This window comes from Tachysurus fulvidraco, chromosome 11, assembly GCF_022655615.1.
Source record: "Tachysurus fulvidraco isolate hzauxx_2018 chromosome 11, HZAU_PFXX_2.0, whole genome shotgun sequence".
Taxonomy (NCBI): domain Eukaryota; kingdom Metazoa; phylum Chordata; class Actinopteri; order Siluriformes; family Bagridae; genus Tachysurus; species Tachysurus fulvidraco.
In genome coordinates this window covers 5,219,597-5,272,096 of record NC_062528.1, presented here as the reverse complement: position 1 = coordinate 5,272,096, position 52,500 = coordinate 5,219,597, and the positions used below count along the sequence as shown (strand labels likewise).

The following is a 52,500-nucleotide window of genomic DNA, read 5'->3' as shown; positions in this document are numbered from 1 at the left end:
CAAAGGAACAGAAAATGGAAGTTTAGGGATGAATGCGATTGCGTGTTTAGGAGCTGGAAGAGAATAGGTACTACATCAACTCCAGTTGGGCCCCAAAGGGCTAATGTGCAGGAGAGCACAGCAGGGGTCAGAGGTCACAGGGGCACACTCTGCCATGGCTAATTGGTGACACTGGTTCAAACCGAGATCAGAACTGTCCTCTGAATATACAGTATTAGTAAAAATAAATAAATAAATATATATATATATATATATACATACACACTTGTCCACTGTATGGGACCGTTTAGCCATTGATCAGGATGATCGAGTCAAACAGTATTAAGCAACCAAAAGTAACTTTAGAAATATATTTAATATTTGTACATATCTGTATGTGTTGCAGCAAATAACATATTATACAAAAGTATGTTTTAATCATTTTTATAATGAATAATAACTCACTGAGCGAACCAGTAATGAAAGAGAGCTCTAAAAATACACAACCAGCATTAATATAAGGAATGTCTACAATATTAGAGTCGTATACTCCAATCATGCACATTTTGCTGTCTATGTTGTAATATATGTCGTAAGGCTGTAGACAGGATTATAGCGTTTGATGACTAATTTTCAATCCGCACTGTTAAATTTGAAGGACAATGGCCATAAACTGACATTACAAGACAACAAACATATAATTAATCGCCTTGTTTAGTGGAACGAGTCGAGGACAATAAAAATGTCAACATTCATTACAGAATCTTTATCAAATAAATTGGTGTAAAATATTTAAAAAGCGTTTTTGAAGCTCAAAAAAAAAAAGTTCCTCACTTTTTTTCACATTTTCCTAACAATTCCACTCGGTTTTATTCATTGTGAGATCCTGCATAAGCAAAGCTCAGAGCTCTAAGCAGCATCAGAGAAAGAAACACCGAGTGCAGAATGAGAAAGCTTCTTTTCGTCCATTGTGTTTGTAAATAGAGAGCTAAATGAATTGGGTCTTTTCTGTCTCTTTCAGCTGGGAGACTGATCATACAGTAGAAAGGACCTGTGACAGATAGCAGTTGGCATGCTGATGCTGTCGTGAGGCTCGGCTGAAGACTGTAGTGATTTATGGTGATTGGTGAGATGCTCAGAGAGGGAGGTGGGTTAATGTTCACCTGGGTAAGAGAGGCACCGGTGGAGTCTGACAATTCACTCGGGGCCTGACGCGGCTGGCCTCAAGCTAAACCCGGAGCTCTCTGTAGGGTAACAGCATCCTTCAAAGCCTTGCCATATCCTAATAGTTATGTAATGTATCCTATTCAGACAATTGAATAGGCTGTAAATCAAATGAAATATCAATCTTGCCTTTTCTCTCTACTTTTTGAACTGTGGTGCTTTTCACAGATAATTTATACATTTCTATTACATTTAAACTGATACATGTGCTCAGTTCCAGATGACTGGTATTGTTAAAAAATAATAAATAAATAAATAAATAAATAAATAAGGGTATATACACACACACACACACACGTACACACACACACACACACACATACACACACACACACACATTTATATATATATATATATATATATATATATATATATATATATATATTATTATATTATATATTTTTTTTTAATTTATGTGTATATATTATAGTGAGCATTGATGATTGATCTTGAAGGTTATGAATAATTATGGACTGTCATTATGGGTGGGGAATTATTAAAAATTAAATATATTTTTTTCTGTGGCTGAGTATATATTTTACAGATCTTAAAACTTTATCCAATACACACAACAGAGTTTTTTTTTTTTTTTGCAACTCTGTCCCTCTGAGTTCTGTTGCACTGTAGACGATACAGTAGTGCCTGATAGATTTAAAAGATTCAATCCAATTCAATTCAATTCAACTTAACTTTATTTGTATAGCGCTTTGTGGACATTGTCTCAAAGCAGCTTCACAGGAGATAAGAAACATAATACAAAAGTTTAATATTATACAAAGATTAATATAACAAAATAATTCAAGATTGATATTAGACTTATATTTAAATGTGTTTGTATTTATCCCAATGAACAAGCCTGAGGTGATTGAGGTGACTGAGGTGAGGATAAACTCCCTTAGATGGAAGAGCAAGAAACCTTGAGAGGAACCAGACTCAAAAGTGAACCTCATCCTCATTTGGGTGACACTGGAGGTGTGATTATTAATATATAGTCTGACAACTGTGTATTGATGAGGAGGTTGTTGCCCTCAAAGACCACATGGAGTTGGCGTCTCCTTTTAGATATGCTGGAATTTCGTTAAAAGTACTTTAATATGTATTGACCAAGTAGAAAATGATCATATTGGTCATGGTTCTAGTATTATATTTTGAATGTTTATTTCACCAGCATCGATGCAGAGCCCCTTTTCCCTTTTTAAATAGTATATTTGCAGCTGGTTGCTCAAATTATTCAAATATTTTTGATTCCAGTTTCTACAGGTGGATTATTTAGGCTATTTGAATGAGATCCTTAGATCTAAATATATTTACATATTAATATATATATATATATATATATATATATATATATATATATATATATATATATATATATATATATATATATATATATATATATAATTAGAGGGGCACGGTGGCTTAGTGGTTAGCAAATTTGCCTCACACCTCCAAGGTTGGGGGTTTGGAGTTTGCATGTTCTCCCCGTGCCTCGGGGGTTTCCTCCGGGTACTCCGGTTTCCTCCCCCAGTCCAAAGACATGCATGGTAGGTTGATTGGCATCTGGAAAATTGTCTGTAGTGTGTGTGTGTGAGGGAATGAGTGTGTGTGTGTGCCCTGTGATGGGTTGGCACTCCGTCCAGGGTGTATCCTGCCTTGATGCCCGATGACGCCCGAGATAGGCACAGGCTCCCCGTGACCCGAGAAGTTCCGATAAGCGGTAGAAAATGAATGAATGAATGAATGAATGAATGAATGAATGAATATATATATCATTATTAAATTTAATAAACAGTAATATTATTAATACATGGTGTAAGTTTCCACAGGTACACAGACAACACCCATCTCATCCTCAGATATCTGTTACACCAGACAGCACTCATAGCCCAAAACCTCTTGAAAGAATTGTCAATGTACAAAAAAAAAGTCCATCAAAAAAGCAAGGCACCGAACCCCCCAACTGCTCCCAAGGTGCCGAGGCATAAATGGCTGCCCACTGCTCCTGCTGTGTGTTCAAGGTGTGTGTGTTCACTGCTGTGTGTGTGTGCACTTTGGATGGGTTAAATGCAGAGAACCAATTATGAGTATGGGTCACTGTACTTAGCCGTATGTCACGTCACTACTAATATAAAGATTAATACAGTAATATTACAGAAAGGACAGAAGGGATGAACAGGGATACGAAGAGCAGGCAACGGTCTGACGAGGAGCAAACAGCAAATAAGAAAGTCAAAATAGCAAAATGCAAGACTTTGTAACAGCTGGCAAAAACCAACACTGTGTATATTGTTCAGTTAAGTGTGGGGTTGTGTGTGTATTTCTAGCGTAGTCCATGATGAAGTCCAGGTGTGAGAGATCACTGTGATGGTCACTGAAGTTTGGGTGATGTAGTTTGTGGCAGACATGTTTGTACTGTAGGATGTTTTGTGTGTGGGAGTTGAGTAGTGTTGATTTTAATGATGAGGGACTATACAGTATGTAATGTTCAGTGATTAATGTTCATGTTCCAGCAGGGTTTCCCAGTGAGGGAATTCCTAAGAAATGTCAATGTGACCTTCAATCTTCTTCTTCTAAACCTTTTGACTTTTCCTTTTCCTCTCACTACAGCGAATCATCAGTTTACTCTATCCTCGGCATCCTCTTCTCTCGCACAAATTACCTTCACGTCCTCATTTAACACATGCTTTAATGTACACCCTGAGCAGTTCTAAGGAAAACATTTGACCTTGCTGTGTTCTTGAACCTGTTTGGAACTATTCCAAAATCTAATCCATTCATCTACCTGTTAGAGAAATAACCAATCCTCAGTCTTGAGATACCCCACTATCGAGAAGCTTGGATGAACGGCTGGATGGACAGAAGGACAACAAAGCTAGTTTGCTGCCTAAAGGTTTTTTAGCACGTTACTTCTGATTTTTTTTGTACTTCTTTCCTTTTTCTTTATAGTTATTTACTTTTTTGCTATTTTTGTTTTATACACATTTCAATTGTTTTTTTTTTTGAATGAATCATATCTACATGACACTGCTTTCTGAGTCATCTCACCACTTTTCTTTCTATATATTTATTCATTTTGTAATATTCTTAGTGTGTGAATGATCACCTGATTGCTCATATCTGACTGTTAAATTTACTCATAAATGTTAAAAATCGTTGTTGTTGTTTTTTTTTTTAAATAAGCTAAACTCAAATAAATGTCACCTTTCTTTGATTCTGGCTTGAACACTAGCTTAAAGCCTGAAGGAGCTTCTTGTGCACGGACACGTCCTTTGTCCTGAGGCTGGCTGATTTGATCTGGATGTATTTTCTACAGCTCTGGTTATTACTGGAAATCGAGTTATTCTGTGATATACACGTAAACATGTGGGATTGAATGATTCAAGTTTGTTTAATTCACTTAATTAATTACTGTAGAAATTATGCACAAGGTTACACACTGAGAGTATGGCAGATCTTTCTGCTTCTTCTCAATGTCCTTCTCAAACACCTTAAAGGAGAAACAAAGCAGCAGGAGCAATAAAGTTGACTTGAGTCATGTTGACTTTAAGCTTTTATGAGGTTGGAACTTTCAGATGGACATAAACAACATTTTTTAAATAACAGTAACAATTAGACAATATGTACAAAATCTTATGTAAAGTGCAGCATCTGCTGCTGATCCCCTCATGCTGGCTTCAGACACCACAGATTATTACATCTATTGGTAATTTGAGGAACTTTGATAAACATCAGACTTATGAGGTAGGAGAGTATAGAAGTTCAGTGATCTCCTCTATTTGCTGCTGGACCTACTGTGATGTCACTCTGAGGACGTCACATTTGATGTGGTGCCCAGGTCAAGACAGCTTCTACAGTAAGTCTTAGTCCTTAACACGGCTTTCATTCACCACCAGGTTGCAGGTTTTCTTTGCTTTCTTCCACACTTTCCCTCCCCAGCTTTGTCCACTGTACTGGGTAGAAGTGATGAGAACACCAAGTGGAGTATTATGTTTGAGACAGGGCTGATAGATCGATCGATCGATCGATCTATCTATCTATCTATCTATCTTCTTTGTCTGTCTGTCTATCTATCTATCTATCTATCTATCTATCTATCTATCTATCTATCTATCTATCTATCTATCTATCTATCTATCTATCTTTTTTCTTCTGGGGAGTCTTATGGTAAAAGATTTCCAGTGCAAATTTAACAAATAGTTTGAATCAAGGGGGGCATGGTGGCTTAGTAGTTAGCACGTTCGCCTCACACCTCCAGGGTTGTCAATTGTTTGTGGAGGGCTGGAGCGTGTGGAGTTTACATGTTCTCCGCGTGCCTCGGGGGTTTCCTCCGGGTACTCCAGTTTCCTCACCCAGTCCAAAGACATGCATGGTAGGTTGATTGGCATCTCTGGAAAATTTGTCCGTAGTACGTGATTGTGTGAGTGAATGAGAGTGTGTGTGCCCTGTGATGGGTTGGCACTCCGTCCAGGGTGTATCCTGCCTTGATGTCCGATGACGCCTGAGATAGGCACAGGCTCCCTGTGACCCGAGAAGTTCAGATAAGCGGTAGAAAATGAGTGAGTGAATGAGTTGGAATCAAATAATTTTGAAAAATTTGAGTAACATTTTCCCTCAAATCAGAATTGCTGTGGGACATTAAATACTAATTTATAACAATTGTTACGTCTGTTATGACAAAGCATCTGTGTTAAGAGCTTCCTTCTTTAAGGGGCATGTTTTTTGGAGGTAAAGGAACCTTCACAATGTCACTCCATTTAGACTTGGTGTGAATAAAGGGCTAAAAAAATGAGAGATGCAGACTGAGATGCTGAGGACACAGATGCTGAGGCAGGTACCAAAGGGGCCAAAGATGCTGAATAAGATATTAGATGGAGATCTGAGTAAAACACACAGAAAATGAGATAAAATGGAATAAAAAACTCTTACATGAGGTGGTATCAGTATCTGATTTAGTGTTTTATATGTTTTAAACGCTGCTTATGACATCTGATGCACCTTATGACTAAAGGTTTATGCTAACTATAACTATTTTTTGTACACATGTACACACACACACACACATACACACACACACACACACACACCCTGGCACTGTTGGTGCTGTATCACGGCTGACCCCAACCTCCAAAAGTTGGGATATGTGAAGAAAGAATTTCACTGTGTTTTATGTGAAACAAACAAACAAACAAACAAACAAACAAACAAACAAACAAACAAACAAACAAACAAACAAACAAACAAACAAACAAACAAACAAACAAACAAACAAACAAACAAACAAACAAACAAACAAAGGGCACGGTGGCTTAGTGGGTAGCACGTTCGCCTCACACCTCCAGGGTCGGGGTTCGATTCCCGCCTTCGCCTTGTGTGTGCGGAGTTTGCATGTTCTCCCCGTGCCTCGGGGGTTTCCTCTGGGTACTCTGGTTTCCTCCCCAAGTCCAAAGACATGCATGGTAGGTTGATTGGCATCTCTGGAAAATTGTCTGTAGTGTGAGTGAATGAGAGTGTGTGTGTGCTCTGCGATGGGTTGGCATTCCGTCCAGGGTGTATCCTGCCTTGATGCCCGTGACCCGAGGTAGTTCGGATAAAGCGGTAGAAAATGAATGAATGAATATATATATAGCCTTTATATATCAGTTAGACATTTTCAAAACTGAAATCTCTTATTCACAATAGTATTCAGACCCTTTCCTTTGGCACTCCAAACTTTAGTCAGGTTCATCCTGTTTGTTTTAATTATCCTTGAGAGGTGTAGAACTCAACTGGATCCACCTGCTGACATTTGAATTGATTGGACATAGTATGGAAAGGCACACATCATGGTCTGTAACAAAAACTAAGAAGTCTTTTGGCCAAGGTCATGTGCTTTATTTAAAAAACTAGATCACTGATCCTTACTGAAGTTTAAAAAACCGTCTGTAGATCTCTGAACTCAGATTGTGACAAGACATTAAATTGGGGTTTGTACAAAGTATTAAATAAAGTGTCTGAGTTTTTTATTTTAAAATCATGTTTCTACATCACTATGCTTGATTAAGAGTTGGTTAAAAATGCAAGTCGAATCTGTTTAAAACCAACATCCAACCACAATAAAGTGTGCAACAATTAAAGGGGTCAAAATACTGAATCCACTGTATCTGATATTTTACTCTGCACTCTCTTACTTTGTTACACTAGTTATTGACAATGCCTTATTTGTAGTTATTAACATACAGTGCATTGCTTTTTCTATTTATTCTGCACTATAGTGACCTGATAAAAAGACAAAGAACAACTGCAGTCCCTAAGCGTCTTTAGTCAGTAGAGAATGAAGTTAAGTCAGCATGAAGTAAATGTCATGTTCAGTACCATGGACAAAACCATGATAGACTCTTAAAAGCTGCAATAATAAAATTTGTTATTTGTTTCATTCTACTGAGGAGGATTAAATACTTTTTCCTGCTTTCAGTGGTTTAATATTTCAAGAAAGTTTTAATTTACAGTACATCCATCAACTGTTGATTATATTAGCGAACAACAGACGTTAACGTTAACATATATTTCACTTAAACGAAAGCAAATACAGTCAAAATTTCCATTTAAACAATTTAAAGAAAGTATTAAACTTTTTGCTCTAATGAAAACTCATTGTTATATTAACTTTACCATATGAATTATGCTCGAAACACATTATTTTATTCCTTATGCATTGTATACAACGTATTCCTTATTGCAATGATGTTGGAGTTGTTTGTGTAGTTTGTTTGTTTTTTTATCTTAAGACGGTGATGTTGAGATACGAGTTCATGCAGCAGCAAGTTGTGATAAAAGAGAAAAAAATGTTTAAAATGACAAACTGGAAATGACATAGCTGATTAAAACATTCACCTGTTTTCCCGAAGAGCAGAGATGGACTGGGTTTCTGGCGTCATGGCGCCATCTTCTGGTTGAAAATAAAATTGAAAACATACACATGTTGCTTAGACGTGTAAACAATTACTTGCTCCCCATATTAGTCGTAGTCATGGGCGTAAATTTTTGAAGGGGGACACAGATAATACAGTCTAATTGTACTTATAAAGACATGTCCCCACAGTGAAAAACTTTGCTTTTATCATTATGGTTATTTTCAAAGTTTTTCTTAGGTTCAATGACAAAGCAGATTTTTCTTCACTAACTATTTATTACATTGTTTGTGTTGTTTACAGTTAAGCCATCAACATACAATAAAATATAAACATGACTGTTATTGTAAATATATATATATATATATATAAAATAAGTAATGTTTTGTAACAAAATCAATTATTAAATAATCACTTTACAGAAACTGCTCTATGTATAAAACCAACAAAACGGCTTTGGCGTGTTAGTTACAGTACCTTTATGCAACAAGCTATTGTAAACAAGCTAACGTTAGCTAGATAAGTCATATTTTAATCGCTATTATAGCAGATTCATGGACAATTACATCAGTAATCAGCATTTTTGCTGCAACTAATTTATGAATGAGTCTGCATCAACTACATTAAAGAGAATCGCTTTATTTAAAGTGAATAAAATCCCATACTTAATGGAGTTGAACATTAATTGAGCCGCAGCCACACACCTGACTCGTGTGTGCAGAGTAGGTGAGATGTACAGGGAAAGCAGGCAGTGGGTCAAACCACTGTGAGGAAGAGGAGGGGGAACTGTGGGTCAAACCACTGTGAGGAAGAGGAGGGGGAACTCAACTGTTTCTAAATGCAGTTTTTTGCGGGTTTTTCCTACTTACACAATTATTTAGGTATACATACATATATATTTCACAATAGAGAGTGCGATAATTTTTTTTTTAGATATTTTTTAGACACGCCCAAAACTATTATCTGATAAACTTTACGGCCAAAAGTATGCGGACACCTGACCAACACACACATGTTTGGTTCTTCCCCAGTTTGCTGCCACTCAGTTACTTTGGAAAGTTGTAATAACAGTCTCTCTCTTTGTTGCAGCGTTATAATTTCTCTTCAGTGGAACTAGAAAAACGCAAACCTTATTTACACTATGTATTAAAATAAAAAATAGAAAAATAGAAAAATAAGACACACACAGGCTTTCACTCACTCAACTACTAATACTATAAATAATAATAATAATAATAATAATAATAATAATAATAATGACGATGATGATGATGTATGATGATGATTTGTAGTGTCTCTGTTATAGTTGTGTACACATATCAACAAATGTGCTTAAGTATTAATTAATTCATTAATCATGCAATAATACTTACATCATTTAGGTAATAAATGTCTAATGTGACTGCCTTAATGCCTTTTATGATGTCTGTAAAAACAATAACAATAAAGATGATGACGATGATCCTGCATTGATGCCCAAAGACGCCTGAGATTAAGCACGGGCTCCCCGTGACCCGAGAAGTTCGGATAAGCGGTAGAAAATGAATGAATGAATGAATGAATGAATGAATGAATGAATGAATGAATGAATGAATGAATGAATGATGACGACAATGATGATGACGGTTTTCTACAGGTGACCCCGGAAGCGGATGACGTCACTGCACAGAGCTGATGAAGATGGCGCTCCGGCCCGGATCAGGGGGCGGCGGCAGGTACAGAAAACCGTCACATTAATGTTTTGTCCTTCTGTCTATTTATGCGGCGCTGTGAGTTCCGGTAGAGAAACGTGTATTTATTAATTTGTTAGTCTGTTTAAATGTGGTTTTGTGGTTTAATTTGTAAGTGCATCATATTGTCTGCTGCCTGGCTAGTGGCTAGTGCTAATGCTAAGCTAACTAGCCGTCGGTTGTCACTTTAGCTAATGCTAAAGCTAACAGGCTAAGCTTATTGTTGTGTCTTATCTGACTGGCAGTGTCATTGTGTGTGTGTGTGTGTGTGTGTGTGTGTGTGTGTGTGTGTGTGTGTGTGTGTGTGTGTGTGTGTGTGTGTTCTATATCCCTATTTCTCTTGGACAAATGTTAAAATTAGAGATTTAGAGAGGCTCAGGAGCCGTTAGACATCCTCCTGCTTCATGACTACACACAAACACAAGCAAACTCCTCCATAGGATCAGGTGGTTCCTGTAGCCGCGATGGCACCTGCATATAAGCCGATTTGTATCGGTGTACGTGTCAGTACGCTAGGGTGGAGGGAGCTGATCTGCTCCGGGGTGGAGGGAGCTGATCTGCTCCGGGGTGGAGGGAGCTGATCTGCTCCGGGGTGGAGGGAGCTGATCTGCTCCGGCGTGGAGGGAGCTGATCTGCTCCGGCGTGGAGGGAGCTGATCTGCTCCGGCGTGGAGGGAGCTGATCTGCTCCGGCGTGGAGGGAGCTGATCTGCTCCGGCGTGGAGGGAGCTGATCTGCTCCGGCGTGGAGGGAGCTGATCTGCTCCGGCGTGGAGGGAGCTGATCTGCTCCGGCGTGGAGGGAGCTGATCTGCTCCGGCGTGGAGGGAGCTGATCTGCTCAGCTGTGATCTCGGGTGGAAAGGCCACAGGATGTGCTCCTCCAGCCACAATCACTTCTCATTCATTAAAATGTATAATAGACTGTTGACTGATCTCACAAGTGTATAATAAAATCCCACATTTCCATTGTAGGATCACAGAACAGATTCACTTTATGAATACAATCGAGCAGTTTAGAAATATGTGCTCATGATATTTATTCATTAGAGTCGTTTATTCTGAACTTTCCACACAGTTGCACTAATTATTTTAGTCTCCTGTTTATTCTGCTGGTTTAATCTGAATTCAAGCGAATAATAAAACTGCAGACCTCCTGGTGATGTCTGACACCGGGGAGTTTAAAGATCCTGAGTAGTGTGCTGGATTCAGTAACACTAATATGACCTAGGAGGTCTGTTTCTTTCAGAAAGTTTGGTCTCATTGTTTATTTACTGGCAGAGCTTTCGGTGCTGACGAATGGCTTAAATAATGAATGTTTGGCTCCACGCACCACAGCGCCTGGTAATACTGATCCTGTACTGTAGGTGAAACAGGGTGGCCGATACCCTCCGAACGCCGACGTCCTATTAAGCAGTCCTGCAACCTATAAATACTAGATTACACACAAATGCCTGACCTTTGATGCTCTCTCACACATGACTAGAAAAAACAGTATTATACTGTGCTCAAAATTGGTCTTGACTGCATTATTACATCACACCAGCAATGTCTTATCATCCCTATGATTTTCTTTTAAGTCAGCATGACCGCAGCTCACCTGGTGCTCTTGAAGCTGTATAAGCAGGTTGGAAGTGGAACCTGATCTAAATGCTAAGCAAACAAGCCAGCAAGCTTTAGGAAGGCACCGCAATCAGGCACGTTGGGTTTGAGCATCACGAGAGGTCTCACTTCTCGCACAAATAGCACACAAATATGCGATTTAGGACACACCTAAAACTTCTAATATTTTTTTTTTTTAGAAGTTTAGTTGTTTGGATGTTTATCTTGAAGCCCAGTATTCTGTAATTGTGTCTGCAGTAATGCAGTAATGCTTTGATGCTTTGGTGGCTCAACTGGTTAAGGCTCTGGGTTGTTGATTGGAGGATCGGGGTTCAAGGCCCAGCAAAGCCAAGCTGCCACTGCTGGGCCCTTGAGCAAGGTCCTCAACCCTCCCTGCTCCAGGGGCGCTGTATCATAGCTGCCCCTGCACTCTGACCCCAACCTCCTCAGTTGGGGTATGTGAAGAAAAGAATTCCACTGTGCTGTAATGTATATGTGGCGATAATAACTCCTGGGATCTTACGAGGTTAGCTCTGTTTCTGTTTTCTTTTTTAAAATAGTAGTGAAGAGGACGATCAGATCATCTCCCTGAAATCGCTGCGGTTTCCTTTAGTGTTAATCTTCAGACTTAATTCACTGTCATGTTTTTCGTGTGGAGATACAGCTGCATTGGGAGCTGCTTAAAGCTGTAAATCTGTTAGCTGGCAGATGCATCAGTCGGCTGCTGTGGGCCAACAGCTGGTGTAATGGCCTTCCAGAAGGTTTTACATCACCCAGCCATTAATTAATTCCACATCCTCTGTACAGTAGATCAGAGAAATGGGTAAACAAGCAAAACGGCTACACAGCTTTCTGTATCGTGGCTGACCTGCCTATGTTAGAGATGCTGTCTCTCTGGCTGAATCTCGTTACTGTGGAGCGACGTTAGGGATAGCAGCTCCATCGTGTATGTGTGTGCAAGCTTATAAGCTCTTTTCAGGATGTTCATTATTCAGGACATTTATTAACATTGGAAGTTGTAAAATGTGAAATGGTCCAAGAAGGTCACAGAAGCAGTCCAACTTGTTAAACAGTGGCACTGCTTCGGTAAGGAACAGCAGAGCAGTGTGTATTTCTGACTAGTGACGTGACATACAGCTAAGTACGGTGACCCATACTCAGAATTCGTTCTCTGCATTTGACCCATCTAAAGTGCACACACACACAGCAGTGAACACACACACACACCGTGAACACACACCCGGAGCAGTGGGCAGCCATTTACGCTGCGGTGCCCGGGGAGCATTTTGGGGAGTTCGGTGCCTTGCTCAAGGGCACCTCAGTCGTGGTATTGCCGGCCTGGACTCGAACCCACAACCTTAGGGTTAGGAGTCAAACTCTCCAACCATTAGGCCAGGACTTCCCCCAGATGTTCCAGCTGCCATTGCAGTTATTTACTTGTTTTGTAACCCTAACCCTTTTGTAATGCTAACCCTAACCCTATGGCAAAAAATGTGCTGATATTTGAGCAAAACACCTGTAAGTGAGCTTTCCTCAAACTGTTCCCACAAATAATGTCTTTGTTTGTTCTGGCATCATAATTTCCCTTCACTGGAGCTAAGTGGATCAAACCAGCTCCAGCATGATAATGCCACTGTACGCAAGGCGAGCTCTACGAAGATATGGTTTGAGAAGTTAGATGTGGAAGAACTTCAGGGTCTCAAGGCTACTGAACACCTTTAGGACAAGCCGGAATGTGCCCCAGATCTTCTCACGCAACATAGGCTTCTAATTCTTTTATAGCCTAATGAACACAAATTCCCAAAACCATGCTCAATATGTGTTTCCTGCCTGAGCAAAAGCAAGCACGAGATATTTAGCTGTAAAACAAGCAGCAATTCAGCTCATCTCTTTTGTGTTGATTTCTTTCTAGTTTCATGTACCCTGTTGGAGGGGGACTTGGACCTCCACAAGGTAAGATGATTATGTACAAGCTCCTGTATTTGACCCTGTGGTACAGCTACACTCTAGGATTTATGAAACCAATCAAGTTTTAAAATAAAGAGCAGGATTATAGAACGTAGAAAACATCCAGCTTGAAACAATAATTTATTTACTTCCTGATATTCCATGATCACGTATCCCGTGTCGGATTTGTACAGAAAACACTAATATACAGCAGTGATTGTGCGTATGCAAGATGTTTTGGTTCAAAACACTGTATTTAACAATAGAATTTGAGCAGTGATCATTAACTCCTTTAGAGTTATGTGTGTTATTGCACAGACCTGTTAATATATACGTAATAGTTTGTGGAAAATATCTGTATGCAGTCAAGTCATGTTATAAGCAGTGTTATTAATCAGAGCTGTGGTTGTTGTCAGTGTAATACGTATAAAAGTATTCAGTTCTCTGACTGTAGTAGGATTTCTGACAGGAATGATGCCCATGCAGCAGCAGCAGCAGCAGCAGCAGCAACAACAACAACAGGGATTTCCCATGGTCCCGGTCATGCAGCCCAACATGCAAGGAATGATGGGAATGAACTTTGGACCCCAGATGCCAGCTGGAGCAATGCCCATGCAGGTCGTTATTCAGGCGTTACTTTTTCAGAAAAAAAAACATATTTTTTAGATAACCATGTTGTCATATAAAAACTATGAACGTTTGGGTGTGTGTGATGCCGAACATCGCTCAAGCAAAGTGTCACAACCCACGTAAAGGGCTTTACTTTATATAACTGCCCCATCATGAGTGTTATAGCTGCATTAAATGTTAAACCGTCATTCACTCAACATCTCCTCTTAGAGGCTTTTTACACCTGGTCACTTCATGCGTTTTCTGTGATCTGATAGCTATCCGATGGTAAAAAGACCAGGTCTAAATGCCCTCTGAAACAGTTTTGAGACGGATATAAATCCGATCGCTCAAACCACTTCAGGAGGTGGTCTGGGACGCATTTCAGATGAAACTGGACAGGTGTAAATGAATGTGGTTGTTCAAGCCACATACATCAACGCTATACTCCTCCCAAACAGAAGTACGTCACTCACAGGTGATCTTTCACCGAGGCGTCTCGTTGGGTCTTAAAATTCACTGCTGCCGCTAGCGAAAATGCAGCAAACAGTAAATGCTGTTTTTTTGTAGCATAACCATCGTAAGGAGTTTTTTCGTCTTCTTTTTGATTGCATTCTGAAGACCGCATACACCAAAGTGTGTTCCATTTCAATTACCCCGGGAATGAGGTCAAATATATTAGCATTTTGGGCGGGAGTAGAAAGATCGGATCGATATCCGATTCGCCAAGACGCATTTATGTGGCCTAATGTAAATGGAACAGTTTTAACAAATCAGATAGCTATCGGATCAGAGAAAACACATGAAGTGACCAGGTGTAAAAAGGCCCTTAGACAGTCTGTCTTTCTGTCTCTCTCTCTCTCTCTCTCTCTCTCTCTCTCTCTCTCTCCAGCATTATGCAGTTATGTTTTGTTTTTTTTTTACAAACTAGATAGTGTTAACACTTACTTCATCTCAGTCCATAAAAATTAAATCAATACATCACCATTTCAATGATTATACATAATAAACTGTTAAACAACACAGTCGAGATCACAAAAAAGTACTTTATTTATTAAGCTTAGTTTATTTTGAACATCCAAAGTGCACATCCTTTTGTATGTGTTGTTACTATAGAAACCATGACATTTTGGAATGAGCACGTTAATCTGGACCTGTTGTTTGTGTTCCAGTCACTAATGCAGACCTTCTGACCAGTCAGATTCGAGTATTCAGCCAAGCTGTGCTCTTATACATTTATCGAAGGACTCTTTTCTAATTCTTTGTGCAGGGTGGCATGGCCATGGGGATGCAGGCACCAGGTATGCAGTTCATAAGTCAGCCGCAGTTCATGGGAATGAGGCCTTCGGGGCCCCAGTACCCTGCTGACCTGCAGAAACAGATGGCTGAGGAGCACCAGTGAGTCTGTTCACTATCACACGTCACAGCTGGAATGTGTCGCAAAGCTCCCCATCATTGTGGTTTTGGCTGAATGTGTGTTTGTACAGAAAGCGCTTGGAGCAGCAGCAGCGTATGCTAGAGGAAGATCGGAAGAGGAGGCAGTTTGAAGAGCAGAAGCAGAAACTGCGTCTCCTGAGCAGCGTCAAACCTAAAGTGAGACTTGTAATCCTCATTATTCCCACGTTTATAGAGAAAATATTACTTAATTACGAACACTTGACATAAATAAGCATGTTGTTAGTGCATAGCATTGAGGTAAACCGTCACATTGCTTTTGTCTGTACAGACTGGAGAGAAGAGTCGAGATGATGCACTAGAAGCCATAAAAGGGAATTTAGATGGTTTCAGTAGAGACGCAAAGATGCACCCCACTCCATCTGCTCAATCTAAGAAACCAGGTACAGTCCTGACCTGTTCTCTGCTACACGACCTCACCACATTCCTACTCTGATTACATCAGCTTGAGAGGGACAGTAGCATTGCCACTACATAAGCTTTATAATGAGGCAAAGAGACACGGCAGTGGGAGAAGTTGATGTCTGTCGTATTGTTTGTGTTTTAAGTGTGCATTGTCTCTAGTCATTTTTTTCCATCCTGCATCCTTTTGATTCTTATTTTATATCCACAAGAGTTTATCTATTTTCTACTCGATTAGCAAACCTTGTTCTTTGTCCTCATTTACCTTCGTTTTTTTTATTTTATTTAAATGTCACTAATTAAATGTCACATCTTGTATATGTGTAAAATCTAGCCTTACTTGTCCCCTGTGACACTGTAGTTCATCTGTTAAACACACCATGTGTGCTGAGTTGTGCCTGTTTCACTATTATGTTGATTGTTTTTGCAGACTCATCGCCATCTCACTCCTCTGTTCCTCCACATTCCCACTCCCCTGCTTTTGCAGAGGATGATGATGAATTTAGTGACTTTATACAAGGCCCTGTTGAGGCCTCTTTTCCCACTTCCTCCCTCCCTCTGCCCTCCTCTTCCTCAGGTGCCAATAGGTCACCTTTAGGGGCAGGACCTGGGCAGCGGCCCTCTTCCAGCCCTCTCCCCTTTTCCCATGCTCCCTCTCTGCCCACACTCACTGTCCCTCACCACTCTTCTGTCATCTCCAGCTCCCAATCTACATTTCAAGGTAACTCCTGTCTCATTCTTTATTTTTATTTTCTCATCACTCTCATTAGTGGCTTAAATGTGATTGCTGCTTTGCTTATGTCCCACGAGCTGTATTCGTCGGCAATGTTAGGATGTGCCTCGGATTCAAATGTCATATCACAGACTAAATTGTTATAATATTGACCTGGAGGGGAGCCGTGAACAGCCTCGGACTCTGTCGGCATCTGGTGCTCTTTTCCACCGTGACGGACGAATCATGTTCATTCACAACAGTGCTGTACATCTGCACTTCCTGCAGTACATTTAAGGAATTGGGTTGGTTTTCATCTGTAAAATGTGCTATAGGAATGAATCTTACTTCATGGATAGATACCGTGTACTTATAATATGTAACTGTAGTCATTATTATATGATTAGTATATTATAAAAGCCACATTTAAACTATGAAGTAATGTTTGAAGTTGCTCAGCTTGGGTCGTCGTGCAGAGTTCAGCTGCAGTAGAAGCTTTTTAAACTTACAAGTTGCATATCCAGGACATTTCTACTTCTAGAATCGACCTAAACTGTAAAGAAAGGTAGCAATGTGTAAAACTAGAGAAGATGCTTTCAGCTTCAATGGTAACTCTAGCAGTTCCTTGCCTTGCTCTTCAGGCCCCTCTCTGGAGGAGAAGCTCTTCTCCTCGTGCGATCTAACAGTCGATAAGAAGGCTCGGGTTAACTTTAAGCCCTGCCAGGCCATGGCCGAGCTGGCTGCCAAAGCTCAGGTTTCAGTGCACTTCCAGTGTAGCTCCAGAGCTCGTGACTGGGTCCAATACCCAGATGACCTCAGTGCTGACTTCACGTTGGTGAAGAATCCTGAACCTCCAACTGCTTCCCCAGATCCCACAGCAGCAGAAGCTGAGTCCCATCAGGCATCAAGTGCTAGTGGTGAGAGCAGAGCAATTTGTGTACCTCACATTTATCCTTCAAACTCAGCGGCATTCAACTTGCAGCCTTTCTTGAAATACTAATCATACGGTGCTTCTGCAAACTCTATTGCAGCATGCATTTCCCAATGGGGCTCTTCTCTTATTACTTGCAATCACCAGTGCATGCCTACGTTTTGATTATTTTCAGCACCTAGACAAATTTCCTACTAACAAAAACCTAGTATATAGGAGCAGAAATTCAGGTAAAGAATAAAACATGACTGGATGCGCTGCTTCTTGATAGATGTATATCCGACTTAAAGCAGCGTTACTGTTACCATCTGGAAAAACAAGCATTTCTTAAAACGTTTTATTTCTTTTATACCACAGCGAATTGTAAAGAGTTATATTTTTGCACTTAATAAATTTTCACAAATGTTTACCAATTATAGTATTATAATGTTATATATATTATAATTATAATGTCAGGGAACATCTGCAGAACAAAGGAATTCCCATTATTGCTCATGCTGTAGGAGCTCTAAGCAGTCATTCCCCTGTGAGCAGGTACAACACATCAGAGACCTGCATTTCTAACCCCTTTATTAGTAGTCTGAGGTTTAAATCTCGAAATAATTCATTAAATTAGAAATAAATGAGAAATAATCTAATTCTCTCAGAATTAGCAGCTACTGTGGAGATGATCTGAAATTATTATTAAAACGGTTTAATATAAAAATGTCTGGTTTTGTTTATTAACAAGCGAATTATTCGACATCTTAAAGATTCAAGAACTCAGGAGCGCTGTGGTATAACTATTGTTGGGGGACCTACAGACGTGCCAAAGAAAGCTGGTTCTGCTTCTTTATGGTTCTGAATATCTTTCTTTTCTTAAGCATAAATAGACTTGTTGAGTAAAGCGTTCGAAGCTAATGACGGCATGAGGTTTCACACTATATGGAACAAACCCACTTTTTCCTCCAGCACAGGGAGTTTTTCCTCCCTCAAGCCAGTCGTTGTTGAAGATTGACACCTGCACTTCTAGCAGTCTGGAGAGAAAGACATTGTCTCTGGAGAGCCTCTGGAGCTTTATCTGCTCACACTCTGCTCTGTCTCTGCATTGCTGGCCTTCTCACGCTTGCCAAACTTTATAAGAATTGCACCAATCAATGATTTCTTTTCTTTTTACAAACGAACTAACATGAAATGTTTCTAGATCAATGAGATAACCTTTCCCACCTGCTGACATGTAGCACGTCTGATTTCTAATCTCGACGAGGACCCTGTGGTCGTCTGACAGCAGCTGATATGTTGGTCTTACTGAACAAATAGGGAAATGTCGCATCAGCTGGAACATCTGCGCTGAACACAGCAGGAGATGTTTTACACAGCATGCTTACCGTATGATTCTGCTTCCACATCTCACTGCGTCATTCTCTTACCACAACCAGGTGTTGGTGTCTATCCCCAACAAGAAATGCAGTCCTTGTTGCCAGCCTGGCTCTACAATGACTCTCTTGTTCCAGGTAATTAGAAATAGTGTCCAGTGTATTGTTTTTAAAAGCGTTTGTTTAGACTTTTTCTTAAATGTTGTCTATATCGTGTCTCAGAGATGTTCAAAAAGGTTCTGGAGTTTACAATGACCCCAGCAGGCATCGACACAGCCAAACTCTACCCCATACTGATGTCATCGGGTCTGCCCCGAGAGGCTCTGGGTCAGATCTGGGCCTCAGCCAATCGTACCACACCAGGCAAGCTGACCAAGGAGGAGCTGTACACTGTGCTGGCCCTGATTGGAGTAGCACAGGTAACACACAGTTGATGAAAGCATACAACAAACCTGACCAACTGACAAAGCCTGGAAAGCAGGATTCTCTGTAAAAGTGAAGATCTCTTTCTAATCAATAAACGAGGCTTGAAACTTTTGATTTCACTTCCCAGCGGAGTCGGTATCCATGAATCCAGTGTTCAGCAGCTATCTCAGCAATCACTGGTTTATGGTTTATCCAATACATTTATCATGTTTGAGAGCCCAGCTAAAAATGTTGGTAGAGCCGAACATAAATAAAAGATTATAAGATGCTATGTGTTTCCATTTAATCATTTCTTTCAGTATAGAAATATGTCATTATATCATTTAAAAAAAATCTTGAAGATAACAAGTATTTGGTTTTAATATGTAAGGAAAACCTCTTTTCCTAAAAGAGGAAGTTTCATATTTTAATCTCCTGTTCATCCTGGATATAAACCCAAAATCTAGTATAATATAATTCTAAATGATATCAAACACTTACTTGAGTCCTTTTTGTTTCATGACAGGTGTCTCGAGTGTAACTGCAATCAGATCTTTTGTTAAAGATTAATAAGTGCTTTGTTTAAAACACAGCTCAGAATCAATTATTTAAATAGTTGTAAAAGCTTATTTTGGGAAGCGAAGGTTATGTAGCTCTGATGGTCTTTTGTTCCAGAGTGGGCTTCCAGCGATGAGTCTGGACATCCTGAGTCAGTTCCCTACCCCTCCAGTGCCCAATTTGCCTGCAATGACTATGGCAATGCCAGCTGTCCTGACGCATCAGCAGCCCATAATGCCCCCTGCCTCGCCTGCTGTCATGCCAATGGCCTCCAACTCCCTGGCACAACCATCCAACAGCTTCATCGCCAATTTCCCACCTGTCCAGGTAACTGGCTTAAATACATTAAGGTGAAAGTAGCTGTTCTGGTACTGAAACCAAATAGCTCATGCAGGAGTTGTTCAGTTCCAGTACCAGCACCTGAGTACCAGCACCGTTACTTGTGTTCAATGTCTGTAAACCTCCACTTGCCCAGTAGGTCTCGTATCTTAATCCGACCCTAACAGTTTTCTGTCTTCTGAATTAGTTGTCCTGACAAATCTGATGCACTTTAATGTTGGCCTTCTCCAGGGAACCAAGGTGGATGATGATGATTTCCAGGACTTTCAGGAGGCGCCAAAAGCTGGAGATGATTCGTTCACAGAATTTCAAGGAGAAACAGGAGGAACGTTTCCCATTGTAACTTCCTCCCAAAGCAGGTGAGAGTTGAACACTGATCACGTATACTCCATTGTAAGGGATATGACCATGAGCACGTTTCCCTTTTATACATTTACAGAGAGCAGAAAAAGTCCCTGCAGAGCCATCAGACACTTTTGTTCCTGCAGAGCCATTGTTGCAGATTTTTTTAAATAATGAGACAAACATTTTTTGAAAGAATATGACTAAAGAGTAAGCTTTGAGTGTAATATCATTACTAATTGGCTTTTCCAATCCTCTTGACAAATCGTCTCCACTTGTCCAAGGTTAAGAGTGTCTCTGTGTGTACTGTACCTGCATCTTTAAAATCCCACATACATTTTCAGTGGGAATTCATGAGATGCTTAGGGTTGGTTTTTGTACACGTTTTCATTCCAATCACTACACCCTGGTTTCACCTGTTTGATCAGTTGAGCTTGGCTTTCAGTTGACTGAGATTGGTCACCCCTGGCTTAGACCAAGCAAGGGTCATTTCAGGTTACTGTCTTGTTGAAATGTCCGTCTTCTTTCCAAATTCGGTTTCTTGTGTATCGAATTAAAATTCTTATTTCCTTCCATGATGTTTAATGACCTAGTATCATTTTCACATAAGCAGATCCATCATGCTTCCATCTGTGGTCTTCCCATACTGTGGATATGGCTTTGGGATCATAGGCACCACCCAAGTCACATTACATTGTTCCGAATGAGACCGGCTCACACTGTGCGATTTAAGCCATGATTTTGTTCGTCTGAGACAAATTTTGAAAATCTGTAGTCTTTGATTATATTTGCATGGTCACCAAAAGCCGATTAACGGTCGTCGCGATCGGTTTCTTCCTCTGATGAAGTTCTGGCAGTATCAGACACCTACCTGCAGTGTGATATCTCCTACGACAAGTTTCAAACCAAGAACCGATAGGAGCGCCGAACCTGATGACGTGTTTAGCCCGACAACTTCAAACCATCTCAGGGAAGAAGTCTTTTTTTTTTTCTTCTATTTTTATAATCAAGGAAGGGGGGCACGGTGGCTTAGTGGTTAGCACGTTCGCCTCACACCTCCAGGGTTGGGGGTTCGGTTCCCACTTCCGCCCTGTGTGTGTGGAGTTTGCATGTTCTCCCCATGCCTCGGGGGTTTCCTCCGGGTACTCCGTTTTTCTCCCCCAGTCCAAAGACATGCATGGGAGAGTGTGTGTGTGCCCTGCGATGGGTTGGCACTCCGTCCAGGCTGTATCCTCCTTTGATGCCCGATGACGCCTGAGATAGGCACAGGCTCCCCGTGACCCGAGAAGTTCGGATAAGCGGTAGAAAATGAATGAGTGAATGAATCATCAAGGATCGTCATAAACAAAATCAACGCTACAGATTGTTTTCGTTTGCTGCTTCCGGCATTTTAGTGAGAGAATGCGGTCTGAAGGTGTCACGGTCTTCTCGTGTGCATCCGATTTTACCGTTTCTTGACTGACGTACAGTCTGACATGATGACCGAGGTCTGAGATCCTACGCTCTGACATGGGAATCATGTTCGTTCACTCAGCAGCGTCTCTACTTCCTCCGAAGGCTGAGAAAGGCACATCTCCCTCCCCCAACCCTGACCATGTTCTACAGAGGGACCATTGAGAGCATCCTGAGCAGCTGCATCACTGTCTGGTTTGGGAACTGTACGATCTCGGATCGCAAAACCCTGCAGCGGATAGTGAGGACAGCGGAGAAGATCATTGGGGTCTCTCTTCCCTCTATCATGGACACTTACACCACACGCTGCGTCCGCAAAGGCAACAGCATTGTGGATGACCCCACACACCCCTCACACACACTCTTCACCCTCCTGCCGTCTGGAAAAAGGTACCGAAGCATTCGGGCCCTCACGACCAGACTGCGTAACAGTTTCTTCCCACAAGCCATCAGACTTCTCAATAACCGAACTGTACTATACTGAGCACAACATACACACACATCATCTGTATGGACTGCACAGACCCTCACAAAACACACACACTGTTTTGCACACTTTTCTGCTGTTTTTGCACATATTGGACAATATCTCAGTCATCTGCTGTTTTTTGCACAACTCCATATATAATCCAAAGGACCTGCTGCTAAGAACCTGCTGCTGTTCATTCTTTTACTGCACAAAATACTGTTTGAACATTCAGTATTTACACCGGTCGGTCGGCGCTGTTTCTGTTACTGTGTATTGTCTTTTGTATATTGCATTTTTTGTACTTTTTGTATTGTCTTGTAACTTAATGTCTGCACTGTTTTTTGTCCTGCACTGTCTTTTGTCCTGCACTGTCTTGCTTGTCTTGTCCTGCACTGTTTGCACCAGGTTGCACAGTTGCACTTTATGTGGCTAAGACTACTTACATGTCCTTAGCCCTGTCTTTGTTTTATGTAGCACCTTGATCCTGGAGAAACGTTGTCTCATTTCACTGTGTACTGCAACAGCTATATATGGTTGAAATGACAATAAAAAGCTTCTTGACTCTTGACTTGACAAGCAACAATCGTGAAAGATTATGAAAAATCACAGTGGGAGCCCATGTGGTGTAGGAACAGAGATCATTGCAATTGTGTTTATGCTCCTAATTTAAGGAACATTACTGGCACCTCTGGGTTGTTTCAGTTGGACAAATGTAGACAATTGTGTGTGTGTGTGTGTGTGTGTGTGTGTGCGTGCGCACTTTACAGCATTCCAGCCATGCTGACTCCAGTCTCTAGCTCTTCAACCTCGTCTACCTCTGATAAGTATGCAGTGTTTAAACACATGTCAGTGGAGCATCCAACAGAACCCGCAGCTCCTGTCTCAGGTACAGAACACAGCACCTCATATGCAGACATGCACACACCCTCACAGTATACTTCCTCAACCTCGTAGTACTTTGAGTATTCCTTTTGGTTAATGCCGATTATCGGTGCTAATGAATTATTTTAGTCTTTAGCTGTTAAAGAATTCCCGATCAATTTACTGTGACGGAAATAAAGTGTGTTCTCCAAAGATTTGCTGTAAATAGCAGCGTGTCCACGTCTCTAGTAAAAAGGGTTCCTTCCTTTGTACAAAGTGTCATTTTATTAGTGAAGCATACTTTACACGACCACACAGAGTTGTACGATGAACTGATGATGAACTAGTGTTAACCTTGTGACAGCCTTTCAGATCCAGCCGTGTGAATGATTTCGATACGCACTTCTTTTGTCAAAGGCAAAAATATAATACAAGGTTATTTGGATGACATTTTGTAACTGCATTGGAGAATTTCGCCTATGAATGTATGGAGACATTCTGTGTTATTCTGGCTTTCCTGTCTTTGATTTAGATCATGGAGACAAATACAGTGTGTTTAGAGAGCTGGAGCATCCATCAGACAGGAAGCCAGTTGGTAAGCATTTTCCAGTCCTACACAGCGCACACACTTCACATTAAGATCACTGGATCGCTGGAAAGCTGATCCTATATCAACACGGTTCCTGCTTCTTGCCTTATCGTAAGCCTTTTTTCGCTTTTCGTTTTTATCCGCCACGTCAATCGCTGTCCATGTCTCCGCCGCATATTGAGAAGACACGCCCCTTTCTGCTCATTGGCTACACGTTAGTTTTGTTTGTCAGCCCCACTCGGTTTTCTTGAAGCATTTTTCAAACATCGTGCACCCCACCTTTAATTGGAATTAAAATATTCCATTTGCTTTAAACAGAATAGGGTAAAGCCCAGTCTGAATGACATTTGTGTCTGATTGAACAGTAATCAGTTTAATAAAAAAAAGTAACAGCCATGTAAACACGTGTCTGAGTACTTTCACTAATGGAGTCAGCAGTTAAACCATATAAAACTTAAAATGTGTAACCTGAACAAAACCCTTTTGCATACAGTATGTTACATACTTTTATTCTGTTTTAAAATACAAGTGAGGTTGGATTAGCAGTAGGAACAGGTGCCGGACAGACGTAAGACATGACAAGCGCATTAACATACGTTTTCTTCAGGCATTCGTGCAGAATAAAACATTACACTGTACTATAACACTATGTTTTATAACGTAGCGACGAGGTAAGCTAACACACACACGCACACACACAACGGGCAGCTACAGTAAGAGATTCAGTACATGTACAGTGTTTAGACTTTCTTTTGTCTCTAGGGAGCAATTTCAAAAAGCCTAGAAAAACCTATGCTTTGGACCCCTGATTAAAGTCCATTATTTGCACTATAAAGTTGCAAGCCGTTGAAAGACAAAGCAGTTGCGTGAGGCTGTTTAGTACCGAGTGTGTAGTCCGCAGTGGTTCAGCATCCGTACATTATTATTTTTATTTTTTAAAGAAACTTGTGTATATATTTATGGTTATATACTAACAATACTTAATTTATACATATATGACTTACTAAACTTTTGCAAAACTACAGAGACATTCCCACTTTCCAATAGAGATAGATGGTGTCAGACCCCTGGGTGTGAACATTCTTGTGCAGTTATTCCCAATTACTCTCTAAATTTCCTAGCCTATGTAAATGAGAAAAAAAAGTAAGTAATCATAGCAAATAAAATACTCTCACACACCACAATTTTCCCATGAACAACGATTTATTCGGAATCTACATACGGGATGGATTTATACAGATCGGAAACATGTAGAACATAGAAACTATTTTATTGGCAGTACATCAACGATTTTTATAAATTCGGGCCTGGTTAAAGCCGTCTCGCTTGGAATGAGCCTGAATGTGCTTCTGTTTCTACATAAAGTTCTGTACGTTCATGCAGGTGTATATGTGTGTCCCTATCTTACTAGAACAGAATCCAATGGGAGCAACTCTGAGCGCTCCAGTAAGTTTACAGTGGTGTTGACTTCTTCTCCACAAAGCTGTTCACAGCAGGTTATTTTTCCTGCTGCTTTTCCCTTCACTCTGAGTGAATGTTTTGTTTCGTAGCTTCGACGGAGCCATTCTGTCTCTTCGATAGCAGTAAAATGGATGAAACTTGCCAATCCACAGAGAATTTTTCACGGCGAGAGCCGAATGTGGTGCGAGAAACGGCACACAAAGGACATTACATGCTTCTACAGAGAGCCACATCTCTGTTAGGAAAAAACCTCTTAACATCCTGAATCAGCAGCATGGCATGTTTGCATTTCTGAGTGGCTTGAGGTGCTTCTGTTGTGTGGTGCTCTTTGTGTTTTTGTCTCTTCGTGGTCATCGAGTGACTCACTGAGTGATTCTGAAATTCAGCTGGATTGTCGGAAACTAAACTAAAACTGTGTTGTTGTTTTTTTCCTCTGTAGGATTGTGGAATGAAATTACTTTTCATTTCACAATCCTACAGTGGAAAGAAATACAGTTTTAAAGTCACTATGAAATGAAGTGACCCTTGTCATTGTTTTCTCTCTCCTTCTCTTTTCAGGGGAAGGTTTTGCTGATTTCAAGTCCGTTGGTGCCGATGACGGCTTCACCGACTTTAAAACAGCCAACAGCACTTCTCCAATAGACCCTCCAGACCAGGCCAAGACATTCCAACCTGCTTCATTTCCACTTCCTTTCAGCTCCTCTCACTCTCTTTCGCAATCTCAGACCCATCCGACTTCCCTGGCACAGCCTAAAAACCCTCTAAACATGTCAGACCTGGACCTCTTTTCCTCCATAGCGCCTCCTTCCACTGTTGACTCTAAAGCCACCTGTTTTTCCCATTCCTCCTCCTCTTCCTCTGCCTTGCCCTCGCTGCTCCTTCCTTCCGCAGGCCCCAAACCCGACGACTTTGGTGACTTCGCACTCTTTGGCTCCTCCTCTTCCTCATCTTCTGCCTCTGAGGCAGCTGCCTCAGCTCAGAGAGGATCCGGAGCAGGGGGAGCTGCGGCACAGGATGACTTCGCTGATTTCCTGTCGTTTGGTAACCCTGGGAAGCAGCCGACTGAGAGCAGCAAGGAGAGTGATGACTTTGCTGACTTTCAGTCATCCAAATTCCAAGAAAAAAGCTTAGTAGACAAGATGGCTGTCTTCAAACAGGCCAAGGAGGACTCTGCTTCGGTTAAGTCGTTGGACCTGCCGTCTATCGGAGGCAGCAGCGTGGGAAAAGATGACTCGGAGGATGCTCTCTCTGTGCAGCTGGACATGAAGTTATCAGACGTGGCTGGAGAGCTAAAGCACGGTGCATCTGACAGTTCATTGGACCTGCCAGGCTTGAGCTCCCATCAGCCCCCCGCCGCAGGTGAGGAATTAGTACGCTTGCTGTGGTGAGACGCACACATACACATACCGGATCACACCCCACACTCTGGTCAGGCTTTTTCACAGCCTTCTCACTGTCTGATCCAGCAGAATAGAGAGGAGTAGTATTTAGATTTGACTGGCTAAATGTTCTGGATGTATTGAAAGCTTGGCCCAGATCATTTTACCTTCTTTCATTCACCATCTTCCATTTACATAGGTTCATGTATTTGTCCTTCCATATTTATTTCATTTTTAATATCTCCGATAAGCCTGAGCTTCTACATGAAGTCGATCAGTATTCGTGACTGGCAGTATTTATCTGGATTCCCGGGTATAAAATAAGCTTGTCTTAGCGGCAGTGGGCTATCTACGTTGGAAAGTATAATACTAGGCGTAATCTCTCTAACGTCACAGGGTACAATGAATCAGGTGACTAGTCGCAACTCACCTATTCATCTTTAAACATTTCTCTAACGTTTCTAACAGTAAGGATCGTCCGCGTCCACTTTATTAATGAACGTCGTGTAGATTCACTGTGCTTAGAGTGTGACCTATGATCTCTCTGGTCTCACAGGAGAAGGTTCACCCATGTGATTAAATATGAAATGGCCCTTAGTACACTACGACCTAACCTTTTCACACTGAACACTGCATAGATGGTGCATACACACTGGTTTATTTGCTTTATACTGGTTTCTATCTGTACTAATCATTATCCTGCGAGTGAAAGAACACTAGTTTTCTCTTTGTCCTTCACCTCTTATGCCCCTTTTCCACCGAGGCAGTTTGAGCGCTGGTTCGGAGCCTAATTTAGAACCAGTTCTTTCTTTTTCGACAGCCAAAGCACCGGCTCTGTACCAGGAAAAGTGGTTCTTAAGTAGCACCAAAACGTTGCTGGTCTAGACTTAAGAACTGCTTGTGTCAGGAGCTGGGGGCGGGACTGGGGGAGGAGCTACTGTTAGCACCTGGGGTGGGTCTCGGGGCGGGGTTACTGTTAGCGCCTGGGGGCGGGTCTCGGGGTGGGGTTACTGTTAGCGCCTGGGGGCGGGTCTCGGGGCAGGGTTACTGTTAGCGCCTTTGATAATGTACCTACAGTATACTAATGTTTAATACACTTTTACTTTACTGCAATATGATCAGTTATCAGCACACATGATAGTAGGTAGCTACATGCTAAGGCTAACTTTTTTCTGTGTTAATGATAAAATAATGTTATGTACTTTCTCGATTACAACCTCCGTTTATACAAATTACACGGAGCTGCACGAACACGTCGGATTTGCCGCGTTTGGATGCCAATGTAGGTTCACAAAGCCATGAGCATTAACAGTAAAGCAACATCCGCCATTGTTGTTGTTGTGTTTGTGTTTGTCGCTGCTGCGCTAACGTTGCTGCGAAACGTGACACGTATACAGTGACGTCAGACTCGGCTCTGTGACGGCTCTCTAACCGATGGAAAGGCAAACCAGTTCTTAGAAGGTTCGCCAGTGGAACCAACTTTGAACCAGCACCAGCACGGGCTCTGAACCAGCACCCGCTTCTTTTTGGTGGAAAAGGGGTAATAGTGACGGGCTTAAGGGCATTGCTTATAAAAAGAAATTTTCCCTCTCTGGTTCTATTTAGGTAGTTCAAACCGTAATCCCCACTTTCTTTATCTTAAAGCATTGCCTTGTGCTTCATAACAGGATTTTATATTTATTCATATTTTTCTTAATGTTTGTATAAAAAAGATGATCACTTTCTGGTGGTAAAGCACTAAAATATACAAACTTTCTTTTTCTGCCTTGGCCAAAGCTGAATTTTTAAACCCTTTAGTTACAGACTTAGGTTATTTTTTATTGCTGTCGAAAAGATCAAATTAATCAAAACTTTAAAAAAACATGACTGTTAATAATTAAACAGTAATTAAACATAATAACAATTATTATTATTATTGATATTTATTTAATAGGAACGTGCAAAAACAGTTCGGTCATTTAAGTCGGCCACCCGAATTGTAGTCGCCAGTTTAGTTTAAAAGCTTTTTAATAAACCAAATCCACTTTACTGTAAAATATGAAATCACAATCGACTCAAAGCATTTTTTCAACTCTTTTTCCAAAGCACATTTAAACACCCAGTCAGTGGGAATCACGTCTGATCCGGCCAAAATGATGACATTTATAGTTGCAGCGTGAAACGTAAATCAGTTGGTGTTTTTTTTTTTTTTTTTTGCAAACTTAGATGCATTATTATTATTATTATTATTATTATTATTATTATTATTATTTATATTTAAAACGGAGACGCTTTGTCTTTCAGTTCGTGTCCGTCAGCATTTATGGCTGAAACGTCGATGCCGGTCTTTAGCCCAGTGTGTTCACCGTCCCTTGAATTCGAATAAGCTTTAATCAGACTTCTCTCATATTAATTTCCTTCTGCCCTGTCAATCATCATTTATTTACACAGCATCTCACCCTCCGTGGCTCATCATGTCTCGTTTTCATGCAAGGCATTACATCATTCCATTAACCTTCAGCTCGGTCATGATATCAGCCCAGTGTCAGGAAGCGTTGAGGACAGAGCACAGAGTACAGACGCTACTTTTCTGAGTCTGCTGGAAAGGAGCTAAAGGTAAAACAGTCCCCATTGCCTTATTGTCACAGCCTGCTAGTGTTAAATTCTGGTTAGTTTTTTTTTTTTTTAATCGCTCCACTAGACGATTCTCTGCTTTAAAATCCTTAAAGTCAGAGTGTCCTGCATCATTGAGCTCAACAGTGTTCTAGGAAAATTGGTCATATGACTTTTTCTTCCGGAAAGTTTTTGTATTCCTGATACACATGCCTCTGTTCGGGTTATCACGCAATTCCAGAGCTCAGATATAGACACGTGATGATAATTTGGCTGACGCATTAAAAGCAATTGAGGACAGAATAAGACACGCTGCTTCTAGGTTCTGCGATTTGAACTCAGTACCTTCATTACCACCGAGTATTGAATTTCTCAGCACCTCACTAAGCTCTGGATGTGGGTTGCTAACCTTTGATGAGACAGTATCTCTTTTCCCAAGTGTTTCAAGCCCCCAAAACGTGCTCCCTTAGTGCGGATGTGACGTTCTCCCGGTTCACCGGAGTGTCTCAGCCTCCAGTGGTTCTCACAGGACACACACCGTGTCACTTCTCATCTTCTCTTGCTTTTGTTTGCCACAGTTTGTACCTGCCTTTGCAATTTGTGAAATTGACAAGAAAGCAGTAAAAAAAATATTGCTAGGATTCTAGACATGGGTTCCGTTTATGGACAAGTAAATGTAGACATGTTGAATTAATAGTGTATTTTTATTACAGGAATATATGTATACTCTCATTTATTTTCAAACTATTGATAGATAGACCGAGCGATACTCCGGATTGTGTTTGTATGTGTTTATAATCAGTATTTCTGCACAGTGTTTTACATGCTGATGTGATGTTTAATTTGCTGCATTGTCAGGACGAAATAAGGTCCCACTTTTATCTATTTATTTATTTATCTATTTATTTATTTATTTGCACGCTTTGTTTGTTTGTTTGTTTATTTTATTTATTTATGAACCACTTGTGGTGTTCTTGCTAAGGAGCTCTGAACATCAGGTTGGCGAGAGAAAAAGGATACTGTCTCTGTTCTCTTAGTTCTGCATCTGTCACTCAAACATCCCAATGCTCTGATTGGCTAGCACTATTTATTTAACCCTTTGAGTACCTGGCTGCAGGAACACGACTTATGCTATAAGCCACCCAACACAATCCAGTCTGGCTGATTGCTCTGATTAAAATCAACGAAATGACAAGTCATAAGAACGGAAGTAGATGTTTGAGTGAATGCACAGCAGACCTTATATCAGGATTCCTGAAAGTGTGAGATTTTAATGATGCTTTCAGTTCCTCAAAGGGTGAAAAACTGCAAAGAACCTGTACTTTAATTCACCTTTTATCTTTGCTTAGTAAATGTTCTGTATCAATCGATTTCTCTCTTGCTTTCTCTTTTTTCAGCACAACTAGAATGTGTCTTTAACCTACGATGACATTTTAGTCTGTGAATGTGCCTTCTCAGTTCTGGTTTTGGGATTCTCTCTTTTAACATTCTTGCTTTTTCCCCCATTTTCACCCGTTCTGCATGCCTTTGTATTCTCATGATGACAAAAAAAAGGAGACCTTTTAAGTGTTTGGCGAAGCTCTTGTAACAACAGACTTTTTTGTGACCTATCTTTCTCTCTCTCTGCCAATGTTGTCGTAATAAATATGAATGCTGGTGTAGCAGAAATGTGTGCCGTTCTTACTTCTTCACCTTTCCTTCTTTCTTCCTCTTGCTAACCAAATAGTAGATCTGTTTAGTCATGCAATCAACAAGCACACTGCACGAGTTCCTTGTCAATTTCACAAATGGTTTACGCAAACAAAACTGCATGCGGAGAACTTGGCGATTCTTTAGAAACAAAAAAGTGGCGGAAATAAAACAGACGAGCACATTTTGGGTACAATGAATACGACTGATATGTCATTTAAGGAAAAAGAAATAATTAGGAAAATAAGTGTATTCATAGTAAACATGGACCGACGGACTAATCACGTGAAGTTACTTGAAGATACTTAATGGCAGGGTCTCCGATTTTTGAAAGCCAATGTTGACATTTGAAATCACCAAAACAAACACGCCCCTAACCCAAATGGGTCCCACCCCTGTATTATAGCTCCACCCACACATACATACGTAACCCAGGCGACTAATGGTAAGAAATGTATCTTTATCATAGCTGAAGTGAAGAACAATACGATTGCAGAAAAACAAACAATCAAAAATGACACAAGCATAATCATGTAAAGGACAAAGGCATATATTAGTTCTGTGTAACAAAGCAAAACCAACGTTACTCACCTATCGAGAAGGAAAAAAGCGCCTCGGCATCTTAAGTAAAGTTGAGTTTCCCGAGTCAATAACTCCTGAGCTAAACGCTGTTACTACACAAAACGCGGTTGTAGCTGCCTCTCTACATTACTACCATAGAAAAGAGGTGTTATTTGTGTAGTAACAGCGTTTAGCTCAGGAGTTATTGACTCGGGAAACTCCAACCTGTGAATATGTGGCCAACTTCCTGCTCCTTCAGTTCTCTCCAGCGCTGGAAAGCTGATCCTATATTAACACGTCCTACTTCTTGCCTTATCGTAAGTCTTTCTTCGCTTTCTTTCTTTGTTTTTATCCTCCATGTCAGTGTTAAAACCGCTTTCTGCTAATGTCACACATGCGCACTGAAGACGCTCTCCCCCGCATATTGACAAGACACGCCCCTTTCTGCTCATTGGCTACACGTTATTTTTGATTTTTGTTTATTATTCGGCCTATTATTTCAGAAGCATTTCTCAAAAATCGGAGACCCTGCCTTTAATTATATTATCCGCAGTATTTCCAGATGTTTCTGGTGATGTGTGCAGAACACGTGGTGAAGCGTAAACCAACATTCTGCAGAATATGAATGAAATCTCAAACAGCAGAATTTGGGAACAAAAACTTTAGATGCCTCCAGTGAGCTATAGGCTGAAACACCAAACCTTGTGTGTGTGTATATGTGTGTGTGTGTGTGTGTGTGTGTGTGTGTGTGTGTGTGTGTGTGTGTGTGTGGGTGTAGTCATTGTGGTCTGTGAGAAGCACTACTGAGCCCCGGCAGAGATTTCGCTCTGAACAAGGAAACCTACCTCTGCCTCTCAGAAGGCAGCGTTTAATGATCTGTAACATAAATCTCTAAGATAAATGTTTGAAAAAAGTCAATTCATCCGTAAAGATGAAGACTTTTATTTATTTATTTATTTTTACCCTCCTGAATGTGTTTGAGTCCAAACCCAGTCACAGAAGAGTTAACTCCGTACCGATCCCAAGCCCAGGTGAGATGGGAGGGTTGCGACAGGAAGGGCATCAGACATAAAACCAGCAGCAAAACACAATCTGCTGTGGTGCTTTTGAACAGGGAACAGCTGAAAGATAAACAACACTTATTTGTGTGTAATTCTAGTAAAACCAAGCTCGACTCTGATCTATAACCGAAATCACTGCAGAACATTTAGTGTTTGGTTGCTGGATCATCAGCACAGCAGTGACACTGACATGGCTGTGTGTGTGTGCTGGTGTAAAGTCCTGATGTGCTCGATCTTACCAGGACCACACACACACACACACACACACACACACACACACACACACACACAGCTATGACGTTGTTTTTGCTGTGTTGGAAATGCTGGTCATTTTTTCACTGTGATAATGTTGTGTGACACTTTAATACAGTCAGAAACGTCATAGCTACACATTTCCAACAACTCTGTGGTTGGTGCTGTTTAGCTGATGGTTATTCGTACCATTCGTTAGCTGATGGTTATTATTTCTAACAGGATTTCTCAGCTCATTTTTATTAGCTAGGGTCGAATATGGCAAGTGTAGTACATGTTGTGTGGTCAGTAGCAGTGCCACAGGTAAGTTTGACCTCACACTACACAGGCTTAGCCATAGAAGGTTTCTATATACTGTATATGTTTCTATACAGATAGAATTATTTAACATAAATTCAACCAATCAAATCAGTTGAAACTAATGAGCTTTTATAAATGCGGTATTAATGTCAGTGTTTGATGAAATGGCCTTGGACTGGTTTAAATCCAGAGAATCATGTGATCTTGGTCCACATAGACCCAAAGAAAGCAGGGAAGCAAGTCTGTGTTTTATTATTAATATTAAAGGTTATTAAAGAGACCAAATAGTCCAACGATTCGTGTCACTTTCTGATTTAAGGATAAGTGAGGCTTTGTTATATTTCAGTGGTTTAAGCTTCATGATCTGGAGCCACACAGGTTTCTGTTCTTTTTCAGACGTCGATGATCTCAAGTTCCATCCATTCGGGAGCTCTGGCATCAGCGTCCTGTCCAGCTGTGATTGGTCCGACAAAGACGATGCCCCGTCCGGACAGGGCACGAAAGCCCAGGGAGTCTCTGTGTCTGTGCTGCCCTCCTCAGCTACGCTTCACAAGAAGGAGACGTCATTCGGCAGCTCAGAGAACATCACGCACACCACACTAGAAAAAGTCACCACGTTCCCCATTGAAGACGCAGGGTTCGCTGACTTTGCAGACTTCAGTTCTGCCCAGCATGCACCCAGAGAGGAAGAGGAGGATGACTTTGGTGACTTCGCCAGCACTGTTTCAGAAAAATCCGACGCAGCCGATGCCGGTCTTGAGGCCACGCATCCTGAGGTGCCGGAGGACTTTGGTGCTTTCCAGGCAGACAAGCCCAAGTTTGGTAAATCTGACTTCCTGAAGGCGAGTGCTCAGCCAAAAGCCAAGTCCAGTGAGGAGATGATCAAGAACGAGCTCGCCACGTTCGATTTGTCCGTGCAAGGTGAGTGAGTCACACTGTGGGTGTGGTGGGAACTTGGGGGGGGCAGATTAACAAAGTTCGATGTTGCTTATTTTTGTAAATTTTAATGTGTGTGACATAAAATCAAAGGGAAATTTAAGGACTAAACTGAGGAACATAGCTGAGATCTGAATGAAAAAAGATCTAATGATCTGAGGAGGTTACAAACTCTTCGTCTCTGTAGCACTGATGCTAATCTTCTTCATACGAACCAAGTCCGTTCCTCTCCGGTTCTGTGCCCAGACGGCGCGGACCCATTCAGCGTTTGTTATTCCAGCTAACATTAGATGGCAGCATTGTGATTGAGGATCTTACCAAGTGTATCAGACACGGAGGAACACAGCCAGACAAAAGCCATGAGCAAACATTAACAGCCTCCTCGTTCATTAATCTGCTGTCAATTATTGTTGCTAAAAGCTTATTTACTTTTCCTGCACCTCTCTCCTCGATAGAAATGTCATTTGTTTCAACGAAAGTGCTGTTTTTTTTTTCCCTCGTCCTCTATTTGGCAGTTAATCTGATGTGTGTCCTGTGCTGAAATAGATGAGAAGTGATGTGATGGTCATCTGGTGACTGATGTGTATCATTTGAGAGTCTGTGTCTGTGTGTTAGCGTACACTTGGTCCTTCTCTTCCCTACTGGAGCTTTGTGTGTCAGTTTAAATGTGTGTGTGTGTGTGTCTCTGTCGGGGGGGGGGTCTGTCTGTCTGTAAGTATGTGTGCATCTGTGTGTGTGTTTGTCTGTCTGTAGGTATGTGTGCATGTGTGTGCGTGTGTGTGTGTGTGTGTTTGTCTGTCTGTAGGTATGTGTGCATCTGTGTGTGTTTGTCTGTAAGTCTGTGTGTGTTTGTCTGTCTGTAGGTATGTGTGCATCTGTGTGTGTTTGTCTGTAAGTCTGTGTGTGTTTGTCTGTCTGTAGGTATGTGTGCATCTGTGTGTTTGTCTGTCTGTAGGTATGTGTGCATCTGTGTGTGTGTTTGTCTGTCTGTAGGTATGTGTGCATCTGTGTGTGTTTGTCTGTCTGTAGGTATGTGTGCATGTGTGTGCGTGTGTGTGTGTGTTTGTCTGTCTGTAGGTATGTGTGCATCTGTGTGTGTTTGTCTGTAAGTCTGTGTGTGTTTGTCTGTCTGTAGGTATGTGTGCATCTGTGTGTGTTTGTCTGTAAGTCTGTGTGTGTTTGTCTGTCTGTAGGTATGTGTGCATCTGTGTGTGTTTGTCTGTCTGTAGGTATGTGTGCATCTGTGTGTGTTTGTCTGTCTGTAGGTATGTGTGCATCTGTGTGTGTGTTTGTCTGTCTGTAGGTATGTGTGCATCTGTGTGTGTGTTTGTCTGTCTGTAGGTATGTGTGCATCTGTGTGTGTTTGTCTGTCTGTAGGTATGTGTGCATCTGTGTGTGTGTTTGTCTGTCTGTAGGTATGTGTGTGTTTGTGTGTTTGTCTGTCTGTAAGTATGTGTGTGTCCGTGTTTGTGTTTGTCTGTCTGTAGGTATGTGTGCATCTGTGTGTGTGTTTGTCTGTCTGTAGGTATGTGTGCATCTGTGTGTGTTTGTCTGTCTGTAGGTATGTGTGTGTTTGTGTGTTTGTCTGTCTGTAGGTATGTGTGCATCTGTGTGTGTGTTTGTCTGTCTGTAGGTATGTGTGTGTTTGTGTGTTTGTCTGTCTGTAGGTATGTGTGTGTCCATGTTTGTGTTTGTCTGTCTGTAGGTATGTGTGCATCTGTGTGTGTGTTTGTCTGTCTGTAGGTATGTGTGCATCTGTGTGTGTGTTTGTCTGTCTGTAGGTATGTGTGCATCTGTGTGTATTTGTCTGTCTGTAGGTATGTGTGTGTTTGTGTGTGTGTTTGTCTGTCTGTAGGTATGTGTGTGTTTGTGTGTTTGTCTGTCTGTAAGTATGTGTGTGTCCGTGTTTGTGTTTGTCTGTCTGTAGGTATGTGTGCATCTGTGTGTGTGTTTGTCTGTCTGTAGGTATGTGTGCATCTGTGTGTGTTTGTCTGTCTGTAGGTATGTGTGCATCTGTGTGTGTGTTTGTCTGTCTGTAGGTATGTGTGCATCTGTGTGTGTGTTTGTCTGTCTGTAGGTATGTGTGCATCTGTGTGTGTGTGTTTGTCTGTCTGTAAGTATGTGTGTGTCTGTGTTTGTGTTTGTCTGTCTGTAGGTAAGTGTGTGTCCGTGTTTGTGTTTGTCTGTCTGTAGGTATGTGTGCATCTGTGTGTGTGTTTGTCTGTCTGTAGGTATGTGTGCATCTGTGTGTGTGTTTGTCTGTCTGTAGGTATGTGTGCATCTGTGTGTGTGTTTGTCTGTCTGTAGGTATGTGTGCATCTGTGTGTGTGTTTGTGTGTGTGTGTGTGTGTTTGTCTGTCGGTATGTGTGCATCAGTGTGTGTGTGGGGGTGTGTGTCTGTGTTCCTGTATCTGTCTTTGTGTCTCTCTGTTTGCCTGCCTGTCTTTGTGTGTGTCTGTCTGTCTGTGTGTGTCTGTCTGTCTGCCTGTGTTTGTCTGTCTGTATGTGTGTGTGTGTGTGTATGTGTGTTCGTCCCTGTGAGTGTGAGTGTGTGTGAAATCTGCTGAATAATTTATACCCACACCACTGGCCTGCTGCTTCACTACATAATTATCATTTGTTGCAAATGAGGTATTTATGGTTGCTGTCCTTGTGCAGGATGAATTAGGGACAACATTTTAGAGCTGAACGCTGCAATTATAGACCAGAATAAACACTGAGACCCAAATAATAAACGAAACAGTGGAAAAACAGTAATTGAAACATCATTGAGTGTGTGTGTGTGTGTGTGTGTGTGTGTGTGTGTGTGTGTGTGTGTGTGTGTTTGCAGGGTCCCATAAGCGCAGTCACAGTCTAGGGGAGAAGGAGATCTGCACCACACCTGCTCCTGAACAGCAATTTCGCGATCGCTCGAACACCTTGAGTGAGAAACCAGCGCTGCCAGTCATCCGGGACAAGTACAAAGATTTAACAGGAGAGGTTGAGGTCAGAGCCGCTCTTCTCTCTGTCCCTCTGTCCCGTCTGATACTGCAGTCTGACATACAATCTGATTCTTTTTGCATTGCTGAACTTAACTAAGTTTTAATAATCACCTTAATAAGGTTTCATTTACTCTGTCTTATAACTGCTGTGTTCTCTTGTGACAACAAAGGAGAGTGAGCGCTATGCGTACGAATGGCAGAGGTGCTTGGAGAGCGCTTTTCAGGTAAAACTCCTAAGCAAACAACACACACACCTCAAAATTATACTCTTCAAATTGAGCTCTGCTGATCCTCAGGGGTCCACCATATACAAATAGGGGGTTTCAGGTTCTAACCCCAACACAACATCTACACAACAGCTACTATTGTCTATACAACTGGAAACAAAAGTGAGGAAGTAAACGTTAGTGTCAATATTTTGTCATAATGACATAATGCACCATTGTTGTTTACCCCACTGCCTTAATCGTCCTGGGCATGGAATTCACTAGAGCTGCACAGGTTGTTGCTGGGATCCACTCCTCCTCCTTCCACTCCTCCATAATGACTGGTATATACTGGTACTATGACAAGCAAGAATGCATGATCAAAATCTCTGATGCAACCTGCTGCTTTTTGTGGATAGCGACATGGATTGTTGAAATCTCAAGGATTCTTCCTTTAATCTCCTTTATAACAGTGAAAAACACACATGTAATGACTTTCTGTGAGAGCCGTACTCCTCACGTTCCGTACACATGAGGGCTTTGGCTGAACCTGTTGTGCTGATGTCACACATCTGCAGAAAATCTGCTGAAATTACACGCCTGATTTTGCTTCATATTTTAACATCTGCGTACTCCAAAATACGCCAAAAGTCTTCAGCCCCCCCACCCCTCAATCCTCCAATAATGACATCCTTAAGGTTTGACAGCTGCATAGATGTTCTGAAACTTTATTGATCTTCCAGCTTAGTGTTCCTGTCTCATGTGGACTTTAGATAAGGAGATGAGGACATTGATGTTATGTCACTACTTTACCGTACTTCATCCTTCTCACCAGTGGGATTATAAGTTGTTTGTCAGCTCTGTACAATGGGACTGGTTTGAATGTTGTGAGCTGTTGGTTATAGAGGAATAGAAAGCTTTAGTGTCTCAGATGTAGTGGATATAGGATACAGTTCATTAACTGATTCAGCTCTCTTTCTGTCTCTGTCTCTCTCTCTATCTCTCCCTCTTTCTTTCTCTCGCTCTCTCTCTCTCTCTCGCTCTCTCTCTCTCTCTCTCTCGCTCTCACTCTCCTTTCTCTCACTCTCTCCCTCTTTCTCTCTTTCACCCTACAGGTGATCGCCACAGCCAACAACACCCTTAATGGTATCAGCAGTTCCACCGTGTGCACTGAGGTCATCCAGTCAGCACAGGGCATGGAGTACCTGTTAGGTGAGAGCTGCTGGGATTAATATCCTTCATGGTCGCTCACAGCACTGGTGACTTTTTCATTCTGATTGGTCAAACGGTGTCGATTATTTTCTATCACAGCACATTGTTTCTATAGTAACAACTAACTCTTGTCCAAGGAAGATGCTCACATCATTGTTATTAAACAAATAGATGTATGTAAGAGTTGCTGTGATGAAACTTTCTCTAAGGAGAACTCTTATTTACCATTTATGTAACGAGGCCCAACGTCAGGGCTTCCAGGTTACGCTTTCAGCCACAAAATCTGATAAAAAGTTGACAACTTTGCACTTTATTTGCTTTTAACTCACTAATAAAAAACAAAACACTCGTTTAGAATTAATAAAAGTGTTAACAATGCATCCTTACATAGCTAAAAGGTATTCAGTTCAATTTATTTGTATAGCTCTTTGAACAGTTCACATATGTAAAGCTGCTCTAAGACAAAGTATAGAAACAGAATACAATTTTTTTTTTTTATTTGAAAGTATTTGATCTTTACTAAATAATAATAAGTAGTATCTGTTGTTGAACTATTCTGGACATGCTGTCGGAAAATAACCAGCTCTGTGGTTTTGTGATTGAACCTTTGATGTGGGAATCTTGTAATGACATCATTTTTAACCGTTACGAGTTGGGAAACGTACCGTGGAAGCCTCCGAGGCCTTCTGTGTAGTCGGGGTTATAGATATATATATATATATAGATAGTCATAGGAAGTCCGTCTATCGTTGAGAGGGAATTCTTTGGTTTTTCCTGGTGGGAAGTTGGAAATTATGAGTTATGACCTGTAGACAAATTTGTCAGTGCTTTGTATACGGACAATATCTCACCACTGTGGTGTTGATTATTTTACTCTAACAGCACACCACACTATTATTATTAAAGGTGGGGTCTCCGATGTTTTAAAGCCAATGTTGACACGAACACGCCCCTAACCCAAATGGGCCCCACCCCTGTATTGATAGCTCCGCCCACACATACATATGTAACCCAGGCAACTAATGGAAAGAAATGGGTCTTTATCATAGCTGAAGGGAAGAACAATACGATTGCAGATAAACAAACAAGCAAAAATGACACACAAGCATAATCATGTAAAGGACAAAGGCATATATTAGTTCTGTGTAACAAAGCAAAACCAACATTATTCGGCCCGACTCAGTTTTTTGAAGCATTTCTCAGAAATCGGAGACCAGGCCTTTAACATACAGTATATCCTTCTTCCGGGTTTTTTTTTAACTGTCGTCTGTGATTCGTTGTGCTACAAATGAACTCATCCTCTATGTGCCAGAGTTTCAGACTTCTCCCTGTAGTGGCTTTTATTCAGCTCGGAATGTTACGTCTTTACTCAAACACAGCGATGAAGCTCTTTTATCTGTTTCTCCAACACACACAGCTCAGTTCTTTTAGAATCTTTTAGAATCTAAACCTTACTTGTGCATTCATATAAATATATACATTACTGTGCAAAAGTTTTAGGCAGGTGTGAAAAAATGCTGTAAACAAAGAATGCTTTCAGAAAAAACGTGATGGCACGGCCCCCACAGAGCCCTGATCTCAACATCATTGAGTGTGTCTGGGATATGAAGAGACAGAAGGATGTGAGAAAGCCGACATCCACAGAAGATCTTGGTTAGTTATCCAAGATGTTAGGAACAACCTCCCAGCCGGGTGCCTTCAAAAACTGTGTGCTAGTGTGCCTAGAAGAATTGCTGCTGTTTTGAAGGCAAAGGCTGGTCACAGCAAATATTGATTAGATTTAGATTTGTCTTTTGTTCATTCACTGCATTTTGTTCATTTATGATAAGAAATGTTTAAGACTTCCATTTTTGAAAGCATTCTTTGTTTACAGCATTTTTTCACACCTGCCTAAAACTTTTGCACAGTACTATATATGTGTGTGTGTGTGTGTGTATATATATATATACTGTATATATCTGGGACTCTGGCAGTAGCATCAATAGAAAAACATCATAATTAGGCTCTTCATGTTAGACATCAACTTTATGTACCAACAGTACAAAACTTCTTGTTAACAAATCACAAATCAGACGAGTGTTTATGATGGATGAACGTTTGATGACATGCTAAAAACTCACCAGGACACATGAAGAATGGACAGTGTTCTCGACTCAGTACTGAATTAAAGCCGTGTGTGTGTGTTAGGTGTGGTGGAGGTGTACCGTGTGGCCAGGCGAGTGGAGCTGGGCATCAAGGCCACAGCTGTGTGCTCAGAGAAACTGCAAGAGCTGCTGAAAGACATCAGCCGTGTGTGGAACAACCTCATGGGCTTCATGTCTCTGGCCAACCTGTCAGTGAGTAGTTCCACCATCATAATGAACCACTTCAAGCACACTGTGGCTTTTCCACCCAAATCTAATTTTACAGTCAGGTGGAACGTCATCCGGTACAATTTTGAAGTATTTTTTCTGCGTCCTGAGGTGCAGTGAGCCACATTGCTGGTCAGTGCTGCGTAGAGAAAGAAGAGAAAATAGAGAGATTGAGCTTTGTGCTCAGTCTGAGGTTGACTCCTGGGAGAATATTGCTTTTCAGATAGCAGATCTGTGTAAGCAAGAGAGCAACAGGCAAGAGCGAGTGGGAGTTGGAAGGCAGAATGTGAATTTTCTTTTCATGCAATCCAAAAGCACCGTGTCTCGTCTGGGGCTTTTTTACTTTTTCCTGTGCAGGTGTATTGATCAGCAGACTGGATGTGAGATCCTTTCATTTTTACTGCTTAAGGCTTGGAGGAGTCTGAAAACTCTTTCTAGAGCATAGGCATTGATTCTCTGTGTGTGTGTGTGTGTGTGTGTGTGTGTGTGTGTGTGTGTGTGTGTGTGTGTGTGTGTGTGTGTGTGTGTGTGTGTGTTTTCCAGCCTGATGAAAGCTCCCTGGACTTCTCCTCCTGTATCCTGAAGCATGGCATCAAGAATGCCAAGGAGCTGGCGTGTGGAGTGTGTCTGCTCAACGTGGATTCACGCAGCAAGGTCTGCATTGCCTACCAGGCCAGATTATATACATCTGTCGCTAGTTTGTTTCCTGTTATCTTCACCATGATGTTTTCACAACAGCCATAAAGTCAATTTCATGCGAGGTCCGAGACTGAACTCTGCTTTGACTTTGGTTATTTTGTAGAAGAAAGAGGAGAACACGTTCGGACGTCTCTTTAAAAAAGTATGACACTGATCTTTTAATTTTGGTGCTTTTAGGGAAATTGGTGCTCCTACTTCCTGCTCTGTGGTGCCAGAATGACCCATGTCTATAGCAGCTAGCTGGACACTCTGTAGCATACGTTCTCTTCAGAAGTAGTTAATGTCGTTCTCTCGCTCTAAGCAGCTCTGCTGAAGATCTGTGTGGCTCCTGTTCTATTACACACTGTTGTACAGAACTCCAGAGAGACTGTTGATGACATGTTGATGATATGGTGGTCATTTTGGCACCTCAGTTTGGTAGAAGGGTGATGCAGCTGATTTAGTAGGTGGTGGCACAATGATACGGCCGGTAGCTTTTCCTCCTCACAGCTCCAAGCTGAGCTCAGGTTACTGTCTCTCTCTCCATATCCATATGGGTTCAATATGAGGTCTCTGCTTTCCTGCCATCTCCTACAAATCTTTGCAGCAGGTGGATTTCCAGCTCTAAATTCTCAGGTTCACACTATGTTCTTGGGATAGGCTCCATAATGAATAAATGAATGAGTGCTAATCTCGCCAGTAGTAATAAAAGCCAAGGTGCAGCCTATCGGCTGTGGTGTATTAACATCCAGCTTTTCACCAAAAACACTGCTGAAAATTGAATCTAATCACAAATCCATTTAACTGAAGAAACCCCTCACGTGAGCAGTGCAACAGCTCCTGCCTACAGCACCAAGTCCAATCCCATCATATTACTGCTTTCCACCAGTCACCTGAAAGATCGAAAAGCTGCTTATTGGAGAAAATTGAAATGTACAGCTTTAGATTTGGAGAGACATTGGTGTGGTGTTTTTGATGGGAAAGGTCTACAGGATGGAGTTTGTCTCTGTGGGACTTCACTGGAATTGGCTGCATATCAGCTGGGGCTCATAACCAGCGTCATCAGGAATGGGCAACTAGCTGCTAGCTATTTCTGATACAGATGTTGTTGGTTTTGTTTTTTTTAAAAGCCAAAACATTTTTTATAAGGAATATAAAGTACAAAACTCCTAGGACACACACACACATTTATCTAGTTAAATTTTTTTTTTAATTCTTGAATGAAATAACAATATCCTCTTATTTCGCTCACAGGTACTGTAGTATGTTTGTAAAGTAGTGCGACGTCACGTGCAACTAAACTATACAGCAGGTATTATGCAGTCATGACATGTTTGTCACAGTGATCTGAAGCTGACTCTGCACCGCTGACTCTCCCCTGCACATTGTGATTTATATACAACAGTGCCGCTGAATTCTCAAAACAATAAAAACTAGGTAATGTAACGTCGGTGTGAGGGCACAGAGGAAGACCCACGAGACATTACGTTTATCAAAACACAACCAAAACCAAACTGGCAGTTCACACTTTTTGGCTTGCGTGGGTCTCACTAGCTCGGCCAAGCAGTGTCACGCTATGTCTTGCTCTCACCAATGGGTTATAGGCAAAACATTCACATAATTAAACTCTAATGAGACACAGGTGACGATCATCACAAGCTACCTGCCGGCTCGACACACACGTCTCCGTCCACAGACAGGGACGCCACCACAGGGTCGCTGTTTAATTACACAGGGAAATGTTATCATTGATAAATAGCTGTGGTATAAAATGAGATGTACTGTTATAGGAAAATAATCAACTGTGGTGGTGTTTCCACAGCTTCACATCAGGGCTACATGACCACCACGTTTCATTATTTTCCTAAAGCATCTAAACCCTGTCATGACCACACACACAATTTAACTCCCTGTGTTAAACACTTTAACTCTGATTTCCTTCCAAAGATTTGCCACCTAATTTTCTGTACATTGCCTATGTTGCCTGTTCCTGTGACGTTTATATGGGCTGTTACACATTAAAACTCATAAGGCTTCTTTAGTTCAGACATCCATAACAATGTTTATAATACTTTCAGGCACTGACAAAAGACCCGGGCACAAAGTTAACGGTAAACACTTTGCTTTTTTTCTGAAGACTTTACTGTTATACTGATGTATTCTCCCCAGGATATGAGGAGGTCTTTACAGCTGTTCACATATAAGCCTGGATTCTGATCGTAATTAACCTTTGAGCTGAACTGTGTGCCGTTCAGATGACCTTTTCCCCATCTGCGGACCTTCATCTGCCTGTGGAATATGTCAACATGAAATTAGCCTTTTTAATTATGGAAATGTCTATTGCAGTGTCACATACTCGTTAAATGGCTAAACGGAATCTTGTAATAGACCGAAATGAAGAACGACCTGTGCTCGTTCATTTAGTCACAGTGTCATGTGGCAGCACAAAGCATCATTAAAATCATGCAGATCCAGTCCAAGAGCCTCAAGTAAAAATATTTAGTTGTCCAATATCTGTTGTGTCAGATCCCTGATTTTGGTTGGAGAGGAACTTGACGTGGTCTTCTGTTACAGCTTATTCACCTCAAGGTCTGACTGTGAGATGCAGAGATGAACAGAACGATGCTTTGAGTTACTGTAGACCAGGGGTGTCAAACTCTGGCCCTAAGTATATGTGTAATTATGAACGTCAGGCTAAGAAGTGCTAGCCGTTCTGGTGTAATTATATTTGACCCGCGAGATCATATCAATTGTGCATTACAGCTGGCTAGCCGCATGCTCCGCTAATACTACAAATCCCAGAAAGCCTTGCCACTGTATTGACGCGTAGTCACGAACAGCAAGCGCCCCTCATTCTCTGTTGACAGTCGTTAAAGGCAGGGTCTCCGATTTTTGAGAAATGCTTCAGAGAACTGAGTCAGGCTGATAATAAACAAAAATCTAAACAAACGTGTAGCCAATGAGCAGAAAGGGGCGGGGCTTGTCAATATGCGGCGGAGAGAGTGTTCAGTGCGCATGTGTGACATTAGCAGAAAGCGGTTTTAACATTGACATGGAGGATAAAAACAAAGAAAGAAAGCGAAGAAAGGCTTACGATGAGGCAAGAAGTAGGACGTGTTAATATAGGATCAGCTTTCCAGCGCTGGAGAGAACTGAAGGAGCAGGAAGTTGGCCACATATTCACAGATTGGAGTTTCCCGAGTCAATAACTCCTGAGCTAAACGCTGTTACTACACAAATAACACCTCTTTTCTATCGTAGTAATGTAGAGACGCAGCTACAACCGCGTTTTGTGTAGTAACAGCGTTTAGCTCAGGAGTTATTGACTCGGGAAAGAGCTCAGGAGTTGTTCCAAATCCTGTGTTTAAGCAAAACTAAAGTTTGTTTCCATATGAAAAAGGTTGAACATTACATATCAGTTAATTGCAGTTAATTTTTCAATGATTATTCAGTTTGGCCCGTGACTTTATCTCAGTTTTATATTTTGGCCCACTGTGAATTTGAGTTTGACACCCCTGCTGTAGACATTCTGTTAGCTCTAAAGCAGTCTGACCTTTTTCCTCTGACCTCTATCATCAACCCCCACAGAACTGCTGCCCACTGTGTAAAATCCTAGGAGATTCCATCTGGTACCATCAAGCAGGCCGTGGTTTAACTTCCTGACATCACACTTTCCCCATTCCCATTTCTTGAGCTGGATTTGTGTGCATTGTGCTGCTGCTGCCACATGATTTGCTGATTGGATCGTTTTTATGAGTAAGCAGGTGTGCAGGTGTTCCTATTAAAGTGGCCAGGGGGTTGTATATGTATATAGGTACATGTATATATTTATATATATTACAGCCTCTCTGTGTAGGAGGCTGTGATTCACTACATGAGTCATAGATTTCACCAGGAATGCAAACCCAAAGCCGCTTAGCGCACACACACACGCGCACACACACACACACGCACACACACACATGCGCGCACACACACGCGCACACACACGCACACACACACACACACACACACAGAGCAGCAGCTGTGGCTTTCAGTAAGATAGTGTTAAATCTGGCTTGTTGATCGAACTCTACAGCTCATTTTCCGCTTCCATATATAGACACTGATGAAGAGCGCAATCTCCTTTAAATCATGTGAAGCAGTCACACACAATACACACACAATACACACACAATACATGCTTACTGCCCTAACCACACCATACTAAGTGTCCTCTGTGTGTGAGTGAGCGTCCTCTGTGTGCGCGAGTGAGCGTCCTCTGTGTGCGCGAGTGAGCGTCCTCTGTGTGCGCGAGTGAGCGTCCTCTGTGTGCGCGAGTGAGCGTCCTCTGTGTGCGCGAGTGAGCGTCCTCTGTGTGCGCGAGTGAGCGTCCTCTGTGTGCGCGAGTGAGCGTCCTCTGTGTGCGCGAGTGAGCGTCCTCTGTGTGCGCGAGTGAGCGTCCTCTGTGTGCGCGAGTGAGCGTCCTCTGTGTGCGCGAGTGAGCGTCCTCTGTGTGCGCGAGTGAGCGTCCTCTGTGTGCGCGAGTGAGCGTCCTCTGTGTGCGCGAGTGAGCGTCCTCTGTGTGCGCGTGCGAGCGTCCTCTGTGTGCGCGTGCGCGAGTGAGTGTGCGTGTGAGTGAGTGTGAGTGTGTGTGTGTGTGTCCCAGAATTGTATACTAATTATTATTAGATAGAGATTTTAGGAATGAAGACTTAACAGTATTAAGAAGACATTTGAGAGAATTTCCATACATTAACTGTGTTGTGTTTAATGTATAAAGCCCCAGTCTGAACAGAACACACTCCTACACTGACACTGTGACCAACAGTTATAGTCACAAAAGCACTGTTGTTGTTGTTGTTGTTGTTGTTTAGATGAATGGTAATGAATGTGATTCAACCTAAACGCTTTCTGTTTCTGCTCTTCCCTGCCGGCTCGCATGCTGCGGACAGGCTTTTAACTCCGAGACAGATAACTTCAAGCTGACGTACGGCGGGCACCAGTACCACGCCAGCTGCGCTAATTTCTGGATTAACCGCGTAGAGCCCAAGCCTCCTGGCCTCATCCTTCCTGACCTGCTGTGATTTCTCTCATCCACCTCTGCTGCTGGGGAACAAGTGGGGGAAAAAAACTGGTTCTGAAGTTTTGCTCTTTCTTAATTTATTGTCTTTTCCCCCTCTGTGAAACGTTTTGCTTTTTCAACTTGGCCTGTTATGGTACTGAGTGTTTTGTGAATGTTTGCTGATGTAAAGAAACAAAAAAATGAATAATTTATTGACATTGAAAATTTTTGGCTTTGTATTTCTGACTGTTTGAAGGACTGCAGTGTCGGAGCTTAACCTACAGAGCGATAGAGACCTGACAGCCATCTATAAAGAACGCCGTGTCTGTCATTTGAGCAGAAAAGTAACAAGTAGTTAATTGCGTAATGTGAAGCAACCAAGACTTTCACTGTAGTATTTACACTGGATAATTGTTCACTAGACTACGGCCGAGTTACCTAGAAATCAACATAATTTAGACCTTCGTGTAGAAGGACAGGAAGGTGTTTCCTCCTCCTCATGCTCATCAGGGCCTGTGCTGTCAGTTAACTGGAAGTGGATCATGAAAATGGAGGGTGTGGGATTATTTCAGACGTAATTATATTTTCCTAACAAATCACGACCAGACAAGACCATTCAACTTTAACTGGGGTCTTTTGACAGTGTTCTATTCTCTGTTGTATCTTAAAGAACAACAAAAGGTTGTGGTCATAAAAATGGCTTGTTCTTTCTATACTTCAGACAAAATTGAGCGTATTTACAGAAAATACTTTGAGCGTTAATAACATGGCTGTAGATAAAGGTGATGTCTATTCAAATGGCTATTAAAATGCTGTGTACAATTGCTATTGTGGTTCATTTATTAGAATCCTAATGTGTATCCTTTCAGACATATTCCAGTCCAGCAACACACAATATACACATTATTTAATATGGAAATTAAAAAGGATCAGATTCTATTATACATATATTAAATATATACCTGGAGCATACACATACACATCGCTTTCCTTCCCCTTAAACTCACCAATGCAATGCTGAAGGTAAACACAGACAAGCAGCAGGTGGCCAGAGGTTTACTAATGATTTCATCATCGTTCTCGATCCGTTTTCTGTCCATTTCCGCAGTGCCGAGTTCCATTGATTTTACTTCTGCATGGGCTTAAGGATTTCACAGACATGTGATGTTAATGATTCAGTAAGCAAAGCCTTCACTACGACGCTGTTGAATTCTCAATTCTTAATGGTCTGAAGGTGTTTTCAACATTATGGATCTGTAACAGCACGACTTAGGGAAAGTTAGTTAAGTGCAATCACCACAAGTGGACACCTGACCATCACACTTGTATGCGGTCGTTCTTTAAACTCGTCGGAAACACGTAACTATGAAATGTCTCAGTATCCTGTAACCTTATAATTTTCCTTCACTGGAACTAAGAGGATCAAGTTGTTCATCCACGAAGACCTGGTACGAGAAGACAACAGCACAGAGCTATGGAAACTATGGTGAAAATAATAAAGAAATATATAATAATAAAAAAGAAGAAAAAATAAGGATAAAAATAAATAAATGAATATATACAATTAAAATTTAAACTTAATTTAAAAAAAAGATTAACTTTAAATTTAAGATACCGTATATATCTATCCCTATCCCTAATGAGCAAGCCGGAGGCGACGGCGGCAAGGAAAATCTCCCTGAGAGGACATGAGGAAGAAACCTTGAGAGGAACCAGACTCAGAAGAGAACCTCATCCTCATTTGGGTGACAATCTACAGTAAATAGTGTAAATGTAAATAATGTCCTTTCTACAACAGTTTATAACCGTGCAACCGAGAGCTCCTGAGGCACTAATGAGTCATCGTAAACTCTGAGATCAGCGCAGAACTGATTATTACACTTGGCAGTAAAATGTTCAGGAATTATCGATGTAAAATATCAGGAGAATTGGGATTGATACGAACAAAAACTATCTTGCGGAAACAATCCAAGTCTTTATATAATATTCAATCAGTTTTCTGATTCTGATCTAACACAATATTAATGAAAACCTGAAGAAGAAGCTGCCGAAAACCAAAATGTGTTTATTTTTAAACACAAAAGTTTAAAACACTTTATTAATTTCATCATATTCATCTTTTCAGCTTTTTTATATTCTTCCATGACAGACCATGACCCTTAACTGACATATTGAATACATTCTCACATTCTCTAACCATAATCATGTGAAAGTGTGTGTGTATTAAAGGAAATGCTTATAAAGAAAAGAAACAATCCAGAATCAAAAGGATCGAATCATTTGTAGCTGAAAAAAAGACTTTATTATTTTGAATTTGGAAATATAGCAAAACAATAAAGTTCCCAAATTTCCCTTTTTTTAGCAGCACCATTGTTCTGATTTTTAAAATTCTGTTTTCTTTATTTTTATCCTTATTTATCCCCCAGATAATCGTTTAATAAAGCCTCTCAGTCATTTCAGCTATTCTTATCATTTATGCTGTTTCTCAAAGTCTTATTTCTTTCATTTGTTACAGTCATGAAAATTTCAACCCACCAACATCAAAAGCTGTGACATTTTATTATAGATTATTTTTTGTGTTATTTTGATGGGTTTGTCTGCTCACTTAAATGAAGTTAATCCAAAACTCAACCATTTCAAAACAGGTAGCCTATAAAGTGTTAATTTAGACCTAGTATGGACCAGGAAAAAAAAAGCTTTAATAAATAGCAAGAATGTTATTGTATACATAAAATAATTAAATAATGAGCCTAATATTTAATTAGTTGGAATATTTTCATTAAATAAATCTGGATTAACATTTAACCTATTTCAGCTTTTTGAGGCTTTTATTTACTTTCAGTAAACAATCCTATTCACAAATATGCTTAAAAATGCTACCATTAATAGAGAACAGATTGCTGCCTCAGAAGAAAAGATGTCGGCAGAACTGGCAGGTCATCACACTACTGAGCCGATTAGGAAATCTGCATCACTTTCTTACGGTGCCCTAAAGGCTTTGACTTCTGCCTCCCACTTCCACTTCATCTACCTAATCAACACTAGCTCATGTTCTGTCACAGCTGATGTCTGCTGGAAACTCAACGCTGCAGAAAAATACACTGATATGTGTCTCAGTGTCCAGCACTCAGCATTGACATGAGTCTCAGTGTTTGGCCCTGTATCCAGACACAAAATGCTGCTGCTGAAACCCAGTCACCAATCACCACAGTTCACTGATCAGATCTACTCACTTTTAATTTTTATCCGTGTCTCCTGAAACCCCCCCTTCTGTTTCTCTACAGGCCCCAGTATGGTGCCAGGTTTCTACGATCACGCTCGTAAACGTCAGGAATGACCCCGTACGGCGTTTGAACCATCTTCACTGACGTCTTGCCAAACAGTTTGCGCTCGTAGTCAATAAGCTGGCGCCAGAAGCCACCGTTGGGCCGAATGACAGGCCGTCGGGCCTTTACCCAGGCGTGTGCCTCAGCTAGCGACACACCATGATACTTCATGAGGTAGGCAAGGCAGAGCGAGGCTGAGCGGCTCACACCAGCAGCGCAGTGCACTAGCACAGCGCCGCGCTTCCGCCCAACGCTGTGGATCTTGTCTGCAACACTGTCAAAGTACAGCGCTATAGGCGAGTGTGGTGCATCAGCCAGTGGAACCTTTACATACTCTACATGTGGCCAGTTGAAATTTGGCAGCTCGATGGTGGCATTCACTACACACGTAATTCCCTTAGACAGCAGCAGGCCACGATTGGATGCTATAGCGCCACGGCTGAGGAACAGCGTGGGAGTGATTTGGGCAATGCCACCGAGCATGCTGCCCGGCTCCGCCATCAGTCTGGGCACAGCCGGACTGGGCATGGTGGAGCTGCGGTGGTGGTGGTGTTGGTGCTGGTTGTGAAAGAACCCATGGCTGCGGGAGCCCATTGAGGAAGGGATCAAGAATAAGCAATCTTCAGGTGTAGCTAAAGTTGTTCTTCAGAGATTCTTCATCATTCTGGGCAATATTTCACCATCGGATGGATCTGAAACAAAACCAAGAAGGATGCATTTTAATATAGAAGTCCACTTACAAGGGCCTACTGACTCTTAAGATCTCCTGAGGTATCTTGAGGAACATACTACAAGAAGCTTGATCTAAAACCTGCCCATTTTATTGGAAAATATTTTAAAAGCGGAAATGAACAACTAATTCCATCATAATATCAACTGAAAGTGTCGACATGCTTTAATCTAGATGATGAATGGACTCAGCTTCTCTCCGCAGGGCTGAGACGATATCATAAGCATGTTTGGGTGCTGATGCAGAGTTGATATGAACTAAGTGCTACTCATTGAGGTCGGCTGTTTCAGGGCGCCGTTTTCTCACAGACCAGGAGGAAGCTCAAAACATCTGGAGGTTATTATGAAGTGAGATATGACAGGCTATAGACAAGTGAGTGTTACACAGTAACCATGATACACCGAAGAGACGTACTGTATTATTGTTATTATTGTCACTTTTCATGTCAGAGTTTTAATAAATATTCCTTTGGATTCAAGTTTCAGTTTCATTGTTAAACGATATTTTAACCAGTTATGGATTCATGTTAGCAGTGCCTTGCATTTATCTTAACTTCGGATGCTTCAGACAGGCTCTGCTTCCCACTCAGTTTAATATTTATCATTCTCCAGGGTCCTCCCTCATAACCTGTGCACTCAATTCTTTGAAAATTTTTCCAGCACTTCTCAACACTGAAATCTCAAAGATAATTTGTTCTGAATGAATTCCTCTAATGTATCTTAAACAATACACGGCCTTTAATGCAGCTTAACATAACACACTGCCGTGAGCATAGCTACACCTGATGTGCTGTTACCTGCTGTTAGAGAGGACTGGGGTATGTTCAGCTGCCATTAGATCAGCTGATTTCATTCTCTCTTTCTATTTTAATTAAAGCTCTCTCATTAAATGTAATATATCACACCCTCTCACTTCACCTGGAAGGTGCTTCAGGGTTCAGCTACATCCACTGCACTCTGATGAACGCTTTCTCACCTTGGCAACAAATATCAGAGCTGAAACATTAAATATGAATCACATCTGATGGCTTTTCAGGCAGCAGCTGCGCTCCTCCTGTCACCATCATGCTCACCAAGGCAGTGTGTCAGGAGCAACACGTGGCTGTCGTCTCTACCACAATGTCCTCCTCTAAAAATGTTTGGTCTCAGGCAATCTGATGCTTACATGCTCTTTTAATAATCTCATCCCATCTGTTTTTTGTTGTGTGTTGGGAATCAGTCACAATCTGCGAGTCCAGCCGCTGTGGGTAGCTTTGAACCTCTTTGTTTTGTAAATCAACCTATTACAAATTCTGCATGGATTCTTCTCGCAGTAACGTCTGTCTTCTGAATCAGGGCCGACGATGCGTTCGTCACTGTCCTGCCAATCATTATTCGCCACATATGTTCCGGAAGTGTTGCCATGGTGCTTCTGTGTGGAGTTGAAAGCCGAGGTAGGCTTGGGAACGCAAACTGAGAGAAACATGATACCGTGACTCCATCTAAGTGACAAACAAATCTTAGTGCTGTTTGTTCTGCAGTGATCCAATGACCAGGCAGATTTTTCTCTGTTTTTTTTTTTAGCTTCAAACCTCACCGAATCTGGGTCAAAAGCACGAACGTAAAAACCTTTCCCAGAGCAAGCTCTAGCACAAGACAGCACATTAGCCACTTTTTTCTTAGCCCCTCTGGTTGGTGGTGTTGAACCTTTGGCTTCTTGTCAGTACAACACACAACCAGTACAAGACGAAATGATATGATTTCTTAGTTGTCTCTACAAATGTTAAATGCCTTTCTTAGCACTATCTTCCTACCGGGCTGAATGTTTAAAGGTGCCCTTCCACACAAAACCGTTTTGTGTTAGGTCCGTATGTGTTTGTGTTGTGTCAGGAATGTGAAAATGAACTGCTACCTCCTCTG

The 52,500-nt window shown here is 41.4% G+C and overlaps 2 protein-coding genes across 12 annotated transcripts in view; one reads left to right on the top strand and one right to left on the bottom strand.

Annotated features, from left to right (window-relative positions):
* Window positions 1–9,687: 9,687 nt before the first annotated feature.
* On the top strand, window positions 9,688–47,372 carry synrg (synergin, gamma). Of its 10 annotated transcripts, none has more exons than XM_047820477.1 (24): window positions 9,688–9,805; window positions 13,330–13,370; window positions 13,834–13,982; window positions 15,244–15,371; window positions 15,461–15,566; window positions 15,700–15,811; window positions 16,261–16,551; window positions 17,412–17,459; window positions 18,892–18,966; window positions 19,051–19,247; window positions 19,909–20,118; window positions 20,362–20,489; window positions 23,161–23,279; window positions 23,787–23,849; window positions 25,863–26,663; window positions 33,535–34,059; window positions 36,905–37,059; window positions 37,226–37,279; window positions 38,377–38,473; window positions 40,661–40,809; window positions 41,368–41,478; window positions 41,627–41,665; window positions 43,581–43,613; window positions 46,437–47,372. In XM_047820477.1, the coding sequence occupies exons 1-24, from the start codon at window positions 9,765–9,767 to the stop codon at window positions 46,566–46,568; spliced, it is 3,804 nt and encodes a 1,267-aa protein (XP_047676433.1). In that variant the 5' UTR covers window positions 9,688–9,764; the 3' UTR covers window positions 46,569–47,372. The 10 variants fall into 10 exon arrangements, with proteins under 10 accessions (XP_047676433.1, XP_026992429.2, XP_047676434.1 ...); XM_027136628.2 differs by having other exon boundaries at window positions 17,184–17,459; XM_047820472.1 differs by lacking the exon at window positions 9,688–9,805 and adding an exon at window positions 9,835–9,869 and having other exon boundaries at window positions 17,184–17,459.
* A 1,457-nt stretch (window positions 47,373–48,829) lies between these two features.
* The window catches only part of dusp14 (dual specificity phosphatase 14), an 8,470-nt gene continuing 4,799 nt past the window's right edge, over window positions 48,830–52,500 (bottom strand). For both annotated transcript variants that reach the window (XM_047820237.1, XM_027136637.2), the window contains one exon: window positions 48,830–50,564. In XM_047820237.1, coding sequence (XP_047676193.1) covers window positions 49,825–50,466 — 642 coding nt within the window. In that variant the 5' untranslated portion in view covers window positions 50,467–50,564 and the 3' untranslated portion in view covers window positions 48,830–49,824. The remainder of the gene's footprint in view (window positions 50,565–52,500) is intronic.

What these genes read in the sequence shown, in the direction of transcription:
- synrg (XM_027136628.2), top strand. Translation starts at nt 9,765, where the DNA reads ATGAAGATGGCGCTCCGGCCCGGATCAGGGGGCGGCGGCAG. An exon ending in TGCTCAATCTAAGAAACCAG is followed by an intron (nt 15,812 to 16,260) that starts GTACAGTCCTGA and finishes TTGTTTTTGCAG; the next exon opens with ACTCATCGCCATCTCACTCC. An exon ending in ACCCGGGCACAAAGTTAACG is followed by an intron (nt 43,614 to 46,436) that starts GTAAACACTTTG and finishes TGCTGCGGACAG; the next exon opens with GCTTTTAACTCCGAGACAGA.